At 44.2% G+C, this 72,089-nt stretch overlaps 2 protein-coding genes across 3 annotated transcripts in view; both read right to left on the bottom strand.

The window, feature by feature from the left end:
- LOC120919463 (keratin, type I cytoskeletal 17-like) overlaps positions 1-2,804 on the bottom strand; it is a 14,905-nt gene extending 12,101 nt beyond the window's left edge. The window contains exon 1 of the mRNA XM_040331643.1: positions 2,399-2,804. Coding sequence (XP_040187577.1) covers positions 2,399-2,737 — 339 coding nt within the window. The 5' untranslated portion in view covers positions 2,738-2,804. The remainder of the gene's footprint in view (positions 1-2,398) is intronic.
- A 40,390-nt stretch (positions 2,805-43,194) lies between these two features.
- On the bottom strand, positions 43,195-48,297 carry LOC120919461 (keratin, type I cytoskeletal 10-like). 2 transcript variants are annotated; one of them, XM_040331640.1, is made up of 8 exons: positions 47,787-48,297; positions 47,458-47,540; positions 47,198-47,354; positions 46,882-47,040; positions 46,663-46,788; positions 45,277-45,494; positions 45,089-45,126; positions 43,195-43,474 (listed from the first exon to the last, which is right to left on the bottom strand). In XM_040331640.1, exons 1-8 carry the CDS (start codon positions 48,228-48,230, stop codon positions 43,377-43,379), a joined length of 1,323 nt encoding a protein of 440 aa, XP_040187574.1. In that variant the 5' UTR covers positions 48,231-48,297; the 3' UTR covers positions 43,195-43,376. The 2 variants fall into 2 exon arrangements, with proteins under 2 accessions (XP_040187574.1, XP_040187575.1); XM_040331641.1 differs by lacking the exon at positions 45,089-45,126.
- Between the last annotated feature and the right edge of the window lie 23,792 nt (positions 48,298-72,089).

Raw genomic sequence — 72,089 nt, 5'->3', positions numbered from 1 at the left:
ATCTGATTCCAGTGCGGACCAAAAAAAGGGTCCTGCACCATTTTGGTCTGAATGCGATCACACAGACATTGCATGTGATGTGCAAAGCATTAGTGTGAACCCTAAAAGTCACATTCACTGCTTTATAAAAATGCTCCTTTATGTAGACTGGCCCTTTTAGGATGCAGTGCAAAAAGCAGGCCATTTTTATTACAAAAATTTTAATATAAACCTTTGTATAGTATTCTTATTGACCTCCAACTATTTATGTTATAAACAAAATATAGCGCTTTATTTTATATACAGTGGAACCTTGGTTTATGAGTAATGCGGTTAACAAGCGTTTTGAAAGAGGAGCAACTTCAATCCTGACTCGAATTGCGAGCGTTGTCTTGCAAAACAAGCAGAATTGAAGCTAATGGGGTGTGCAGTACCTCATTTGGCCAGAGGTGCGGGGGCAGTTTGGAGCCGTTCAGAAATACTCAGAATCACTCGGTAATACTACATTCCCTGGTGTTTCCGAGCCTTCTGAGGGTTTATGAGATCAGCCGAGCTGTCCCAGAGTATTTCCAAGGCTCTCCAGTGTCCCCCCACCTCTAGCCACATGCAGTATTGCATGCCATAGAAGTCAATGCGGAACAAATTATCTTTGTTTCCATTGACTTCTATGGGGAAACACGCTTTGGATTACAAGCATTCTACTGGAACGGATTATGCTCGTAATCCAAGGTTCCACTGTAGTCAAGTGATTTCATAAACTAGCTGCTGGCATTACATAGTAAGACTAAAGATGAATGGCTCATTAATAACTTGCCAAACTTTACTACATAACTACGTTGGTACATTCGTCAACCTATCCAATTTTGGGAGTTTTGTTGTAGCAGAGATGAGATCTTATGGGTGACTGTTGCGTTATTGTACTCTGTACTTTGTCTTAACTAATGCATAGGCGCATTTAATAAGGCAGTGCAAAGAGCAAAGCAGAAGTGAACAGAGCAGTAATCCCTAGCAATTAAAATATTTACATTTATTTAAATCTAATGACTGGAAAAATTATTCCAATGGGATGCTTTAGATTACTTTTTGCTGTACTGAATAAGTCTGACTGTAAGGACATGCAAGGTTCAGACTTCAAATATGCTTTACTACTCACAAAATATACAGGTAAGAAATCTTCAAGGCCAACTCCAAGTAATACATTTTCTCACTGGGATGTATACAGAAATATATTTAGTCTGCCATTGCTGATATTGCCTTGTGAAAATGCTACTTGTCCTGACATAACACTAGTTGAAGGCTTAAATACTTTCTAAGTCACAGATCTCATTCTGACGTCACTCAGTACATGCTTGTGCTTGGCCACTTGGCCAGTGACTCTGAAAGTATTCCAACCTGAAACAACCAAAATGCCAGCATTTTGAGAAGGAGTTAAGCAAGGGCAGCCCTTATTCTACCAACAGAGGTTCTCTTTAAGCAGAATAAACACTGACTTTTATAACCCACTCAAGAGTTTTAAGCATTTCTTGCAATACTAAAGTAGAACACTGTTGAAGTAATAATGACCACTTGCAATCTTTAGAAAAACCCAACATCACTTGCTGAAATTATCTATCATGTTGACCCATCTCTGCTAATGATGAGCATTGTTCTATGTCCCTCACACAAGAGCAAGTGTTCACTTATGACACGAACACACGTTCGGAAATTTAGACAAGAAAGCAGTGGATTTTTTTTCCGACAGAATGTTGGTTCAAACTTGTTTTGCATACACACGGTCACACAAAATGTGGTCGGAAATTCCGAACATCAAGAACACGATGACTTACAACACTACGATTCCGAGAATGTGTCTAATTGATTCCGAGCAAGCGTGTTTTTTTGTGCATCAGAATTAAATACAGACGATCGGAATTTCCGACAAGAACATTTCCCGTCGGAAAATTTGAAAGAGCTCTCAAATTTTTGCTGTCGGAAATTCCGACAGAAAAAGTCTGATTAGGGCCTACACATGGTCGTAATTTCTGACCAAAAGCTCACAAATCGAACTTTTCTTGTCGGAAATTCCGATCGTGTGTAGGGTGCCAGCTGAATGGTCGGCTGAGAGAAAGTCACTGAGGATTTAGAGGTTGGTGAACCTTTAAACCTCCATTTCTGACCATTTTCGAAAATACTACTTGCAAAGTTATGTTGTCCCATTTAGTGTGCATGGTGAATGGTCAATTGAGGCTGAGTAGAAGTCACAGGTCATTTGGAGGATAAAAAAATTTAACAGGTTAATTTTAATAATAGTACAAAGGGCAATAAACTGTGTGCCCATAATTTAGATATAAATTATATTAATGATCTTTACTTTGGTTGATATCCTTCTAGAATGTTTAAAAAAATAATGGCTAATCTGCAAATTAGTCCTCAAATGTACCTTGTTTTTGAGATCTTCAATAATGGCGAAGTATTTACTGTAGTCCCCTGGGATGTTTTTGGCCTGGTGTTTTAGGTACCATTCCTTGATCTTTGCTTCAAGCTCAGCATTGGCATCTTCTAAGGCTTTCACTTTGTCCAAGTAAGAGGACAGTCGGATGTTGAGGTTCTGCATGGTCTCCTTTTCACCTCCATGCAAGAGGCCATCACTGGAGCTAAAATTGGCACCAAAGTACTCGGACCCTTTAGTCAGGTCTAAAGCCAAACTGCTGATTCTGTGGCCGCTGATACTGCCACCCACCGATGATCTAACTGATCCACTCTTCCACTGGCAAGACATGGTGTTGTGTGTTAGCTCCAACTTCCCTGAATTTCAAAGAGCTACTGGTAGATCTTCAAAACCTTGCTTGCATAGACTTATTTATACTTGTACTTTGGGTGGGTGTAGTACGTTCTTCTTCATTTTTTACTATAAAACAACTCGTAAATCCTGGATGGATTAATATAAAATGAACATATGAATAGGTTCCTCATTTTGTTTTGTTTTCTGTCCTCGGGCGGTCTGGCTTGCTTTCATTGTTTCTGTTCAGTTTCTGATAGGTGTTAAATCTGTAGTATTTTTTTTTTAAACTTTGAAGTTTGTCATGTTTTCTCTGGCTTCAGTAATGACAAAAAGCCGGTCGTGAACATTATTATGTGAAGTTTTATATACAATATTTCTAAGGCACTGTCTAGCCAAAGCCTTCAAGTCTTTTTGAAGTTGGGAATTGAGTCATGTATTAAGAAATGTATGTTTTTCATTCTTGTGAATGTCGGATAACATTTAGTAACACACATCAGAAATGTTAAACCTGGGAAGATACTATAGTATATGAATGCCATTAGTCTTTGCAGTACGTTTGGAGCTCCCATCCAGCCACAATTCTTTACAATTTTTTTTCCTTGAAGTTGTGATGTACTAGGTACATTCCCACTACTGAATCTATCCTTATGAAGTTTATATATTCATGTTCTTGCCAACCCAACCATATAGTAGACATGTGCATTCGTTTTCGTCTAAATGCATTTTCGTCCGAATTTCAGGTATTTTCGTTATCGTTTTAACAAACGATAACGAAAGCACAGAAAACAAAAACCGAAAGATCCGACATCCGACAAATGCTTTATTTTCGTTTTAGTTGAGGGCGAATGTGCCTAACCTTAACTGAAATTACGAAATGAAATATTTCAGTGTGCATATGTCTACCATATAGTAGTAGCTAAACTTGCTTCTGTCTAGAGCAGAGTAAATGCAAGATCTGATTCAGGTGGGGGCATATTCTCAGATAGCAGATATGTTTTAATAGCCCTCTCCCCTCCATCCATATACAGATTTTAGCTTCATTTTTTGTGGGGAGGTTTCCCTTCATATCTGTCCCATAGCCAAAACAATGAGGCCGCGTACACACGGTCCGTCCAAACCGATGAAAACGGCCTGAAGTCCAGTTTCATCGGTCCAAACCGACCGTGTGTATGGCCCATCGGTCCATTGTCCTTCGGTCAAAAATTTTAGAACTTGCTTTAAAATCGAACCGATGGACCGCTGCCCGATAGGTCCAAACCGATGGGCCATACACAAAAGCATCGGTTCAAAACCCGCGCATGCTCAGAATCAAGTCGACGCATGCATGGAAGCATTGAACTTTGTTTTTTTCAGCACGTCGTGTGTTTTACGTCACCGCGTTCTGACCCGATCAGTTTTTGAACTGATGGTGTGTACGCACATCAGACCATCAGGCCACTTCAGCGGTGAACCAATGAAAACGGACCATTCTCATCGGTTTGGATCGACTGTGTGTACGCGGCCTGAGACTAAATCCCCCTTTAAAGTGAATAAATCACTGGTTGTTACTAGGGTCACCAGAACTAGTTTCCTCATTGAAAGTCTTTTCCCTCTGTTCCTGTTCTGGTGACACCCCAACATTTTTAAATATTTTCTCACTTTTAGCTACAATGGTAAACAATAAAAACAGAGATGGCAAATCTCCCTAATAGAGGCACAGACAGCAAAAAAAAAAACCGACAGGTGTTCTAATCTTCTGAACTCTGTCCAAAACAAAAAAACAACAACTTAGCTTTTTGCTAATTTTGGAGTAACTAAATGACAATTAGAATTACAGCTACAGAAAGTGTTATAGTAGGTTTTATTGCCCGTTAGCAGTATGTGATAGCTAAAAAAGGGGGTTTTCAATCAGCACACCGTTTAAAAGTTTTCAAAGCACCACAAGTCAGTTGATAGTTTCTTAGGCCTGCTTCACACCCAGTGGCTGTGCGTCCATAGAGGGCGCAGGAGCGCCACCCCCTCTCGCTCCTTCACCGCCAATGAAAAACAATACACAGATTTATACATTGCATGAATCTATGTATTGTCGCCGCTGCTCACTATTCAGATGGCCAGCCCCCTGGTGAGTGCCGGCCATCTGAATAACGGCAGCTGGTTGGCGTTGGAAGTATCTATCAGAGCCAGCGACTCTGATAGGCTTTCCGATTACAGCCTGAGGCCTGTAATCGGCTTCCAAATAGTTAACCAGGGGACGCACGGGGTGTGCATTCCCTGGTTAACACTGACAGGCGTCTCAGCCAATCAGGTTCAACGGTTCTGGTTACCGGTAACCTGATTGACTGAAGTGACATTGAGGGCGGGACTACTTTGAGGGATCATGAAGGAGGATCCGAGGTAAGGTAAGTAGTAAGGTAAGGTAAGTGCCAGACGGAGGGGGATCTGGCAGCATTTTAGGGGCAAACTGGCGGCAATTGATGGGCACAGTGGCGACAATGGCATGGCACAGTGGCAACAATTGATGGGCACAGTGATTAATGGGCACAGTGGCGACAATGGCATGACACAGTGGCGACAATGGCATGGCACAGTGGCGACAATTGATGGGCACAGTGGTGTCAATTGATGGACACAGTGGTGACAATGGCAAGGCACAGTGGCTGCATTTGACATGGCACAGTGGTGACAATTGATGGCACAGTGGCTGCGTTTGACATGGCACAGTGGTGACAATTGATGGGCACAGTGGCGACAATGGCATGGCACAGTGGCGACAATTGATAGCACAGTGGCTGCGTTTGGCATGGCACAATGGCAACAATTGATGGGCACTGTGGCTGCATTTGGCATGGCACAGTGGCGACAATGGCATGGCACAGTGGCGGCAATTGATGGCACAGTAGCTGCGTTTGGCATGGCACAGTGGGGACAATTGATGGGCACAGTGGCGACAATGGCATGGCACAGTGGTTGCATTTGGCATGGCACAGTGACAACAATTGATAGAACAGTGGCTGCGTTTGGCATGGCACAGTGGAAACAATTGATGGGCACAGTGGCGATAATGGCATGGCACAGTGGTGACAATTGATGGCATGGCACAGTGGTGACAATTGATGGGCACAGTGACAACAATTGATGGCACAGTGGCTGCGTTTGATGGCATGGCACAGTGGGCGACAATTGATGGGCACAGTGGCTGCGTTTGATGGCATGGCACAGTGCCGACAATTTTATGGTACAGTGGTGACAATTTTTTGGCACAGTGGCTGCGTTTAATGGCATGGCACAGTGGCGACAATTGATTGGCACAGTGGCTGCGTTTAATGGCATGGCACAGTGGCGACAATTTATGGGCACAGTGGCTGCGTTTGATGGCATGGCACAGTGGCGACAATTTTATGGCACAGTGGCTACAATTTTATGGCACAGTGGCTGCGTTTGATGGGCACAGTGGTGTCAATTGATGGGCACAGTGGCAGCAATTGATGGTCACATTGAGGCTGTAATTGATGGGGTTTTTTTTTTTTTCGTTTGTTTGCGCCCCCCTAAAAATGTTGAGCACCAGCCGCCACTGTTCACACCTATGCATTTTTAGTGCTTTTTGAATTTTGCAGATTTGCAATACAGAACGTGTTCCATAGGAAACCATGTTAAATGGACTGTAGTGCAAATCTGCAAAATGCAAAAAGCACTAGGGTGAATCATTCCTTAAAGAAGCTAAAATGACTTTATGCTCAAATATATAAATCATTTAAATGTTATTGCTTAACAGTATAGTGTAAGCATATCCAAGCATGGACAGACTTTTCATTGGCAAGAGAAAAAGAGATCACAAATAGATAATGACCAAAAGGACATACACTAGGGTAGGATGGTACTTTTCACGGCCTTCAAATTTACTGCAATTGCTGCTTAACATCATGTCAAAGGTTTTCTATACCCAACCTCACTCACCAGTCCTAAGCATTATTGAGCCTTTTGGAAAGTACTGGACCTCAGTGACTTTTCTTCCTAGAAGAGTCTTTTTTTGTTCTTAAAGAATTCTTAAACCTTGCCTATTTACAGATCAGAACGTGTTTGCCAACAATCCATGAAGGATTGAGAATGTTCTGAAGGAAAACATGTCCCCAACCCTTAATTGCCGTTTAAAATTGTTTGATGTTTTTGTTGAGCGTGAATCCAATATGGAAATATAATCTTGGGGAAAATGTATTTGTGGTTGGATAGTATAAAATAGACTCAGACACAGATTCTCATGCAAAAAGGATAAGAATCTGTGGCTTTAATTTTAACTCCATAAATTGGTAAACTGGGTGTTATAAATTTTGGTGAATTTGGGGTTATAAACAAGATTTTTGGATTAACACGTTTTATTATTTTCATTTTTTTTTTTTTTTATATTTGCAGCTTGGTGAATGGGAGAGGGGTTCACTTTATATGTTCCTCACGGTCAGGGGTACCCATGTGCTTGCCTGCTGGAAGCAAGTCAGTTGTACCTAATCCCTCCATTCCTTGGCAGCTTCTCCTGGCATTGGAGGCTTGGTGAAGTCTGGTACCCATCAGCAATGAGCTGATATTTTGGGCTTCATTTTGCAGCACCCATTCAATGCTGAAGGACAGAGACCTTTTATTACTGCAACATGGATGCTGCCTATCATTTAGTGAAACAGTGACAGTGTCTGTCAAATTGGGGGCATATAGGCTGGAAGGGCTAAACACTTTTGCCTAGATTCACATACAATGCTGCAACTTTGCGGCGGCGTAGCTTAAGGCATTTAGGCTACGCCGCCGTAAGTTAGCGAGGCAAGTACATGATTCACAATGTACTTGCCTGCTAAGTTACGGCGGCGTAGCCTAAAGCGGGCGGGCGTAAGGGCGCCTAATTCAAATGTATGTAAGGGGGCGTGTTTTATGTTAATGGAGCTTGACCTTACGTTTTTGACTTATTTTTTTTAACTGCGCATTCGCCGGGCGCCTACATTTCCCAGTGTGCATTGCGGCTAAGTACGCCGCACGGGCCTTTTGATTTTGACGTGGACGTAAACGACGTAAATCCCGATTTTACGGATGACTTGCGCAAACAACGTAAAAATTTTGAATTTTGACGCGGGAACGGCGGCCATACTTAACATTACTTTTCCAACTAGGGCCTAGCTCTAACTTTAAGCGGCCTATCTCTAACGTAAACAGCGTAAAAGTACTGAGTCGGCCGGGTGTACGTTCGTGAATCGGCGTATCTACTAATTTACATATTCTACGCCGACCGCAATGGAAGCGCCACCTAGCGGCCATCCGAAATATTGCAACCTAAAATAGGACGGCGCAAGCCGTCGTATCTTAGATATGTTTAAGTGTATCTCTGATTGAGAATACACTTAAACATAAGTCGCCGTAGATTCCTGAGTTAGGTCGGCTTATCTACTAATAAGCCGGCCTAACTCTTTCTGAATCTACCTATTTGTTTAATAAGAAAATTTGTGATTTGCATAAAATTTCAGATAACTATAACTCTTGTCTGAATCTGGTAATTGTTGTGCTAGATGGGATCGCTGCTTATTTTTTATCCTACTGAATAATTTAAGTTTTTGAGTAGTTTGACCTTGCTGTGCATGCTGGGAAGGGGTATTTATGAGACAAACTCCATTGGTTCTGGGTCTTCTTCGAGGGTGGCACCCACCTTTAGGGTGACCACATCACGGCGCCCCGGCGTTATGGCCTACCTGGCCAGGGCGTGCGTGCCACGCGGTGTTCCTGGACCATGTTGGCCCGGAGCATCTGAACAATGAGCGACTGGGTTCCCACCTTTGAGGATTCCAAGCTGTATTGCTGTTCGGTGGGGAGTCCGTCTGAGGAGCGCCATTGAGAGGCTTGCGATCCAAAAGGGCCTCGACAAACCAAGGTAGCCGGACACTGAAGGATTGATCACCTGTCAGTCGGTACCTGGGCGACAAGTTGAAGGAGATCCAGGCGTAATTCATCTAAGGAGGATTGCCTCCGTAATTATAATCCAGAAGAGGCCTGTGGCAGAGACTTTATCCTACAATTGTTCGAGTGATACTCCGGCTGCCAGGCCAGTGGGAGAGTCCTGTCTGGGTACACTAAACCCACTCAGGCAGGAGTGGCACAGCGAAGTGTGATGCTTGGGAGCAGGACTGTTTCCCTATGATCACGCCTGAATCTGCTGTTCTCTCTTCTTCTTCAACTTTACTTTCCTCACCACAAGTTTATTGTTTTTACCCGGCTGGGTAATAAAGAGCACAGCAAAGAGCACCTGTTGCGGACATTCCTTTACTTCTACCAAATGCAATACACATCATTCACCCCTAGGAATTCGGGGGAGCCATGAGGTAAATGTGCCACCCAAAACAACCAGCAGCTCCTCCGGGGGTAGTGCTACATAAACTTTGGACTTTTGGAAAAAATGTTGATGCTCTTATTGAGACTGTATGTATGTGGATTCTCAACTCTGGTCTCTTTTCCTGTTTTTAAAGGACGTCCCCATTTTGTGGAGAGCGGCTGAACTGGAGACAGTGGGCCAGATTCACAAAAGAGATACGACGGCGTATCTCCTGATACGCCGTCGTATCTCTGTTTCTATCTATGCGACTGATTCATAGAATCAGTTACGCATAGATATCCATAAGATCCGACAGGTGTAATTGTTTTACACTGTCGGATCTTGGGATGCAGTACCGCAGCTGCCGCTGGGGGGAGTTTGCGTCGTAAACCAGCGTCGGGTATGCAAATTAGGAGTTACGGCGATCCACGACGGAGTTTCGCGTTCGCTACGTCGCCGCTAGTCTAGTTTCCCGTCGCAAAGTTAGTCGTCGTTTTTGGTGCCTTAACTTTACACAGCAATCGTATTGCTGTATAAAGTATGGCCGTCGTTCCCGCGTCGAAATTTAAAAATGAACGTCGTTTGCGTAAGCCGTCCGGGAATACGGAATTACGCTACGCGCGGAACCGTTCGAAAAAATGACGTCACTGCGCGCAAAGCACGACGGGAATTGCGAAACGGAGCATGCACAGTAGGTCCGGCACGGGAGCGCGCCTAATTTAAATGGCACACGCCCATTTGAATTGGCCCGCCTTGCGCCGGACGTATTTATAATACACCGCCGCAAGTTTCTAGGTAAGTGCTTTGTGGATCGGGCACTAAAACTGGAAACTTGCGGCGGTGTAACGTAAACGGGTTACGTTACACGGCCGCAAATGTATGTGAATCTGGCCCAGTGTGCCCAATGACAATTTTGGTAACCCTTAGAAAATCTGAATCCAGTGCCCCCCCAAAAAAACTTGAGAGGGTCAAAAGCCTAGTACACATGATCAGAAAATCAGGCGATAATCTGATCGTTTGTACGCAGCTTTCAAGTGCCAATCTCAACAGTTCATGCAAAATTATCCAAAGGGACAAACGTGAAAACTTTTCTCATACGATACCAGAACGTACAATTTTTGTTTAATCAGCACAGTATTCATCTGAAAAATTGGAAGAGCAAGAGTATGCATGCTCGGAAACACAAAAATACATTACAATAGAATACAACACACTTCAACACAACTTCTGAAGTAGTATTCTGTCGTACAAGAATTTTCAGAAGTTTAGTAAACTCTTCATTTTCGATATGGAGACTAGCAAAAAAAAAAAAAAAACGGATGATCATTTGTCCGATATTTTTATCATGTGTACAAGTCTTAACTCTTCCCCACTCAAAATCCCTTAAAGCCCTTAAAATGAATTCTTATAAGAAGATTCAGTAAGAGTAAGGCCGACTTATCAGTAGATAAGTCGACCTAACTCAGATTCTACCCCGACTTATGTTTAAGAGTATGCTCAAACAGAGATACACTTAAACATATCTAAGATACGACGGCTTGCGCCGTCCTATCTTAGATTGCAATATTTTGGATGGCCGCTAGGTGGCGCTTCCATTGCGGTCGGTGTAGAATATGTAAATGAGGATATACTCCGATTCATGAACGTACGCCCGGCCGACGCAGTACTTTTACGCCGTTTGCGTAAGAGATAGGCCGCGTAAAGTTAGAGCTAGGCTCTAACTTTAATGTCAAGTATGGCCGCCGTTCCCGCGTCGAAATTCGATTTTTTTACGTCGTTTGCGTAAGTCGTCCGTGAATCGGGATTTACGTCGTTTACGTCCACGTCAAAGTCAATAGGCCCGTGCGGCGTACTTAGCCACAATGCACACTGGGAAATGTAGGCGCCCGGCGCATGCGCAGTAAAAAAAAACGTAAAAAACTTGAGGTCAAGCCTCATTAACATAAAACACGCCCCCTTCAAACACATTTGAATTAGGCACCCTTACGCCCGCCGATTCAGGCTACGCCGACGTAACTTAGCAGGCAAGTACATTGTGAATCATGTACTTGCCTCGCTAACTTACGGCGGCGTAGCTTAAATTCCTTAAGCTACGCCGCCGCAAAGTTACGCGAACGTACCTGAATCTAGCTATTACATTATAATCACACTATACTAACCTGCACCAAAAATGCAACTGCTCAAATTTCTCACATTGGTCAACATCATAGTATATAAGAATTTTATTTGACAAGCTCATAAATCTAATTTAATTAGGTCAATAAAATATACTGTCTTGGTTTAACAAGTGCTGAAGTCTTACTCTGGATTCCATTATGGTTACATAATGCAACTAAAGGTATCTGCGATTTGAACTTCGAAACATGGAACATAGCTGACAAATGGCGTTCAACGTTAAGTGTGATGGATGTGTCAAAAAATACTAAAAGTATTACAATCTCGTATCTCAAGAAGATTTAGCTGTCTGGGGTTTGGCTATCAAAATGCAGCAAATCAAAGCTACGTTTTTGTCTGCCTGTCAACAACATTAACATTTATAGACAGAGAAGGTGAATAAAATGGGCTGTAATTCTGATATGTCTGCTTCTTGTAATCTGTTCAAATTTAAATGTTAGGAATTGCCAATACCAAGCTTCTTGACAAGCTTCTACGTATTTATTTACAATGTTTAGACCTCATGCACACTAGGGGGCAGATTCACATAGATGGGCGTAAATTTGGGCGGGCGTAACGTATCTGTTTTACGTTACGCCACCGCAAGTTTTTCAGGCAAGTGCTTTATTCACAAAGCACTTGCCTGTAAAGTTGCGGCGGCGTAGCGTAAAACATCTGGCGGAATTCAAATTCGGCGGTTAGGGGGGCGTGTTTCATTTAAATGAAGCGCGTCCCCGCGCCAAACGAACTGCGCATGCGCCGTCCCTAAAATATCCCGGCGTGCAGTGCTCTAAATGACGTCGCAAGGACGTCATTGGTTTTGACGTGGACGTAAATTACGTCCAGCACCATTCACGGACGGCTTACGCTAACAACGTAAATTTTCGACGTGGGAACGACGGCCATACTTAACATTGACTGCACCTCATAGACCATAGGGAAACTTTACGCCGGGAAAAGCCTACGTAAACGTCATAACATTACTGCTTTGGCCGCGCGTACGTTCGGGAATTCGCGTATCTAGCTAATTTGCATACTCGACGGGGAAATCGACGGAAGCGCCACTAGCGGGCAAAAAAAAAATGCAGTTAAGATCCGATGGCGTAAGAGACTTACGCCTGTCGGATCTAAGGGATATCTATGCGTAACTGATTCTAAGAATCAGTCGCATAGATACGACGTATCTCTTTTGAGAATCTGGGCCTTGGTTCTTCTGTTCTGACAGGAGAAAAACAGCGTTAAAAATGTGTCTAAGCCATATTTTTCAAAAATGTTTAGGCGCTTTCAGGCGCGTCAAGCATTTGGACGTTTATTCATTGACCAGAATTCACTGACCAGAATAAAAATATATTTTGGTGTGTTCATATTTCTGCCACGAAATGCCTCGAAACTCCTGTAATGCCCTGTACACACGATCAGATTTCTGATGGAATAAAATCCAATGGATTTTTTTCCGTCGGATATCCAATGAAGCTGACTTTCATCAGTCTTGCATACACACTATGGCCTAGATTCACATACGACCGTTCTACGTTGCGAGGGCGTAGCGTAACATATTTAGAGAGGCAAGTGCTGTATTCACAAAGCACTTGCGTCCTAAGTTACGGCGGCGTAGCGTAAATGGGGCCGGCGTAAGCGCGCGTATTCAAAGTAGGCTGGTAGGGGGCGTGTTGTATTTAAATGAGGCTTGACCCCATGTAGATGCATGGGCGAACGAACGGCGCATGCGCGCGCATGCTCAGTATCACGTCGTATTTACGCCCAAAGATACGTCGGCTCAATGCCTGTGATGTGAACGTAACTTACGCATAGCCCTATTCGCGTACGACTTACGCAAACTACGTAAAAAGATACGCTTGTTCCGACGTCCATTCTTTGCATGGGCTACGCCACCTAGAGACCAGCTTTACCTTTACGCCGGCGTATGTCTTACGTAAACGGCGTAACTAATTGCGACGGGCGTACGTACGTACGTTCGTGAATCGGCGTATCTTGCTCATTTACATTCGACGCGGAAATCAAGGAAGCGCCACCTAGCGGCCAGCGTAATTATTGCAACCCAAGATACGACGGCATAGGAGACTTACGCCGCTCGTATCTTGGCCAAATCTATGCGTAACTGATTCTATGAATCAGGCGCATAGATACAACGGTGGCCATTCGGACTTACGACGGCGTATCTGGAGATACGCTGTCGTAAGTCTTTGTGAATCTGGGCCTATTAGACTAAATTCTGACCGTGCGAAAAACGCGGTGACGTAAAGCACTACGACGTGCCGAAAAAAATGTTCAGTGCTTCTGAGCATGCGTCGACTTGATTCTGAGCATGCGTGTATTTTTTTCCGATGGAGTTCCACACAGACGATCGGAATTTCCTATCGTTTTTTTATCCATAGGAAAAATGTAAAACATGTTCTATTTTTATACACCGATGAAAAAAGACAGATGGGGCCACACACGATCGGTTTGTCCGATGAAAACAGTCCATCTGTCTTTTTTCATAGGACAAGCCAATTGTGTACACGGCTTTAATGTCTGTGTGTGCATGTACACGAGTTTGAATTTTTAAAGAGACTGTGCACTTGCAATGCAGTTGCTCCAGAGGCTTATTAACCGGTTCCTGTCCGACTCATGCAAATATACTGCGGCAGAATGGCTCTCCTGGACGAAATCCCATACATATACGGCTTTGCCCAGGGAGAGCCACCGGAGCACGCCCGCTTTTCCCCTGCACAGCGGGGAACCCAATGCGCTTGGCGGGCCGCGATTGCATGCACGAGCGGATGCACGGGGGTTTGTGTGTGTAAAACACACAAATCCCTGTGCTGTGAGAAGAGAGAAGACAGATCCCAGTGTTTCTACAAACTAGAAACCACAATCTGTCATCTCTCCTAGTCAGTCCCCCTCTCCCACAGTTAGAACACACAATAGGGAACACAGTTAACCCTTGATCGCCCCCTAGTGTTAACCCTTTCCCTACCAGTGACATGTACATTACACAGTAATCAGTGCATATTTATATCACTGATCGCTCTGTAAATGTCAATGGTCCAAAAATGTGTCAAGTGTCCGACCTGTTCGTCGCAATGTTGCAATACCGCAAAAAAAAATTGCAAATCACCGCCATTACTAGTAAGAATAAATAAATAAAAAGGCATATAAATGCATAAATCTTTCCCATAGTTTGTAGACGCTATAACTTTTGCGGCAAACCAATCAATATACGCTTATTGCTTTTTTTTGATTTTTTTTTTAACAAAAATTTGAAGAAGAATACATATCTGCCTAAACTGAGGAAAAACATGTTTTGTTATTTTTTTTTTTAAATGGGATATTTACTATAGCAAAAAGTAAAAGATATTGGGGGTTATTTACGAAAGGCAACTCCACTTCGCACTACAAGTACAAACTACAAGTGCACTTGAAATTGCACTTGGAAGTGCGGGTCACTAGGGTTGCCACCTCATCCTTTAAAACAGAACACAAATTAATACACAGGTTCTGAGGCTAATTTATGCAGATAAGGCACCAAGTGAGTTTAATTACCACCTTAATCAGCCACAGAACCTGTGTAATTAACCTTAAGGACCGGACCATAATGCACTGCCTAAAGACCCAAGGTATTTTTACAGTTCGGGACTGCGTCGCTTTAACAGACAATTGCACGGTCGTGCAACGTGGCTCCCAAACAAAATTGGCGTCCTTTTTTCCCCACAAATAGAGCTTTCTTTTGGTGGTATTTGATCACCTCTGCGGTTTTTATTTTTTGCGCTATAAAAAAAATAGAGCGATCAATTTGAAAAAAATGCAATATTTTTACTTTTTGCTATAATAAATATCCCCCAAAAACATATATAAAAAAAATTTTGGTCCTCAGTTTAGGCCGATACGTATTCTTCTACCTTTTTTGGTAAAAAAAATCGCAATAAGCGTTTATTCGATGGGTTTGCGCAAAATTTATAGCGTTTACAAAATAGGGGATAGTTTTATTGCATTTTTATTAATTTTTTTTTTTTTACTACTAATGGCGGCGATCAGCGATTTTTTCCGTGACTACGACATTATGGCGGACACTTCGGACAATTTTGGACACATTATTGGGACCATTGTAATTTTCAACAGCAAAAAATGCATTTAAATTGCATTGTTTACTGTGAAAATGACAGTTGCAGTAGGGAGTTAACCACAGGGGGGCGCTGTAGGAGTTAGGGTCACCTAGTGTGTGTTTACAACTGTAGGGGGGGTGTGGCTGTAGGAATGACGTCATCGATCGAGTCTCCCCTGTAAAGGGGATCACTCGATCAATGCAGCGCATAGTGAAGCAAGGGGGAAGCCGTGTTTACATAGGCTCTCCCCGTTTCTTCAGCTCCGGGGAGCGATCGCGACGGAGCGGCTATAAACAAAATAGCCCGCGCGTCGTCCCGATCGCTCCCCGAGGGGACCCGACCGCCGCAAGTCGCGGGGGGGGGGGGGGGTTCCGATCGGACCCACCCACCCACTGTCTAGGGCAGGGACGTACAGGTACGCAATGTGCCTGTACGTGCCAATCTGCCGACGTATATGTACATGCGGCGGTCGGGAAGGGGTTAATATGGTTCTGTTTAAAGGGATGAGGTGGCAACCCTGGCAGTCACTGTAGATCCGAGGGGGACATGCAAGGAAAATAAAAAAACTGCATTTTCGCTTGCACATGATTGGATAATAAAATCAGCAGAGTGCCCTTTTTAGTGCAATTTGAAGTGCACTTTGCACTTGTAGTGCAAATTGGATTTGCCTTTCGTAAATAACCCCCATTGTTTTTTTTTCTCAAAATTGTCGCTCTTTTTTTGTTTATAGCGCAAAAAATAAAAACCACAGAGGTGATCAACTACCACCAAAAGAAAGCTCTATTTGTGAGGAAAAAAAAGGACGTCAATTTTGTTTGGGTACAACATCGCACATAGCGCAATTGTCAGTTAAAGTGATGCAGTGCCATATAAAAAAAAAATGGCCCGGTCATTGAGCAGCCAAATCTTCCAGGCCCGAAGTGGTTAAACGAGGTAAAGCTTCACTTTACAAAGAATATTCAATTAAATACAAGGAACATTTTTTTTAAAACTGCATTTTTGCTTGAACATGATTGGATGATGGAAGTCAGCAGAGGTTCCCCTCATTTGCTTGCTCTGGAGCAATGGTCTGCACCTGCAGAGTGCATAGTCTACAAAATAAAAGTCAAAAGCCTGTAAAATGGGCGTTTGACAGTTGCGGTGTGCAAGGCATTTAAACTGCTTATTTGATCTCTTTTGGGTTTCGTAATTAAGTTTTCATTTGGCAGAAATGAGATCAGATGTCAATCTTTCCACACTGGTTAGATTGGTTAGCGATTTAACCACTTAAAGGGGTTGTAAAGGTATTTTTTTTTTTAAATAAGAAACATGTCATACTTACCTCCACTGTGCAGTTCGTTTTGCACAGAGTGGCCCCGATCCTGGTCTTCTGGGGTCCCTCGGCAGCTGTCTTGGCTCCTCCCCGCAACAGATAACCCCCGTTCTGGGAAGCGCTCTCCCAAGGGGGTTAGCTTGCAGGCGCGCTCCCGTGATACAGTCGGCGGCCATAGCCATTGACTGTATCACTCGGCACCGCCCCTGCCCCCATAGGATGCATTAAGGTTAAAAAACAGAAAGCTTTACAACCCCTTTAAAGCGGTTGTATACCCTCCAGTACTATTGCAACAATTTACCATACAGTTATACATCGTTTGAGCGCTATGTTTATATCCACAGTGTTTGTCTTACTGTGATATTGGAGATCTTGTGAAGACTAATCTTGTGAAGACTAATTTGTGTAGTAAGTCCGCGCCATCACAGTTGTGGTCTTCCGCGTTTAATTAAATTTGTATTTCAGTTCACAGTTTCTTCTGGTCTGTGTAATCCCGCGTGTGCGCAGTAAGGTCACTACATTCAAGCCTCTTCTTCGCTTCTGTCCCTCAGTCTAACTTACGCGCCTTCTTTCTCTTTTGTCATCTGTGACGTGTAGGTCACGTGCTAACCATCATGCTCTTGGATGTGGACGAACCATCGCGGGATGTCGGGGCTGACGTCTACATGAGGAAATGACGCAGCCCCGACATAAACAAAGAATTTATCCGGCAGAGGCTCTGTTTGCTGAAATGGACGGGGATCCGGCGCATGCGTGGTAAACGTCCGCACTCGGTAATGCAGCAATAACTTCAGAATTACACAGGTAAATAAAAAAAGGCTCATAGCAAACGATTTTAAATAATGGCATGCATAAATAACTGTAAAGTAAACATTTTGACTATACAACCGCTTTAAGGACAGAGCTTTGTTTTGAGATTTGGGGCCAGATCCACATACATTTCGATCGGCGCAGCGTATCAGAGATACACTACGCCGCCGTACCTTACCTGGCATATATTCGAATCCTTAGCGAGTTTGCGCCGTAAGTTATGGCGGCGTAGTGTATTTCTGGCGGCGGATTTCAAATTGGGCGGGTTGGGGGCGGGTTTCATTTAAATGGAGCGCGTCCCCGCGCCGAATGAACTGCGCATGCGTCGTCCCGAAATTTCCCGCCGTGCATTGCGCTTAATGATGTCGCTAGGACTTTTAACTTAGACGTGAGTTACGTCCATCCCTATTCACGGACGACTTACGCAAAAAAAAAAAAAAAATTCAAATTTCGACGCGGGAACGACGGCCATACTTAACATGGCAAGTCTATCTATACGCCGCAAAATACCAGCTTTAACTATACGCCGGGAAAAGCCGACTACAGACGACGTTCGAAAATGCGACGGCCGCGCATACGTTCGTGGATCGTCGTAAATCGCTAATTTGCATACCAGACGCAGAAAAAACGACGCAAACTCCACCCAGCGGGCGACGAAGTATTGCATCTAAGATCCAAAGGCGTACGAAGCCGTACGCCTGTCGGATCTTACCAGATGCCGTCGTATCTTGGTTTGAAGATTCAAACTAGAGATACGACGCGGGAAATTTGAAAGTGCGCCAGCGTATCAGTAGATACGCCGGCGTACTTCGTCTGTGGATCTGGCCCTTGGTGTTTACTGATTTTAAACATTTTTTTTCATAGAAAATTACTTTGAACCCACAAACATTATATATATTTTTTTCTAACACCCTAGAGAATAAAATGGCGGTCATTGCAATACTTTCTGTCACACCATATTTGCCCAGCGGTATTTCAAGCACACATTTGTTGGAAAAAATACACTTGTTTTAATTAAAAAATAAGACAACAGTAAAGTTAGCCCAATTTTTTATATATATTGTGAAAGATAATGTTACACCGAGTAAATTGATACCCATCATGTTACGCTTCAAAATTGCGCCGCCCGCTCGTGGAATGGCGACAAACTAGGTGATGTTTAAAAAATTTAACAGCTTGCATGTTTTGAGTTACAGAGGAGCTCTAGGGCTAGAATTATTTCTCTTGCTCTAATGATCACGGCGATACCCAGGGATGGACTGGCCATTGGGACTACAGGGAGTTTCCCGGTGGGCCGATGGCTCAGTGGGCCGGCTTCAGTGACAGCGGACTGCCGCCCCCCCCTCCGCTCCACTGTCTCTCCCTTCCCGCAGCACACACCTCCTCTCCCTCCCCGCAGCGCTCACCTGGGGGAACAGAGAAGCAGGGGGAGGACCAGAGGATCAGGGGGGACGACAGAGGAGCATGGGGGGTGGGGACAGACAGCTGACTCAACAGCTATGGCCCGGGAGTTTCTCACTTCTGCCTAATCTTGTCTCATAAGGGGGGGCACCGAACTGATTATTTGCCCCGGGTGAAATAATGTCTAGCTTCCCCACTGGTACTGCCTATAAGAGTACCAGTACCAGCCGTTCTACTCTAAGGCCCCATACACACCATAGAATCCATCCGCAGATAAATCCCAGCAAATGGGTTTCAGCGGATAGATCCTATGGTGTGTCCACGCCAGGGATGGATTTCCAGCAGATGGATATTTGCTGACATGCTCAACAAATCCATCTGCTGAAGTCCATCCCAACGGATGGATCCGCTCGTCTGTACAGACTCACCGGATCCATCCGTCCAAAGGGATTCCCCGCACGCGTCGTAATGATTTGACGCATGCGTGGAATTCCTTATATGACAGCGTCGCACCCGTCGCCGCGTCATAATCGCGGCGACGGCGCGACACGTCGTCGCCAGAGGATTTCGGTGCGGATTTCAATGCGATGGTGTGTACACGCCATCGCATAGAAATCTGCTGAAATCCTCGAGAGGATTTATCCGCGGATACGGTCCGCTGGACCGTATCCGCGGATAAATCCTCTCGTGTGTATGGGGCCTTATAAAGTAGAACGGCTAGTGGCTGGTCAAGGGGGAGAGGGGGCTTGGGTGGCAGGGGGGGGGGTGGGAGTTGTCCGGCCACCATGGGAGAGACCTGTCAAAGTGAGCCAGTCTGGATGAAGTCCAGGGCCAAATTTTGTCCCAGTCCAGCCCTGGCGATACCTCACATGTGTGGTTTGAACACCGTGTACATATGCGGGCGCTACTCACGTATGCGCTCGCTTCTGTGAGAGAGTTCGGCGGGACGGAGCGTGTTTATTTTTACACTGTTCTTTAAAAAAGAAAATATGAGATCAGGGGTCAAAAAGACATCAGATCTCATATTTACAATAAAATGCGATAAAAAAATGTGTTGTTTGAAAAAATTTAATAAAAAATGACCCTTTAAGAGCTATGGGCGGAAGTGACATTTTGACATCACTTCCACCTTGAAATGGTATGGATCTGGGTGGGGGCCATCTACCCAACACCCACTCCATTCCACACATGGAGAAGGATCCGGTAAGGAGGGGAGGGCAACGGAGTACAGCGGGAGGCCCCTATCCCAATACAAGTGATCTTGCGGCAAATCCGCCGCAGAGACCACTTTTAACTGAAAGCGGACTGCCCGTTCTTGAAGAAGATAACGGGGTTATGATATTTAGCTGCTACCATAACAAGGATATTCCTCTTTAAACAGCCAACGTATAACGACCGTGGGCGATCGGCAAGTGGTTAATGTCTATTGGTCTCTTTTTCTTGCAGAAAAAAAATGGGCAGGTCAAAAAACCTTGCCTGGTCACCATTTTTTTCCCCTGGCATCATAGGTGTGCGCACAGGGTGTGCCGGGTGTGCCGGATGTGCCTGGAAATACTCTAATCACCCCATGCACATTAGCATTAACTCTCTGTGTGCCAGCGAAAACATAAGAAAAATCTTCCACCTATCGGCTCTGTCATATGAGAGGTGCTTATTTACTACTCTTTCACAATGCCGGCAGGGAGATCAATGTGTCGGGCCATACATATGTAGACACACCCAAGTGTTTTTGAGCTTTAGGGTGCACACCCTAATGCCATAGGCTGCACATACCTATGCCTGCCATCAACAGTGGGGTAGATTCAGAGAGAATTTACGCCGGCGTATCCATAGATTCGCCGCGTAAATTCAAATCTGCGCCGGCGTATCTACTTTCTGTATTCAGAAAGCTAGATACGCCGAAATTAGCCTAAGATACGACTGGCATAAGTCTCTTACGCCGTCGTATCTTAGGGTGCATTCTGACGCTGCCCGCTAGGGGCGCTTCCGTTGTTGTCGGCGTAGAATATGCTAATTACCTAGATACGCCGATTCACAAACGTACGTACGCCCGTCGCAATGTATTTACGTTGTTTACGTTAGGCTTTTTCGGCGCAAGGTTGTTCCTGCTATTTGGAGGCACAGCCAATGTTAAATATGGACGTCGTTCCCGCTTCGAAATTTGAATTTTTTACGTTGTTTGCGTAAGTTGTTCGCGAATAGGGCTGGACGTAATTTACGTTCACGTCGAAACCAATACGTCGTTGCGCCGTACTTGGAAGCAATGCACACTGGGATATGTACACGGAGGGCGCATGCGCCGTCCGTACAAAACGTCAATCACGTCAGGTCATCATAAATTTTAATAAAACACACCCCCCTTCCACATTTGAATTACGCGCGCTTACGCCGGCCCCATTTACGCTACGCCGCCGCGACTTACGGAGCAAGTGCTTTGTGAATACTGCACTTGCTCCTGTAAGTTGCGGCGGCATAGCGTAAATACGATACGCTGCGCCGCCGTAAACTACAGCGTATCTACGCGAATCTACCCCAGTATCTGTACATGGTTCACCTTCCTTCCTCCATTGCTCTAAAGAGAAATTCTAGTGTGATTTGAGAGCTCCTGTTTATTATGGATCAGGCAAAGGAGACATTGTGAGTTGATCAGACCATGTATGTACATCTCAGGCCTCGTACACACGACTGTTTTCCTCGGCAAAAAAACATCAAGAAAAATGCTGGCAGAGCATTTTTGCAGAGAAAAACGATCGTGTGTATGTTTTTCGTCGAGAAAACTGTCGTGGATCTCGACGAGAAAAAAAGAGAACCTGCTCTCTTTTTTCTCGTCGGGAGTCTCATTTCCTTGACACGTTTCTCGTCGGGCTGGTTTACGACAAGAAACACGTTCATGTGTATGCTTAGAAACCTGCGCATGCTCAGAATAAAGTATGAGACGGGAGGGCACCTTCGGTAAAAGTAGCGTTCGTAATGGAGATACCACATTCGTCACGCTGTAACAGACTGAAAAGCGCGAATCGTCTCTCACCAAACTTTTACTTAACACGCGGTAACATGAGATTAGCAAAAGCAGCCCCAAGGGTGGCGCCTGTGGAATCGAGCTTCCCCTTTATAGTGGCGTCGTACGTGTTGTACGCAGGGCCGTCTTTTCCTGCAGGGCAAAAGGGGAAGCTTCCCTGGGCCCTGTCATTGCTGTGGGGCCCAAATAAGCTGCCATTTAAGCCCTGCGCTGCCCGCAGTTTTCCCAGAGTAACGGATGCAGCTGACCCCCCCCCCCTTATCTCTCCCAAGCGGCGGCCACATTAAAGGGGTGGTTCACCCTAAAAACTACTTTTTTTTATTACACTGCCCCCCCACATTACAATACGATTAAGGCTATTATTATTTTTTTTGATGCTGTACATACCTTTGTAAAGCATATTCACCTGAGTCCCGCGGGAGTGGGCGTTCCTCACATGCTGGTGATTGACGTTTTGCCCAAAAACGAGCTCCCCCCGTTGCGTAAGCCGCGTCACGGTTGGCGAAAGGAGCCGAACGGCGAGTCGGCGCTATACTGCGCATGCGCATCGCCATTCGGCTCCTTTTGCCAATCGTGACGCGGCTTATGCGACGGGGGGGAGCTCGTTTTTGGGCAAAACGTCAATCACCAGCATGTGAGGAACGTCCACTCCCGCGGGACTCGCAACCCGGATGCCACGGGTGAATATGCTGTACAAAGGTATGTACAGCATCAAAAAAATAATAATAGCCTTAATCGTATTGTAATGTGGGGGGCCAGTGTAATAAGAAAAAGTCGTTTTTAGGGTGAACCAGCCCTTTAATTAATTTATACAGGAGAGTGGAACAGCTGCGGGCTTCATGTGTTTAAGCCCGCTCGTCCCGCTTCTCCCTCTGTCAGGAGCTGTGGACCGGCGTCAATGACAGAGCGAGAGCGATGCTATATGTTCCTCCCGCCCCCATCCCTGCCTGGCAGACCTTTGTAGCACACAACCGAGTGAAGTTTTTTGGCTGTGTGCTGAGTCTGATAGGCGGAGACTGTGTGATCTCCCTCCTCTGTGTGATCAGGTAAAATAGAACAACGTGGAGAGAAGGGGATTTATATGTTGTGCAGACTGCAGAGAATTGCTGGTACAGAGGTGGACATGGGGGGTACAGAGGTGGACATGGGTGGTACATAGGTGGACATGGGGGGGGGGGTACAGAGGTGGACATGGGGGGGTACAGAGGTGGACATGGGGGGGGACAGAAGTGAGAGGTGGACATGGGGGGGTACAGAGGTGGACATGGGGGGGTAAAGAGGTGGACATGGGGGGTACAGAGGTGGATATGGAGGGTACAGAGGTGGACATGGGGGGGTGCAGAGGTGGACATGGGGGGGTACAGAGGTGGACATGGAGGGTACAGAGGTGGAGGGGGTACAGAGATGGACATGGGGGGTACAGAGGTGGAGGGGGTACAGAGGTGGACATGGGGGGTACAGAGGTGGATATGGGGGGGTAAAGATGTGAGAGGTGGACATGGGGGGGTACAGAGGTGGACATGGGGGGGTACAGAGGTGGATATGGAGGGTACAGAGGTGGACATGGGGGGGTGCAGAGGTGGACATGGGGGGGTACAGAGGTGGACATGGAGGGTACAGAGGTGGAGGGGGTACAGAGATGGACATGGGGGTACAGAGGTGGAGGGGGTACAGAGGTGGACATGGGGGGTACAGAGGTGGATATGGGGGGGTAAAGATGTGAGAGGTGGACATGGGGGGGTAGAGAGGTGGACATGGGGGGTACAGAGGTGAACACAGGTGGACGAAGGGAAACAGAGGTAAAGGGGGTACAGAGGTGAACACAGAGGTGGACATGGGGGGTAAAGAGGTGGAGGGGGGTACAGAGGTGAACACAGAGGTGGACGTGGGGGGGTAAAGAGGTGGAGGGGGGTACAGAGGTGAACACAGAGGTGGACAGGGGTACAGAGGTGGACATGGGGGGTACAGAGGTGAACATGAGGGGGTACAAAGGTCAACACAGGTGGACATGGGGGGATACAGAGGTGAAGGGGGGTTACAGAGATGAACCCAGAGGTGGACATGGGGATGTACAGAGGTGGACAGGGAGATACAGAGGTTGACGGAAGGATATAGAGGTCAACGTTTAATGGGGGGATGCAGAGGTGGATGGGGGATACAGAGGTGAACATGGATGGGGGAGTAAAAAGGTGGACATGGGAGGATACAGAGGTTGATGGAAAGATATAAAGGTGGACATGGGGGGTACAGAGGTGGATGGGGGATACAGAAGTGAGCTGTGGATGGAGGGGTACAGACGTGAACGTGGAATACAGAGGTGAACTGTGGATGAGGGAGCAGAGGTAAGCAAAGTGATGTGCAGATGTGAAAAATAGATGGTTTCTTTGGGGGAGGGGGGAGGATATGCAAGTACTGCCCCTTGTGCTGATTTTTTTTGTGCCCTGTATGATACAAACACCTCAAAGTACACCCCCCCCCCCCAATCCCTGTGTGTCATCCTGGACTCCTATCTCCCCCTTCCCCCCATCATCTTGAACTCCCCCATCCCCCCCCCCCCAATCATCCTGGACTCCCCTATCCCCCCATCATCCTAGACTTTGCTATCTCCCCCCCACCCATCATCCTGGACTCCTCTCTCTCTCTCTTCCCCCCATCATTATTAGTATTATACAAGGCTTATATAGCGCCAACAGTTTGTACAACATGAGGGCAGACAGTACAGTTACAATACAATTCAATACATACATTTACACGTGTGTTTTGTTTTTTGAAATGTTGGGGTGGAGAGACAATTTGCATGGGGGGGGGGCAAGAATTTTTTTTGCCCAGGGCCCAATCAATAGTAAATACGGCCCTGGTTGTACGTCACCGCGTTTGAGAACGATGAGATTTTGTCTTGACAGTGTGTATGCAAGGAAAGCTTGACAAGAACCTCATCGAGGAAAACAACGTTTCTTTTACGACGAGATTCTCGGTCGTGTGTACGAGACCTAAGACCCTTAACTCAGGGCCATCTTAATAGGATCATGGGTCCCTGGGGAAAAGAAATGCTCTGGGGCCCCTACAATGATGGCAGTGCAGGTAAACAGACATTATGTAGGTAGGAGGCAGACTGCCTCCCCTGTGTTGGGGAAAGTACAGGGGGGCCCCCAGGCAGATGGGGCCCCTGGGCAGTGCCCAAGTGTGCCCTCTCATTAAGACAGCCCTGCCTTAACTTGACCCTGTCATCACTTTTCTTACACCCTGTATCTTCAAACTCTGCCATCTTGCTGGGGAAAAGGGAATAGCCGCTCCAGGTGGGAACCCAAACGAACATCCACCGCTGCAGACAACTTAGGTGCAGGCAATGCACTTATCAAAGCAGGAACAAAAATTGTCTCTGGACAAAGCACTAGTTTCAGTGCGAAACGCATCAGTAGTTGGGTTTTATTTTACTTTGCTGTGACTTGTAGTGCTGTCCTTCTTTTAATAAAGGCTACAATTTGTTCAGAGTAGGGCTGTCCAGAGACAATTTTTGTTCCTGCTCTGCCATCTTGCCACTGCAGGTTTTCCAACACTTCGGTGTTTGTGAATACCTGCACTTTCCAGCGCACACCGTGGTTCCTCTCACCGATTTGTATGTCAACACAGGACAAGGGGGAAACCAAGGGAGTGGATATTCGACACACTTGGAAAAGTCAAATCCCTACAGCAGCCAGGGTGGTTTAACAAATCAGCAGAAGATACAGGATGCCAGAAAGGTGCCCTCGTTTACAGCATGGGCTTTGTTTTAAAAGTGACACTGTGATGACCTCTAACAATTTATCCAGTACATTGCACTTATTCATGGATTTGTTGGCATCATGCAATTCTAACACACTTAAAGGAGTTGTAAAGGAAAAAAATGTCTGCAAGGTAGACAGACAGAATAGTGTAATGATTCTGTTAAAAAACGAGTAAATTCCTATTAAATTCCTTCATCTATATCACCTCCGGCGTTCTAGTTTCTGTTCTCTCATTCACTTCCTGGTTTGCGGCGCTCGTTCATGTAAGAACTACATTTCCCAGTATGAATTGCGGCACGCCCAGTAATTCACACCTCCTTGAAGTCTCTAACACGTAGAGACCGTCCTGCCGCACAGATGTAGTTCCCAGGAGGGGGCGAGCATGTCACTGACCACCGCAGTAAAGCCTCCCATCACGGTGGTGAGTAACAATCAGACAAGCAGGAAGTGAACAGAACAGAGAAGAAATAGAGCAACTTCTGAGCAAAAACGAACAATGAGGAAGTGAAAAGAGGAATGTCTGCAGGTAAAGGATGCTTATTATGAAAAAAAAAAAAAAATTCCTTTACAACCCCTTTAACTTTTTTATCAGACTAAGCACAAATATTCAACTGCCTATAGAAAACAACTCGATTTTCTTATGTTTACTACAGGAAACTAAAATATGTTTTGCTACATTTTGTACTTCCATAGCGTGACAATTATGAGGTCCCATACACCCCAAAATGAGTGGAGAATGTAATGTTATACTGAGCAAGTCTTCGACAGCAATCAGATTTCAAGCCTCGCACACACGCTCGGTTTTCTCAGCAAGAACCAGCAAGAGCTTTCTTGCCAAGTAAACTGAGCGTGTACGAGGCTTTCAGGTTTCCTGTCAAGAAAACTGCCCAAAATCTAGACGAGAAAAATAGAGAACCTGCTCTCTATTTTCTCGTCGTGATTCGAGAAACCCGAGCGTGTGTATACTTACCTGTCGCCGTGGAAACCCACGCATGCTCGAAATGACTTTGACGCATGCGCGGAAGCTTCCTAGGCATAGGTACGGTGTAGCAAGATGGCGGCGACAGCATCGAATGTGACGAGCGCATGCTCGTCGTAGTCGATGACGTCACCGCGTTCGTTCCATTCAAAAGAGCGGCAGTTCTTTTGAATGGAGTGTCTGTACACTTGGCCGGCAAGAGATTCTTGCCAAGAATCTCGTCAGGAAAAACAACGCTTTTTTCCTGACGAGATTCTGGGCCATGTGTACAGGGCTTGAGTCTTGTATCCTTGAGCAGGTTTAGATGGCACCCAAGTGATTATGGTTTGTCTGACTCTAGCTCATAGAAAGCTGTGCTAACGCTCTGAGTTCATGGATCTTTAGGCCAGATTCACAGAAGAGATACGACAGCGTATCTCCTGATACGCCGTCGTATCTCTGAGATACGCTTGTCGTATCTATGCGGCTAATTCATAGAATCAGTTCTGCATAGATAGCCCTAAGATCCGACAGGTGTAATTGACTTACACCGTCGGATCTTAGGATGCAATTCTAGGCCGGCCGCTAGGTGGCGATTCCATTGCGGTCGGCGTAGAATATGCAAATGACTAGTTACGGCGATTCACGAACGTACGCTTTACCCGTCGCTCTAACTTTACGTAGTTTCCGTCGAGATACGCCGCGTAAAACTAAGGCTGCCCTCTAGGTGGACTAGCCAATGTTAAGTATGGCCGTCGTTCCCGCGTTGAAATTTGAAAAATCACGTTGTTTGCGTAAGTCGTCCGTTAATGGCGCTGGACGCCATTTACGTTAACGCCGAAACCAATGACGTGCTTGCGACGTAATTTAGCGCAATGCACGTCGGGTAATTTGACGGACGGAGCATGCGCAGTACGTTCGGCGCGGGAACGCGCCTAATTTAAATGGTGCCCGCCCCATTTGAATTAGGCGGGCTTGCGCCGAGCGGATTTATGTTACACCGCCGCAAGTTTACAGGTAAGTGCTTTGTGAATCAGGCACTTAGGCTGTAAACTTGCGGCGGTGTAACGTAAATGGGATACGTTATGCCGCCGCTGCGCAACGTAAATGTACCTGAATCTGGCCCTTTATTTCTTGTAGGGGTTTTTCAGATATCCCCACCCAGAGCCCAATTCCCCCTCTTTCTATAGTTGCATAACATCCCACGTGTCTTACATTTTTTATTAAAGCACAGTAAAAACAAACCAAATAAAACACTTTTATATACTTTTATTATTTTTTTACTGTTTTTTATAAAAATAAAATTAAAAAATACTTACTGGTTTTATTTTTTTTTTGTTTTTTTTACTGGGTTTTATTTATTATTATTTTTAATTACAAAAAAAAGTGTTGTATATATATATATTTTTTTCTAACTGGTTTTATTATTATTTTGCTGTTTTAAAACAAAAATACATTTTTTTACTGGTTTTATTTTTTACTGTTTAAAAAAATATTGTTTTTTACTGGCTTTTTACTATATTTTATGTTTTTTTTTAACTGGTTTTATCATTTTACTGTTTTTTATGTTTTAAACAATTTTAAATCCTTTTTTTAATGGTTTATTACCTTTTTACTGGCTTTATTATTATTTTACAGTTTTTTTTTAAATACAGTTTTTTTTCTGGCTTTATAATTTTTTTACTCTCTTTATGTTTTTTTTTACTGGTTATTATTGTTTTACTAGTTTTATTATTATTTTGAAGTTTTTATGTTTTTACATTTTTTGAATAAAAAAATAAATAAAATACTGTAATTTTTTAATGGTTTTATTTTTTTACTGTTTTATTAATATTTTACAGTTTATTACTTTATACTGATTTTTATTACTTTATACTTATCATTTTACAGTTTTTTTATGTTTGAAAAAAATAAAAAATACAATTTTTTACTGGTTTTATTACTTTTTTATTGGTTTTGTTACTTTTTTTACTGGTTTTATTATTATTTTACTGTTTATTTTATGTTTTTTAAAAATCAAAAAACAATGGTTATGTATTTTTTTAACAGTTTTTTTTTAAATCTATTTTTTTACTGTTTTTTATAACTTTTTTACTGTTTTTTATAACTTTTTTACTGTTTTTTTAAATAAATAGTTTTTCTTAATTTTAACAGTTTTCTTATTTTTTTACTGGTATAATTACTTATTTTATTGTTATTTTTATGTTTTTTTTACTGTTATTTTAAAAAAATTGCAGTTTTGCAGACTTCTCTTTCCAAATACCTCATCACAGAACTTTTTTGATAGAAGATGAAAATGTCTGTAAGATAAGGAGAGCATATGCCATGCTCTATACTGCCAAGCTCAAAATCACACAAGATGGGAAACTTTTGTTTTGATCCACTCCAACAGAGGTCATAGAATGGCTGAATAGTAGAGGAACCCTTATTTAACATCAAGGCCAAAGAGGGGTGGAAGGATAAATGTACATACTGTTTTTGCTTTTGTAATACAGGGAAAAGGAGGGAAAAGGCTGTTTTAAGGCCCCCCTTTTCCTTATGGGATCGTGACAGGGGCAGTTTCAAGGCCTCCCTCCTGCTGTTTCTAGTGAGGGGTTCATTATAGGTAATATATATGAATAATAAACGTTTAATTAGGTATTTAGTGTTGTGTTTATTTATTATGTCCATGTCATACTGTCTATGTGTTTTTTTTTTACTGTTATTTTTTTTTTTTGTATCACTTTTTTTTACTGGTTTTTATTACTTTTTTTCTGGTTCTTATTACTTTTTTTACTGGTTTTTATTACTTTACTTTTTTGTTTAAAAAAAAAATTCTATGGCCTGGGTTATTGTTTGTTTTGTTTTTCATTACGCGTTCATGCGCTACTTCCTTATTTATCTGTTCAATGTCGCCCCTGCGTGGGCAAACCATGGCTTGTTACAATTTTTGAAAATTCAATAAAATATTGATTTCATTTTAAATTTGTTTTATTCAATTTTCTTTACACAAATATAGCTTTCATTACTTTTCCAAAAAGCATATAAACAATATCACATATAAAATGCACACAACATTACATTAACAACAATAACAACAATGTGGGTCTATCCTACATCCTCCTAGTTTTTTTTTTTTTTTTTTCCTCCTAGTTTTTCATCTCTCTTCTACCTCAACTTTCCGCTATCCCTCTCGCCCTCGTGGAGAGAAAAAAAAAATGTATAAAAAAATTAAACACTCCAATCACCCCTCCCTCCCTCCTGTTATATTAAAGTGCTGTGTGCCAATTCCCCATTTATTATCTTTTAACCTCCTGAGCGGTGTTCCCGAGTCTGACTCGGGGTGAGATTTTTGGGCTAAAATCGGTAACCCCGAGTCAGACTCGGGCTTGCCTCGCTGGATGTACAGGCACTGTTTACTTACCTTGTCCCTGGATCCAGCGATGCCACTGCGCTGTGTGAGCGAGCGGGACCTCGCTCGATTCACACAGCGTCCTCCTGTGCCGCCGATCTCCGTTCCCTGCGACGTTACGACGCACGGGGACGGAGAACGGCGCCAAATTCAAAAAAGTAAACAAACACATTACATACAGTATACTGTAATCTTATAGATTACAGTACTGTATGTAAAAAAAACACCCCCCCCCCCTTGTCCCTAGTGGTCTGCCCAGTGTCCTACATGTCATTTTATAAAATAAAAACCTTTCTTTCTCCCTGCAAACTGTAGATTGTCCATAGCAACCAAAAGTGTCCCTTTATGTCAAAAATAGTTTTAGATCAGCTAGAAAACAGCGATAATAAATTATAATCACTTGCAGAATTGTGCGATAGCGATTTGTGGGGAAATTCGTCATAAAAAAAAAAAAATAATGACAGCGACAATTCTGCAACTGAGCAAATTTCAGTGATTTTGAGTTGATTACATTATTGAATAATTTTTATTATAATTATATTATTATTTGTTATAATTATTTATAGTTATTTATTATATTATAATTTATAATTTTGTTTTAAAAAAAATGTCATACCCGGGATGCCTATTAGAATCTTGTTTGGTCAGATTTAAGTGAGTTATTCCTAAAAATTACAGACCTACAATATAAAACGCCAAATTTCCTTGCAAATAATGGTACCGCTTTCAGCATGTTTTTTCTGAAAGAATCATACCGCCAGGGAGGTTAATAACTGTGACCTCTATTTTTTGTTATGAAGGTACGAGAGTATACCTCTCTTTTCCCATTTCCTATTTACCACTCTTGCACAAAAAAAAAAGAGGGGGGGGGGGTTGGAGCCCATCCACCTATAAAGTGCATTGTGCTCGATTTCCCATATCTTATCCTTTAATTAACTTCTGTGACATCTATATTATAGGGGGGGGGGCGAGAATATCCCTTTCTTACCCCAATACCCACTAGTCTCCTCTGAAGAAAAAAATAAATAAGGGGGGGGGGTGAATCCCACCCACCTATGTTATTAAAGTGCATCATGCTCAATTTCCCAATCTTGTCCTTTAATTAACTTCTGTGGCATCTAAATGTTTCTATTTATTTATAAAGGGGCGAGAATATCCCTTTCTTACCCAATACCTCCTGGCCTCCTCGTGAGAAAATAAAACAAAATGGGGGGGAACCCCCGGGGGAGGGGCAAACCTACTACTCCTACCTTAGGCTAAACCAATCGGAATTCTTTAAGTGCTGCCTTCCACATTCATATAACTTGCATATACCAGGGAATGTCTAAACTCCACCCAACCCCTCCAAGTTCTGGAATCTCCACTTTTAGCTTCCTTATGTAGATACGTTGCCTCCATAATTCTTATTTTTTCTACCTCCCTCAACCATTCCTGTATCGTCTGGGCTTTCTTTACCCTCCACTGTTTCGGATTAAAAATCTTCGCTGCGTTCAGAAGAATTGGGATAATTGCTACTTTATAATTCTTCCTAGGGATAGCTATTGCGTAGATTCGTAGAACAAGCATCGCCAAGGGTCCAAATCAATCTCAAATCCACTGATCTTCTTAATTAACTCTAATATTTCCACCCAGTATAGCTGGATCTTAGGGCACTGCCACCATATGTGGGCATGGGTTCCCACCTCCCCACACTCCCTCCAACATAAAGGTGACACCTGGGGATTTATCCTATGTAATTTTGCTGGGACATAATACCACTTAGTTAGCAATTTAAAGTTCATTGAATCGCCCATTGAATCGTTCATTGCGCTATATAAGTTTTTCACTCACTCACTCATTTCTTTTATCCGTGTGTCGACAGAGGTGGAATGAACATAATCTAAAACCTTACTTCTCATTGTTTCTGACAATGACTGATTCAATTCCAATTCCCAACTCTCCGTTGGGCACACGGCTCCTTCCTCTATGTGTGTCATCAACAGCTTGTAAATAATAGAAATTCCATGCCTATTTATCCCCATTTGGTCAACTAATTTTTCCCATGGATTCAGCCTACCAACCCCCCAAAGGGGTTTTGGGAGGGAACCTACAAAATGTTGAAGTTGTTTATATCTCCAAACTTCCCATGGAGTGGACCTGTATCTTTCACGTAATTCAGATAGTGAACATAGGACATTCCCTTTCATAACATCCTTTAATCTCAGGTTAGACGATGTAGTCCATTTTAAATATAATTTATTGTCTTTCCCCGGTGGAAAATAATTATTTCCTGTTAAGGGCATTAGGGGGCTGTTATACTGTGGTAGTAAGGGAGGAAGAAAAAGTGGGGGGTGGGGTAGGGGTGAGCAGTGCTTAGGTGTAGCACTGTGGTTGGTACTTCAGGCTTCCCCTGATGTGGGTGGCCTGAGTGGGGGGGGGGTCCCTACTGGTCGCTGGGGCCGTATACTCTGAATCCAGTGGTGGTGGCTGGGCTGGGATGATCAACTTCATTGGCAAGGTATACCAAGATGGCCGCCAGAACGGTAGAAGGCACGAGTCTTTCCCGCTGGGGGTGGAGGGCTGTCGGCTCAGGGGGGCTTTTGGGAAGGCCAGGGTAAGCTGCCGAGCCTATTTAGGGCAGGGGGGAAACAGACTTACCGAGGTGGGAGTGATGGATGGCCTGGGCAGCCTATCCTAAAAACGGCCGCGGACTGTCATGGCGGGCGGGCACCTACCTCTCTGTGTGCTCCGGGGGAATCCGGGGAGAGCGGTGGTTGGCAGACCTGTGGGAGGAAGAGGGAGGAAGAGGTAGGAAAGGTGGGTGGCTAGATGTATTAGGCCGCAGCCGCGGTCTGTCCTATACGGTGTAAGTGTAAGCCGCTCGGGTAGTAAAAAAGGTATCAGATTGTGGCTGAGGTGGCTGGGGTAGGCTGTTGTTTGAGTAGGGGAGGGCTGGGAGAAGGAGACCGTGTCAAGTGGATCAAAGACCGGTAAATCCGAAGGCTGAGTTTGGAGGCTGGATGCTGGAAAGCTGGGTGAAAACCCGCCTGCCTGGAGCTATAACACGCACGTTCTGCTTCCAGGGCCATGCTGTCGTACTGAGCTCCTGTTGAATGGTCACAAACAACAGGACTATCCCAAAAGTAGTAGGGCCAGATTCACAAAAGAGATACGACGGCGTATCTCCTGATACGCCGTCGTATCTCTGTGATCCGCCCGTCGTAACTATGCGCCTGATTCATAGAATCAGGTTACGCATAGTTCTCACTAAGATCTGACAGGTGTAATTGACTTACACCGTCGGATCTTAGGCTGCAATTCTAGGCCGGCCGCTAGGTGGCGATTCCATTGCGGTCAGCGTAGAATATGCAAATGACTAGTTACGGCGATTCACGAACATACGCTTTACCCGTCGCTCTAAATTTACGCCGTTTCCGTCGAGATACGCCGCGTAAAACTAAGGCTGCCCTCTAGGTGGTCTAGCCAATGTTAAGTATGGCCGTCGTTCCCGCGTCGAAATTTGAAAATTCACGTCGTTTGCGTAAGTCGTCCGTGAATGGCGCTGGACGCCATTTACGTTAACGTCGAAACCAATGGCGTGCTTGCGACGTCATTTAGAGCAATGCAAGTCGGGTAATATGACGGACGGAATTAGGCGGGCTTGCGCCGAGTGGATTTACGTTACACCGCCGCAAGTTTACAGGTAAGTGCTTTGTGAATCAGGCACTTACGCTGTAAACTTGCAGCGGTGTAACGTAAATGGGATAAGTTACGCCGCCGCAGCGTAACGCAATTCTTTGTGAATCTGGCCCCTAGAGTTTAATTTTGAAGGGAAGCAATCACCATTCATGATATCAATGCTACACGTGTAGTTCATGTGCAGGCATGTCCCATGATATCTCTTACACAAGCCTGTGTACTGAATAGTGGCCTCCACAAGGAGATAAGCCTTACATTCACATACAGAAACTTTTATTACAACATAATAAAATCTTCATTATGATCCACCCAGTAGAGCTCTGTTCGCAAAGCGGAATGTATAATACATAATTATTAACAATTATGGCAATTGTACTCATCCCTGTCAACATTTATCTTTCCTCATGAGATGGGAAATGGGCTGAAACTCTTTCTGTAATCCTTTAAAAATCCTCTAATTTTAAGATATTGTGCCGCGCGACATGACTGATGGGTGTGACGGGTAATAAACTTGGTTCAGACATATCTTGCCTGCTATTGCCTGACAATTCTATTTAGAAGCCACAGACATCTTTAAAAGATGTAAAGCAGATAATGAGAAAGCAAGATTCCAATGTATTTTTACTAATCAAGGTGCTTTATGTACCCTTAAAACATTTAACCGAGAATATGTTTCAAAGGTCCAACCTACTGTTCAACTGATGGTAAAAAGTATAACGAACACTACTCTATCCATAGATGTGCGCAGCCTATTGCATTAGGGTGTGCACCCAAAGCTCAAACACACATTACCGATAACTCACAATGTTCATTCAGAAAGGAAAGGGGCTGGTAAATTACATATTTACCGTCCCCTTTCTCAACTCATCCGAAAACATCTCCGCAGCAACAGCCGACAGGAGAGGAGAGGAGGGAAGTCAGACGCTTGGTGGGAGGGGAGGGCAGTGGGGGGTATCTGTGCTGCACAGGATGATTAGGGTGTGACTGGGCACACCCTGTGCGCAACGACTATGACTCTATCCAACATAACTCGTTGTGTTTTTAGAAGACACCTTTTTTGTAGAGAAACATGGAGGCTGCCATTGCTGACTTCTCATTCTACATATCTTCCTAGAAGAAAAATGAGAACAATTGGGACTGTATATGAGGCGGTGGCCTGGTAAGGTCAATTGCCTCCATCCCTATCTATATGTCAAAAAGGAGGGGGAAGAGAATTGGGACTTTAAATGAAGCACGTAGGTAGAAAGAATTCAGTTTATTATATAAATTAACATATAAACGCATAATCATGAATGAGTGTATATCCAATACAATTTAAAGCAGAAGTAAACCCATCCCTAAAACAGATTAATTTCTGGTACGTGCTGGAAATGTAACACTCCCATTGGTTGTGTTCTTAACCAAACTGTCAAGCCATCCAATGGCTGGTGTCTAAACTGATCACATGTGCAGCATCATGGCAGTTGTAGATTAAACAGAGGCAAAGATGGCAGCTTCCTTGGCTGAAAACGATAGGGGAGTTTACTTACACTTTAAATAACTGGTACAATTCATAAAAATGTATATCCACACATACAATATAGACGGGTTGCCACATAATTATAAATGATTAATATCAAAAATTATACATACTGACAGATGTAGCGCCTGGCTACTTTCAGAGACGGTGCTATGTTAAATTTAGGGGAAGAATTCAGAGAAATAGTTAGCTCCGAGTTCATCTGATCGTTTAAATTTGGGTCTCTTCTCTAGCTTAGCTTGGCTGTGCTGTGGGCTGACCTTCTGGCCGGGGATTCCCGTCACCCCTAGATGGCAGGTGGCAGCAGTGTGGTCAAGTGAGTCTGAGTGCCACTCCTTAGTGGCCAGTGGAGTTGATCTTCCCGCTGTGCATGCTGGGGAGGGGTATAAAGGGGGCAGACGCCATTACCTTGAGATTCTTCCTTGTCTGTTGCCCACCATTGGGGTAGCCATTCCATGACACCCCCGCATATGGCCCTCCTGGCCGGGGTGTGCGTGGGCAACAGTGTTCCTGGTTCCGGGACCACGTTGGGCCCGAGTTTTTTATGAATGAATCCTCTCTGAATTGCCGAAGCCGACAATTTATTATAGCCGCAAAGCCGTTTTTTTGACCACAACGAAAACGAAAATAAAGCATTTTTATGTCGGATCTTTAATTTTTCGTTTTCTGTGCTTTCGTTATTGTTTGTTAAAACTATAACGAAAATACCTGAAATTCGGACGAAAATGCATTCAGACGAAAAGGAAGGCACATGTCTACTATATAATACAAGTGTGGTATTGTAGATCGGAGACCCCCAAATATCTTCCTGTCATGCTGACCCTTTGACTTCCATAATTTGAGCCACTAACCTAGATCAAGTATGCAAATAAGGACCTTTGTTTTTGCATACCTATTCTGAGGCCGCATACACACGGTCGGACAAAACCGATGAGAATGGACCGAGGTTCAGTTTCATTGGTCCAAACCGACCGTGTGTACGGCCCATCGGTCTTTTGTCCTTCGGACCAAAATTTTATAACTTGCTTTAAAATTGTACCGATGGACCGCTGACCGATCGGTCCAAACCGATGGTTAGTACACAAAAGCATCGGTTCAAAAACCGAGGCATCGGTTCAAAAACCGAGGCATCGGTTCAAAAACCGACGCATGCTCAGACTAAATGAGGGGGCGGGAGCGCTCGTTCTTGTAAAACTCGCGTTCGTTTTTGACATGGCACATTCGACATATTGAAATTTAGTGTCTCGTTTATTGCAGTGCATTTGTTTCCTCGTTCTATTGCTAGAATAAACACGTTGTTTTGCTGATGCTATTTAGACAGAGTTCTCCCATACTTTGTTTTTTATCTTTTTTGCCTGTGATCTCATGTTTTTTTATGTTTATTTGGCAAGCCAGATCTCCAAAAAAAATTTTGGACTCCACATCTTTTTTTTAAAAAAAAATTACATTTTTTTTGGCAAGTTATCACACCAATGTTCTTTTTTTTTTTTTGGTGAGAAATGTTTTTTTTATGGGTTTTTTTGGTGGTCATTTTTTTTTTTATGTAGATATCTTTTTTTGGCAAGTTATCACACCAATGTCCCCCCCCCCCCCCCTCAAGACGGTTGTGTCCTTTGAAAATTATACCTTGTATTTCAGAAATGTTTGATGGCTATTCACCAGAAAAATACAATAGACAAGGTTTTAACATAAATTAAATTTCTATTTATTCTGGCCAAAAAAATAACAAAAAAGAACGGCAACACTTGAGCAATTTCCAAAATACATGCAGACTGTGGAAACCAAAGGCACATTCCACCATGATCAAGGACAAAATTAACAACATCAGGAGTCACAATGTGCTATACAAATGACAGAAATTAAAAGCAGCAGCAGATGCTATAAATGACCCCAAGCTGTGGTACTACAACAACCTCAGTTTGTGGTCAAATCAGCTGGAAGGCAGGGATTCACTTTCTGGTCTTCCTTCCAGCCTTCCTTCCAGACTGGCTTGCAGCGGAACTTCCACGGCCCTGTCCACGACCCCTTGCAGGTGGTGATGATGTGGCAGCAGGAGGGAGATGAGAAGCAGGCCGGGCCTTGTCAGCAGGTCACTTCTCGCCCACCACATGACCTTATTGAACATATCTTTGGCGAGCTCTCTTTGTTCCTCCCCCAATGCCTGCAGGTCATTGGAGAGAGAAGCAATGTAGCTCTCCATTGGGTTCAGGGGGGCCCTCATGATCTCGGATGCCTCCCTGATGACCTGCAGGCTCTCCTCCTCCAGCTGCCTCCAGCGCCTCTTTTGGCTAGGTCGGCGCATCTGGGGGGGAGGCACCTGGGAGATGGTGCTGAGCCTGGGGACCTGCTGACAACCACTTGGCCCAGCCTCCTCCTGGCTGCCACTCACCCCTTCCGCCTGGTTGACATCTTCGGGACCTGCCGGCTCCTGGCTGGTCTCTTCCTGTGTATAAAAAAGGGACATGTTGTAATCTTTTGCACAATCACATACCTTTTCATGCTCTTGACAGTTTTTTTGGTTTCTTATTTTAAATTGAAAAACCACACAAATTGAACAAAAAGGAGTGGCTTCTTCTTTCTATGCTCCAAATCGGTTTGGAGATGAGTGACTACTGTGCAATTGTGGTTATTTACTAAAACTGAGAAATAATTTTGGCACTAGAAGTGCACTAGTGGGAGAACCAGGGAGACAGATAAAAGGATACCAAAGCAATAATGACAAACAACTGTATAAATTCCAATCGTCAAATTATTTATTAATTAATATTTCTTTCTTTTGGGGGCCGAATTAGAAAGAAATATGTTCTGGCATAGCAATGGCCCCCCGACCCATGAAGTACTCAACATATTTGTTGCGTGCCTCACGAGCAGATTGGGGGGCCAAGCCAGCGCGACCAGTGTCCAGGCCAAGAAGGTATCTGAGGGTAGTCCTGCCTCAGCACCAATGTTGGATAGGTACGAATGGGAGTGCCTGCGTAAAAAATTGTGCAAAATGCAACAGGCAAAAACAACAGTGTTCAATTTATATTCCGCCAGATGTATCGCTGTCAGGAACAGGCGGAACCAACTGGCGAGTATCCCAAAGGCATTCTCGACTACCCTCCGGGCTCTGGCCAGACGAAAATTGAACACCCTCCTCTCCGGGGTGAGGGTCCTCTGGGGAAAAGGCCGCATGAGGTGAGGTCCAAGCCCGAAAGCTTCACCCTCGAGAAAAACAAACGGAAGTCCCTCCAAATTGTCTTCAGATTGGAGACGCTTGGCAAACTCCGTCCCCGCGAACACTCCCCTATCAGACAAAAAATAAAAACCGCAGAGGTGATCAAATACCACCAAAAGAAAACTCTATTTGTGGGGAAAAAAGGACGCCAATTTTGTTTGGGAGCCCAGACGCACAACCACGCAATTGTCAGTTAAAGCGACGCAGTGGTGTAGTGGTTAAATAGATAAAAGTAGATAAAAGTAAGGACACGGGGGAAGAAAGACAAGCACACCAAAAATTACTTACATATCAGCCCTATAATGGGTCATGAAGTGCAGAGAACTAAAAGTTTGAGGGTCCGATTCTTCAGACGGCAGTAACTCAACATGTGAAGCTCGAAAAGATACATGAGCAACTTTTGAAGCAATATGGGGCATTTTTGGCCCCATTGACTTCAGTTGTAGCATGCTAATATTTTTTTTAAAAACGAGTAAATGTCCAAAAGAGGTTCCTGTATGGCACTTCCTGATTAGATTGCATAACAAAAACTGCCTATATACACTATGCTTGAGTATGAATAAATGAATAAATGTTTTCTCACAGATTTGTGAATTATGGAGACATGAGAATGACACTGTTTACAACTTGACTTATCCCTTCTCGCCACTCAGTTTGGGGTCATCAAACCTCAGTTTCATCATAGGATTATGCTTATCCATCCAGATATTATAGCATTCAGATGTTATAAAATTGTTATGGCTTTATCCATGCCACAATTCTTAACATTTTCAGTAATACTCAGCTCAAAAATGTACAAGGCATCTTCATTATTTTCATTTTCATATAACTACTACTAGGTTCTCATGCCGTGTACACACGATAATTTTTCGGGATGTAAAAAACGACGTTTTAAAAAAAATGTAATTTAAAATGATCGTGTTTGGGCTTCACATGATTTTTCAGGTTCTGAAAAATGACAGAAAAAAAAAATAGAACATGCTGCATTTTTTAACGACGTTTTAAATTATGTCGTTTTTCGGGTTGTAAAAAATAATCGTGTGTGGGCTAAAACGACGTTAAAAACCCGCGCATGCTCAGAAGCAAGTTATGAGATGGGAGCGATCGTTCTGGTAAAACTACCGTTCGTAATGGAGTAAGCACATTCATCACGCTGTAACAGACAGAAAAGCGCGAATCGTCTGTTACTAACACGAAATCGGCTAAAGGGTGACGTCATCCGAATGGAACTTCCCCTTTATAATTCCGTCGTACGCGTTGTATGTCACCGTGCTTTGCTTGAGCATTTTTTATAAACGACCGTGTGTGGGCAACATCGTTTTATTGATGAAGTTGGGAAAAAAACGTTTTTTCTACATGCTGAAAAACGTTGTTTTTTACATGCCGAAAAATGATCGTGTGTACGCGGCATTAGAATAGTTCTTGGCTATGCTACCTATGTTGTTGAAAGAGTCAGACGTTGATTCTTTTATGTTGACCAGATTTATATATATATAGGGTCATCCACTCCATACTTATATTTTAATTATGAGCAAAGGTTAAATTAACAACCATCTTATTTAAAGCAGCCCTAGTCTTTGCCAATGTTTTCAGAAATCGCTGCCAACTATAAACTGTTCAGCTTATGAAAAACCCATTGGTGCAATATCAATGAGCACAATTTGCACTCCAGTCTTCCCCCAGAGACCCATACATGCTACCACTGGGTCCATTTGCCTTTCAAATAACTGTAGACAGATGCTTAGCTAAGAATAGAAAGTCCCTATATGATTATTTAACTTTTTTTTTGTGATTATATGTCAGTATTACCTTGTATATTTATGTATGTTGTGGTCGTTCAGGTGCTTATCTAATAGTTTCTTGAAACCATCGATGCCCCCCGCTGAGACCTCCGCCTGTGGAAGGGAATTCCACAGCTCTTACAGTAAAGAACCCTCTACATAGTTTAAGGTTAAACCTCTTTTCTTCTAATTTTAATGAGTGGCCACGTGTCTTGTTAAACTCCCTTCTGCGAAAAAGTTTTATTCCTGTTGTGGGGTCACCAGTATGGTATTTGTAAATTTAAATCATATCCCCTCTCAAGCGTCTCTTCTCCAGAGAGAATAAGTTCAGTGCTCGCAACCTTTCGCCATAACTAATATCCTCTAGACCCTTTATTAGCTTTGTTGCCCTGTTGTTCTTTGTACTCTCTGCATTTCCATCCTTCCTGAGGACTGGTGCCCAGAACTGGACAGCATACTCTAGGTGCGGCCGGACCAGAGTCTTGTAGAGAGGACAAAGTATAGTTTTTTCTCTGGAGTTAATCGCCTTTTTAATGCATGCCAAGATTCTGTTTGCTTTATTAGCAGCAGCTTGGCATTGCAAGCCATTGTACTAGGACCCCCAGGTCCTTTTGCATCCTAGCTTCCCCCAGAGGTTCTCCCCCTAGTGAGTAGATTGCATTCATATTTTTGCCACCCAAATGCATTATTTAAATTTTTTCTACATTGAACCCCATTTGCCATGTAGTTGCCCACCCCATTACTTTGTTCAGATCTTTTTTGCAAGGTTTCCAAACTCTGCAGAGAAGTTATTGCCCTGCTTAGCTTAGTATCGTCCGCAAATACAGAGATTCACCCCTTCCTCCAGGTCGTTTATGAACAAATTAAATAGGATTGGTCCCAGCACAGACCTCTGGGGGACCCCACTACCCACCCCTGACCATTCCGAGTTCTCCCCATTTATCACCACCCTCTGAACTCGCCCTTGTAGCCAGTTTTCAATCCATGTACTAATTTTATGGTCCATGCCATAGCATGGACCTTATTTTGTACAGTAAACATTTATGGGGAACTGTGTGAAATGCTTTTGCAAAATCCAGATACACCATGTCTACGGGTTTTCCTTTATCTAGATTGCAACTCACCTCCTCATAGAAGGTTAATAGATTGGTTTGGCAAGAACGATTCTTCATGAATACAAGCTGATTACTGCTAATGATACTGTTCTCATTACTTAAATCTTGTATATAGTCCCTTATCATCCCCTCCAAGAGCTTACATACTATTGATGTTAGGCTAACTGGTCTATTATTTCCAGGTCCTTTTCCTCAATTTAGCTCCCAAGTCCCTAAAATCGTTCTTTAGGACACTCCATCTGCCTCTGACTTTGTCATTGGTGCCAACGTGCACCATGACAGCTGGGTCTTCCACAGCCCCCTCCCAGTAATCTGTCCACCAGATCTGTGAACCCGAGTGCCTGATAGACAACATACAGTTCACTATTTTCTAGTGCCCGCACCTCTTTGTCTCCCCCCACCTCTGTGCTGGCCCCTGCCCTCACCTGTCGGGTACTTTCCCAGCTCTCCTTTAGTGTGGAGAGTCTTTTCAGTGCTGACAGCTGCTTCCCAGATTCAGAACCTGGGCTTCCAGGGAAACAATGTGCTTACATTTTGCAAAGCAGTATTCACCCTCAATCAGATGATCAAGGAACACATACATGCTGCAAGATGTACACTGAGTCACCTCTCCACACCCGCCTGGCATCGTACCTATTAATTTTATGAGGATTGGGGATTATACCCTGTCTAAATTACCTAACAACTAGCTTCCTGACACTAATGCTCAACAAGACAATACACAGGTACTCAACAGGACAATACACAGGTACTCATAGACCTACGTGCACTAGTAGACCTACGGACCTACATGCACTCACAGACCAACGGACCTACGTGCACTCGCAGACCAACGGACCTACGTGCACTCGCAGACCAACGGACCTACATGCACTTGCAGACCATTGGACCTACATGCACTCGCAGACCAACATGCACTTGCAGACATACGTGCACCCGCAATACACAAGTACACAATGACCCCTGTTATAACCTCCTGTTTTAAACTTAATTTTAACTCAAGACTTAGTCCAGTTTCTCTTGGACAGTTCCAGCAAGCTCAAAGATGAGCAGGCTCAGAATGCGTTCTACAGAAATGTATATAGGCCTCAACCACTCCCCTTAAATAGTAGACCTGAAACCTATGTTTTACCAAGAGTTTACCTTTCTTTATAGGAAGGACCAGTAAATGGAAGCAGTAAGGCACCTCATAGCCCCCTGGTGAAGGAAGGAAGAGCTTCCTGTCCCTAAAAAATCTCTGAATTGGGTTGTTACTTGTTAACAACCCTTAAAGCAAACACCTTTTACTTAGAGCTCATGTGATGTTAAAGGCAAATTGCAAACACAGTAATAACATAATTTGCCATTGTTTGGAACAGGGATCCTCAAACTACGCCCCTCCAGCTGTTGTGGAACTACACATCCCATGAGGCATTGTAAAACTCTGACATTCACAGACATGACTAGGCATGATGGGAATTGTAGTTCCTGAACAACTGGAGGGCCGTAGTTTGAAGACCTGTGGTTTAGAACTTGGTATCCTGGTCCTATCCTTTCAGTCACTGACCTGAAACAGGAATACAGAACAGAAGATCAGGCTTTAAGACCTCACTGACTACATGCTTATTCCAGGTCCATGATTCAGATCAGTGAAACCAGGCTTGGGATTACAGAGTGTATATTTAAAAGAAAACACGCCCCCCTCCTATATTTAGTGTGTATAGTAACCACACAAGAAGAGAAATTGTAGTTTATGTCTGATCAGGTGCCCTGGGTTAATACATAGCACTATTACTGTATATGGAATACATTGTAAATTACGTTTTTTTAAACAGATGAGATTTAAAGCTAGTTCATTACTTTTTGCTTCTAACTAGATCTTTCTTACCCAAGTTAGATAACATTTATCCCAAATCACACATAATTAGAGACACTTTTTGCATCAGAAAAAAGCTTTATTAATCAGAAATAAGAACAGAAGATAGAAGCACCTCATTTTATATTAAGCGATTTTAGAATTGAAGAAACAGAACTCTAGGTTGGCTCCATGAGAACATCAGAAAAGGTTCCGGAGACTGTAGGCGTAAATGATACAGGAGGGCTTTCTTGATAGCAATCAGACCTTCTCCTCTCTTTCCTTAACTTGTTGGGACACTGTTTTTCCATCAATGTATTCCTCAATAATGGTTTTAATTTTTCTAACCTTGTGTGGCTCTGAGAGAAAAACATTTGGATTAGTTTCTGAACGTTTTCAGTTACAGAATGTGATAAAGTATGTATAACATGGTCAAGGTGTGTGCCTTCTATACACATAGTGAGTGTGATGCAGTTTTGGCACTGATGTCTTAAAGTGGCCTTGGGTTTTTCTCTTGTATTATTCTTGAGTTGGTTCTCATGTTGTGTAGGTTACTGAGCACACATTTTCTAGGGTGCATGGATGTGGCCCTGGATGGATCTCTACATAGTCACTTTAGACCGGGGATATGCAATTAGCGCACCTCCAGCTGTTGCAGAACTACGATTCCCATGAGGCATAGCAAGACTCTGACAGCCACAAGCATGACACCTAGAGTCAGAGGCATGATGGGACTTGTAGTTTTGCAACAGCTGGAGGTCCGCTAATTGCATATCTCTGCTTTAGACTATGGATTAGGGCTACAAGGGGCACATTGGAGCCACCCATGCATATAAAAGGATCCAGACTTCTTGCCTTCCACTGGTTCTTCTTTATTACTACCCTTGCATAGCTTAAACATTTTTCATAGCCAGTTGGCTGGTTACATAGTTACATAGTTAGTCAGGTAGAAAAAAAAGACACAAGTCCATCTTGTTCAACCAATACAATTCAATGGTTATAAATCTGGAACTGTATTCATAGAACCCAACACTAGAAGAACAAGTGAACTGCTTTCCTTATTTTCTAATCATCAGCTAAGGTCTACTGGCACAGCGTGAGTAAATGGTCTTTTTCAGCCTCTCCATCCTCATTCCTACCTTGTGCAGCTATGAAGTTTGAACTTGTTAGTATGATGTTACTCAACTAAGGTGGAGGGCATGTGGTAGATGGTAGTTGTCATAAGGAACAATAAGTATACATTCAGCCCTGGATGAGAAACACAAGTCTCAATCTAAACTACTCTCTAATGTGTAGCATAATATGTTGTCAATAAAACTATTTACTTTGGAGATACAAGATACAGCAACAGGGTAATTTATTTAATTCACCCATCTTCTCAATGCTGTCATATAGGGGTGAGGAGACAGTCCTCAATCCTGTTTATGCTCCAACAAGTCAGTGTGGCGCTAACATGGGATTTTTTTCCTTGTTTCCAATGTAGTGGTGGAGGAGGAGAACGAAAAAGGTGAGTTCATGTTGCTGGGGTGGGGGTATAAAACGACCCTGTACGATGATGTCCATTTAAAAAAGCACTGCCCCTTGTGTCATGTGACTACTGTAAGAAAAAAAAACGAAGACAGCATGCAGTCTGCCTAACATACAGAGCTACTTTACAGACCACCAAACAAGACCAAGGAGGAATGGTTTTATGTTTCCTAAGCTAAAGAGTCTTCTCTTATGCTTTTCTTGCTGGGTTTAGCCACAAAGGTTCAGAGGTGGCCAAAAGTCAGACACAAAATAAAGGGAAAAGTAAGCCTTTACTAAGTTCCTGTAAACATAGATATTCTAACACGTAACAAAAAATATATTATCTAACATATGAGCAGTCATTATTAATGACTGTTAATCCTCCAGAACTTTTTTTTCAGAATGATTCACTTTTCTTTTCTTTTACTAAAGACTATAAGAGAACAATCATTTAATCTGCTTACCATTAGAAACATGAATGTGATGAGGGGGGTTGACTGAGCTATAATAAAGAATGAAAAAGGGAATATAATTTTTAGACCGATTTCTCAGTTAGCCAAGGGTCATTATTACCATATACTGATAGAATTAATTATTAATACAAATCATATTTACAGTATAGGTAACAATGTATTAACAAAACTTTTCTTACGTGGATTGTCCATCAAGTAAGCAGCGGTAGGTTTCAATTTCCCTCTCCAGTCTAGTCTTGATGTCAAGAAGATGATCATACTCTAAGCCTTGTCTTTCCATATCTGTCCTTACTTCACATAACTGTTCCTCCAAAGAGCTTATTTTTGCCTGGATATGCCCAAGTTGCATGCAGTAGTTACCTTCTGTTTCAGCCAAGGAGCTTTCCAGTGTTCTTTTCTAAAGAAAGAGACCATTGTTCAATGTGTATCTAGCCCTTAATATATAAATAGATAGGCCAGTATTGCCAGACTTAGACTTATACTGTTTGGGTGATAGCTTACTATTTACTTTGCTTAAATCACACGCAAACACAGTTCCCTCGAAAACCCACCCTGAGCTATGATTTGTAGCTGCTGATGAAATTCATGTATGTGGACTGTAAGGAGGCTGAAGGAGATCAACAGTCCTAATATGCTATATTTGTTTTTTAACAAAAATTGCTTTTATTTTAAACACAAAGTGCTTTAGAAAAAGAAATGTCATTCATGTGGGGTTTACATGTAGAGGTGGAGGTTCACCCGGAAATGAAATTTTTTAGATTTATGCTCATTTTGTCAAGGGGAATCGGGTAGTTTTTTTTAAATCTAAGCCGTACTTACCGTTTTAGAGATACATCTTCTCCGCCGCTTCCGGGTATGGGCTGCGGGACTGGGCGTTCCTTCTTGATTGACAGTCTTCCCACAGGCTTCCGACAGTCGCATCTATCGCGTCACGATTTTCTGAAAGTAGCCGAATGTCGGTGTGCAGGCGCTGTATAGAGCCGCACCGACGTTCGGCTTCTTTCGGCTACTCGTGACGCGATAGATGCGACCGTCGGAAGCCTGTCGGAAGACTGTCAATCAAGAAGGAACGCGGCGGAGAAGATCGCTCTCTAAAACGGTAAGTACTGCTTTGTTTTTAAAAAAAACTACCCGATTCCCCTTGACAAAATGAGCATGAATCTAATCTTAAAATTTTTTTTTAGGGTGAACTCCCGCTTTAACCTTTTGGTGGAGATTTGCACTTAGAGTCTGTAATTAGGTTTTGGATATAGCAATATTCAACTAGAACTGAATCACTTTGGACCAAAGGATTCTAACACGAACTTCAAAGCAACACTATTAAAAAGATTGAATACATCTGGTTTAGACTATGGGTATTTACATATACAGAGGAAAGCATTGAATTTAAAAAAAACAAAAAACAAAAAACATATAAATAAAGGTAAATGCCATAATATGAAATACAAAAATCCCTCCTACCAAAGAAAACTTTTTTTCTAGATTTTCCTAGGTAACCACATCTATATATTAATTGAAGATAGAGCATGGTAATAATAGAAACATTATAAGTATTTTAGCCTTACCGTTGCAAGGGCAGCTTGTAGTTCAATCTCTAGAGCTTGTACAGCTCTCTTCAGATCAATAATATCATTTCTACTAGATTGGATCTGCTCAGCGCCAGATGAAATTTCGTGTTTAAGGGCTCGACTCTGAAAGACAACCATCAAAAATGTTGGAAACTGAACTGCAAATAGTTTAGTTTACATTTATAATGGCAGTAACTTGGCTTTCTTTTTTTTTACCGCTTCAAGGAATTGAGCTTCAGCCTCCCTTCTGTTTTTATCTGCTAAATATTCATAGTCAGATCTCATATCATTCAGGATTTTGGTAAGGTCATTTCCGGGAGCAGCATTCATCTCCACAAAAAGTTGTCCTGTGACTCCTTGGTAGCTCTTCATTTCCTGAAACAAAAAAGATAAAGTTGAAGTGTCTGGAAGGGCAACGTGACTTTTTCGGTTCACAAGAAAAACTAAAATGTCCAGGACAGTGTATTGTACAATAGTACATGTAAAATGACAGCGTGTAGTAAAAGACATTGTGAGGATTACTTTATGATACCTCTTCATGGTTCTTCTTGAGACACACAATCTCCTCCGTCAAGCTTTCAATCTGAGACTCAAGGTCACATTTAGCCAAGCTGAGGCCATCTAGCACTTTGCGCAGGCCATTAATATCAGCTTCCACATTTTGACGGAGACACAGTTCATTTTCAAACCTGCAGGGCAGAAAATGTCATAATCCATGTGCAAAGTAAACAATACACAACACTCATATATTAGTTGTCTAAAAAAAAAAAAAAGTTTTGATCAGAAACTTACTTGAGCTTAAAATCATCGGCTGCCAAACGGGCATTGTCAATTTGGAGGATAACTCTTGCATTATCCAGAGTGGCACAGTGAATCTATACAAAAAGACAAATGTTTCTAGTCAAACCTGTTTAGATAATGTGATTTAATTAATTAACTTTGTAATGCATTGTTTCTTTATCTAAGAAAAATATTTGATCTGCTTGAATATTGAATGCATGAAGGCAAAAATTGAAAACATTCCATAAAGTACCTGTAATAAATAAATAATTAAATACAATCTCCATTTTTGTTTTTAGCTTCCATGTATAGTTATCACAATAATGTTTTAAAGTCAATACCTGCTTCTTGAGCTCCTCTATGGTTTGGTAATATTTGCAGTAGTCCTTCACATGCTTGTTATCATTGCTGTGCTGTTCATACCAAGCCTTAATTTTGCATTCAAGGTCACCGTTGGCTTCTTCTAAATCCTGCACTTTGTCCAGGTATGAAGCCAGGCGGTCGTTAAGATTTTGCATGGTTTCCTTCTCACTTCCAGTGAGGAGGCCATCTCCACCAAACATTGCACCACCAAAGCCACCACCAAAGCCACCACCAATGGATCCTGCACTATAGCCACCAACAGCTCCTCCACTCAAGCTCCCACTACCAAAAGCACATCCACTTTGGTTGGCACCAAAGTTTCCTGCACCACATGTAGCTCCAGAATTTCCAAGAAAGGAGCAAATGGCTGTTCCATAATTTCCAGCTCCAACAGAGCGTCTTGAGGAATGAGAGTGAAACATATTCTTGGTATGATAGCCCTCCAAGTAGCTAGATGAAAGAGATAGTAAGCGTACTCTCTGATAAAATCATTAGCCTTTATATACAATATCTTGTGGGTGGTTCAGTTTCCTACAACTCCCAAACCCATGTCTGGCTCTCAAATTCTTGATGAAAGGTTAATTGAAAAATAAAGTTAGTGTGTCCACTTGGCCTACTTTGGAGAATGCCTTAGGCTGCTTGTTATGATAAAACAACATAAGGGTGGAGCATGGGTAAATATATATTTTTTTAATCTTTTAAATTAATTTATGTTTTGAAACTCTTTACCCTCCCAGAGTTATTTTTATAGATGAAAATTATGAGTGAATTGGCAAGCCAAATGCCATCTAGAGATTGCATGACTGATCCTTGAGAAACAATACCTCAAATGTTAATTACTACCGTAGGAATGTCAAATGGGTATAAGAAGTTTTATGGGATTGAAAACACTTCATAATCTGTTTTTTTTTTAAGTGTACACAACATCAACCTATAGAAACATAAAAGAGCAATGGTAGAAAAAGACCAAGTGGACCCTTGAGCCTGTCATTTTTTTTTAACCTTTTTTTTTTTAAGTATAGATCTATGCTTAGCCTAAGCATGTTTATATTCACTTATATCTTAGGTTGCAATATTTTGGATGGTCGCTAGGTGGCGCTTCCATTGCGGCCGGCGTAGAATATGTAAATGAGTTTATACGCCGATTCACGAACGTACGCCCGGCCGCCGCAGTCGATTTACGCCGTTTCCGTAAGGCATTAGCAGGCCTAAAGTTATTCCACCTATTAGGTGGAATAACAATGTTAAAGTATGGCCGCCGTTCCCGTCGCGAGATTCTAATTTTTTACATCGTTTGCGTAAGTCGTCCGCGAATCGGGATTTATGTTGTTTACGTCCACGTCTAAATCAATAGGCCCGTGCGGCGTACGTAGCCGCAATGCACACTGGGAAATGTAGGTGCCCGGCGCATGCGCACTTTAAAAAAAACGTAAAAAACGTGAGGTCAAGCCTCATTTACATTAAACACGCCCCCCCCAACATATTTGAATTAGGCGCCCTTACGCCCGCCGATTCAGGCTACGCCGACGTAACTTAGCAGGCAAGTACATTGTGAATCATGTACTTGCCTCGCTAACTTACGGCAGCGTAGCTTAAATTCCTTAAGCTACGCCGCCGCAAAGTTACGGCAATCTTACTGAATCTACCCATTACTGTTGAATACTTACTACTTTCAAGCATCGTTGTGTCAGTAAAATAATACCCTTTAAGGTTAGTTTTGCAATTTCTAGGTTAAGTTCATGTTCCTGTGTTTTTAATCATAGCTTAAAGTGTTTGTTACCCTAAAAATAGATCCTGTTCCCTTAAAGCATGTTATACAGCACATTGCTTGTTCTGTGTCATTTGGCCCTCCCATATAACCTAAAAAACCTGTCTGATCCTGCCTGGTTCTGGCCTCCCCCTTGTAAACTGACCACAGTTTATCATGACTGCTGAGCCCTGACACTGTGGTCATTTTACGTGCCTCCGTCATCAGCAGCTCTCCTCTCCACCATTCTTTCCCCCCTCCCCTCCCTGCCTGTCAGCTCAAGACACTGTCCACCCCTCTGCTCCTGCTGCTATAAAAAAAACGATATTATATTTATACCATTTCATTTGTTATATAATGCCCCAGTGCCTGTGCCATACAAAAACATTGCGATTTCTACCTTATCTCAGAACGTCTCACCGGCGCTCACACGACTGCTCATCTCTCTGAATTTAATAGGTGCCTGAAGGTCCCTGAAACTCTGGGTCATATTGGAAATGTGTGGTTTGGCCCACCTATACTCGCTGTCACCTATTAAAGTCAAGACATAAGCTGAGGTGCAGTTGGTGGGAGGGGACATGACAAATATCTGACTTTCTAACTGAAGTCATTATTTGGATAGTAGCTCATCACTTGATTCTGAGCTCCCTGGGTGCTCTGAACATAGCTGAATTTTCTTGCAGATGCTTAGCAGCCCCAGTAAATGCATGCAAGTGCTCACAAAGCTGTTCTGTATCCACTTGACCTCCAAGAAGACTTTACCCCCTTCATGACCAGGGCATTTTCTGCTATTCAGCACTGCGCTACTTTAACTGGAAATTGCGTGGTCATGCAACTCTGTACACAAATTACATTTTTATAATTTTTAACAAAAATAGAGCTTTCTTTTGGTGGTATTCGACCACCACTGGGATTTTTATTTTTTTGTGACATAAACAAAAAAAAGATGGAAAATTTTGAAAATAAATAAAATTCTATATTTTCTGCTCTAAAACACATCCTATAAAAAGTTTAAACAAATCAAATTTCTTCATGAATTTAGGCCAAAATATATTCTGCTGCAACTCTTTCATAAAAAAAATCCCATATATTATTTGGTTTGTGTTAAAATTATTTTATACTAGTAATGACATGACTGTGATAGTAGTGCGGGCAATCTGACACTAGCTGATGGTGCCTGGGGAGTACCCTAACTAACTATACTATAAGCCCGGGTCATATATAAATTTTTGGCAACAAAAGACCCAGTAGGGCTTGTTTTCGGGGTAGGGCTTGTCATGTCCTGATTTCTCCCCCAATCTTCTTCCCTGCCTGTCGGGAATCCCCAGTGGCCAGTGGAACCAATTAAAAGTGCCTGCAAAACTCAAGAATGCTCTGGATTACAGTATCAGATAATGAAAACTGTACCTTTCTGCAATCCATGTGTGACAAACACCTTCACATAGCGCCGCATCCATGTCCCGCCGGAGTACTGCAAATGGAGGGGGGTCCGATATCCCCCACAGAAGAGAGCTGGCAGAAGAGAGAAGAGCAGCGGACATCCGCTGAGCGCCACTATGTGCTTTCATGGCCAGCTGGAGCTCTTGTTCCGGCTCCAAGCACTGAGGGGGGGTCAAAATCCCCTCCGCTGACAGCTGGCTGAAGAGGGGGAGAGCAGCGGGAGGCCAGCTGAGCGCAGAGCGGCACTATACCGAATGCATCCAGCACACATAGCCCACATCACATACCACGCTAGGTCTTATTTTCGGGGTAGGGCTTATATTGCACCCCTCCCCAAAAATCACAATAGGGCTTATTTTCGGGGTAGGTCTTATTTTCGGGGAAACACAGTATACAATGACAATTTACAAAGAGGGATCTGATCAGTGAGTGCCGGCGATCAATCATTGGCCGGCACTCGCTGATCGGCTTGTGCTGTAACAAATCACAGCATAACAGGGGCAACGTGAACACGTGCCCCCTACCCGGAAGCGCTGATCACATATAAGATACGTGATCCAGTGCAGAGCAGCCACCCTGCTGCAGGAAATCTGCATGAGACGGTCGACAAATGGTTATGGAGGCCATTCTTAGTGCTGTTACCAAAAGTATTGGAACACTGGCCTTTACATGCACATGAACTGTAATAGCATCCAAGTCTTAGTCCGTAGGGTTCACCCTTTGCAGCTATAACAGCTTTAACTCTTCTGGAAAGGCTGTCCACAAGGTTTAGGAGTGTGTTTTGTGCACTGGTGCACAGTCATGTTGGAACAGAAAGGGGCCTGACCTCAACCCGATAGAACACCTTTGAGATGAATTAGAGCAGAGACTGCGAGCCAGGATCTTCTCATCCACATCAGTGCCTGACCTCACAAATGCTTTTCTGGAAGAATGGTCAAACATTACCATAGATATACTCATAAATCTTGTGGGTAGCCTTCCCAGAAGAGTTAAAGCTGTTATAGCTGCAAAAGGTGGGCCAACTCAATATTGAACCCTACAGACTAAGACTGGGATGCCATTTAAATTCATGTGCGTGCAACGGCAGGTGTCCCAATACTTTTGACACTATAGTGTATATATGCAGTATTTAACACAGCAATGTTTGTGAGTGTATTCGTTTTTCTTTATTAAACTGTTATCCTGTGGTTTTATGCTATGGAGGCATTCCTGTGTTTCTTTTTGAGAGCCTGAATGGGGAGGAGTGTGAGCCGTCTTTGGATCCTGGATTTTATTTATGTGACTGCAGAGCAGCTCCTGTTACAGGCTTGGTAAAAGCTTCAGGAAGGTAAGAGGCTGGTAAAAATAATCCCCACACTGAGGAAAATCAGGCTGGTTTGATTCACAGACATATGAGCACAATGTAACAAGTCTTCATTGAATGAGCACAATGTAACAAGTCTTCACTGAATTAACCACTGATCATCTGAATTGTTGAATGGAGCACAGATGCACTTTGCACTTTGGACTTTATTTTTAATATTCTCCATTATCACTTGATTGTGACTGGATATAGTTTTATTCACTATCACTTATCCTGCAGTGATATTGTACTATCTGTTTTTGGACTATTATTTATGATTTTTTTATTTTTTTATTTTTTATTTTATTATTATATTATTATATTTTTTTCATTGCACAGAAAAAACAACAGTTTTAATGATTGAAACCGTTTAGGTTTTTAGGACACTTGCATTTTTGGACTTCTTTTCAGTTGTGCTTTTTCCTGCATGTGTTTGCTAATTAGTAATTAACCACTTTCCAGGAGAGCTGGAGCTTTTCATTCACTGCTATTATTGTTTTATTTATTGCACTTTGCACTTGTTTTTCATCAAGCACTTTAAGGATTTATGCAACATCATTTTTAACAAAAGGATTATTATCCCATGTACACTGTGCGGCCAGTCAGGCACTTTATCCATTGGATTTCATATTTATTCACTCGCAGTTCCTTCCACATCTAATTATTGATGTTGGATGGTATTCTTTGGGCATAGACCTCGAGTGTTACACATTTTTACCCCAGTAGAGGACGTACTCACTCTCATACTTTAGGAATCATTGTTTAGAATATTTTATTGTTTTAAATTATTTGCAAGCGCCACTACATCCCCCTGTCTATCATCTGATGTGCTTAACCAATAAATGTTCCAAAAATAACTTTAGATTATAAATACATTTGGGGGTGAATGATTGTACTGGGGGGCAGACTGCTGCTCCTCCCATGTCATTTGCAGTGCAGTGACCACCATGTGCGATGCAGTGACCACCATGTGATGTACTATGCCCACCAATGTGATGTACTGTGCCCACAATGTCATGTACTGTGCCCACCATGTGCAGTGCAGTGTCCACCATGTCATGAACTTTAACTGTGCCCACCACGTGATGTACTGTGCCCACCATGTGATGTACTGTGCCCACATGTGGTGTGGTGTTCCCACTGTGTAATGTGCTGTAATGTACAGTGCCCACCATGTAATGTACAGTGCCCACCATGTAATGTGCTGTGCCCACCATGTAATGCCGAGTGGTATGCCCCTCCGTGTAATGTGCTGTGCTGTACAGTGCCCACCATGTAACGTGGAGTAGTGTGCCCTCTGTGTAATGTGCTGTGCCCACCATGGCAATGTGGTGTACTACTATATAATGCCGGTGTGGTGTGTGCCCAGGTGTCGCCCACTGTGTAATGTGCTGTGCCCCCCATGTAATGCAGAGGTGGTGAAAAAGGGTAAGAGTAAGAAGACTAAGTAAAGGAGGATCTTTCTATGGGGGAACCTGCCCTGGCCGGCCTGGCCTGCTCTAAAAGGGGAATCTATATGGGGAAACCCTGGCCTGCGCTTATATGCTAATGACTAAGCCCTCTCCTTCATGACATTGTCAAAAAAGGGTGGAGAATGGGTGACCTTAAAATGATGCCCCACCTGTAAAAGGTTGCGGACGCCCATGTCCATAACATAGGCAGAAGGTGCTCTGTAGTTCACGTGGCTGAACTGGGCACTGATACCAGGAAATCACTGGATTTTCCGGACAGATCAACAGGTATTTTTAGCTGTTATTAAACAGATACAGTATAAAAAAATGCTTCCAATGGTGTATTTACAGGCCAAAAGTGAGCAAATAAGAAAAGTTGTATTGTTAGGGTTTATTTAACACTAGTAAAGGTACACAATAATCACGCTAGATACCACGTCACAGGGCTCATGCCCACCTTTAAGAAGTTTGGATAAGATGGATACAATAAATAGAAAAAACAAGAGTGCAGTCAGCGCAAAAATTAGAGATCATATATGATTTTAAATAAAGTGATAAAGATAATATGAAAAAATCCCAAATAGATATTTGAGTTCACCAGTATGCTAGCTGAACACTAAAGAACATTCACAAAATTCCAAAGTAATACAGTATATAGAGAAAAAGTGCAGCGCAAAACCAATAATGTATAATGTTAAATATGCGAATAAAGTCCAAAAAGACAGGAAAAAATCAATTTGCTAAATCTTAGCAATCTTCACCACGTGATGAGAAGCACACCAAAATAAAAGTGATCCCTCCACCAGTAAAGGAATGATAAATCTAAGAGCTTTCCGCTGGACTTGTTTTTTTATTAAATAATTAAAAATCACAGGCTACTCACATTTAGCCGATGAATAACAGGCATTGAAAGTACAAACAGGGCATCGAATCATAAGTTTTCCAGGACGGCATTGAGCGATGCAAGCTTAGGCTTCTGGACCTCCGGACGCGTTGCGTTGATACAACTTCCTCAGCCCTGCTGAGGAAGTTGTATCAACGCAACGAGTCCAGCGGAAAGCTCTTAGATTTATCATTCCTTTTACATGTCTGGGTCCATATGCATGGCTGATATACGAGGATTGAATACCATCTTGCTTCCTGGTCCCCTTCTGTTGACAAATCTGCTTATTTTGACCATCTGCTAAACAAGTGGTCCATGTGTGGAGGTGAGAGTACCCATCTTTACTGGTGGAGGGATCACTTTTATTTTGGTGTGCTTCTAATCACGTGGTGAAGATTCCTAAGATTTGGCAAATTGATTTTTTCCTGTCTTTTTGGACTTTATTTGCATAATTAAATTATACATTATTGGTTTTGCGCTGCACTTTTTCTCTATATACTGTAAGATGGATACAAGTTTATACATCTACCATATTTTTTCTACTGAAAATATTTTTTTTCTGATTATTTTTACTTTCTGTACAAAATATGTGACATTATTCTTTGCAAAATATTGTTACATATTTTTTTTTTTTATGATATCCTTTAAACTGCATATAAACATAATAATTGTCTACACAAAAATAATTAATCGTGAATTCTTTTTTATACCAGCGTCCAACAGTAAACGATTATCATAATTACAATGCTGCCATACTTAATTATAGCTTAATAATTTTTTTGGTGTGAAGGTACTGTTTATCTGTGGCATTCATAAGCCATGCTGTTACATGACAATGGCGGGCACCCAACATTAACTTTCAATGTGAACAGACTGGGTGAAGCATGTGCAAGCGGCTGGAACATGTTGCATCATTTTTTTTTTTCCTATTAATTAGCCTAGGTTTTTACTGTAATATTAAAGGACAGCATGTGTGTAGCCAAGTGGAAATCTTGCTCCCCATGTGTCTGGGATGGGAAATACCACTACGGTAGACACAAGGTTTTCTGCCCAGTAGCAAATGAACAAAGGTCTTCTCTCGCAACCTCTGAAATAAGCATGGGCACAGTCACCGGAGGGGAGCTTCACCCCCGGACAAGCCACACTGGTCCATTCGCTGGATTCGGTTGGTTCTCTGTACACCACTTTAGGGACCTATAATTCCAATAAGCCAGGAAATGCCTATGCATGTAATCTTCTTTAGTGCTCACTATACCCTTTTCCTAGGACAGAGTAGACACCAGGTATACCAACCATCATTGAATGAATAAAGCCCCCTCAGATGCCCTTTTTTTGACTTGCCATCAGATAATAAAGAAAATATGGCAACATTTTAGGATGAACAAACAGCCTTTCCCTATCTTCTATTGGTAAAGTAATCCATTCTAAGTGACAAAAAGCATCTTTCCTTCATATAGTGCATCCATAAAGTATTAAAGCGGATGTCCGCTGAAATTTTTTTTTATAAAAGCAGCAGCTAAAAATACTGCAGCTGCTGACTTTTAATATCGGCACACTTACCTGTCCTGGAGTCCAGCACCGTCCGCAGCAGAGGACGAGCGATCGCTCGTCACTCTGCTGCCCCCCCCCCCCCCCCGCCATCTACGGTAAGAGAACCAGGAAGTGAAGCGCTCCAGCTGTTTCCCAGAACACAACAGGGGGGGGCGGGAGGTGACGTCCTGCCGCTGTCTACCCGCAGACTGTGTGGCCGGAAGATGGGTGCAAATACCCTGTCTTTAGACAGTTATCTGCACCCCCCTCCCCCCTGAAAAGGTGTCAAATGTGACACCAGAGGGGGGAGGCTTCCGATTTGCGGGAGTGGAGGTGGAGGGTGGAGCTCCGCTTTAACAGTGCTTTACTTTTTCCACATTTGATATGTTACAGCCTTATTCACGTTGAATTAAATGTATTATATTCCTCAAAATTCTACAATCAATACCCCATAATGACATGAAAGAAATTTGTTTGATATCTTTGCAAATTTATTAAAAATAAAAAAACAAAAAGTTGATAAATGTAGATAAGTATTCACAGCCTTTGCCATGACACTCAACATTGAGTTTAGGTGCATCCTGTTTTTACAGATCATCCTTGAGATGTTTCTACAACTTGATTGGAGTCCACTTGTGGTAAATTCAGTTGATTGGAAATTATTTGGAAAGGTAAACACCTGTCTATATAAGGTCTCACAGTTAACAGTGCATGTCAAAGCACAAACCAAGCCACGAAGTCCAAGGAACTGTCGGTAGACCTTCGAGCATTGAAGGTCCCAATGAGCACAGTGGCCTCCATCATCTGTAAATGGAAGAAGTTTGGAACCACCAGGACTCTTTCTAGACCAGGCTGCATGGCCAAACTGAGAGATCGGGGGAGAAGGGCCTTAGTCAGGGAGGTGACCGAGAACCCGATGGTCACTTTGACAGAGCTCCAGAGTTTCTCTGTGAAGAGAGGATAACCTACCAGAAGAATAACCATCTCTGCAGCACTCCACCAATCAGGCCCTGTATGGTAGAGTGGTCAGACCGAAGCTACTCCTCAGTAAAAGGCACATGATAGCCATCTTTGACAAAAAACACCTGAAGGACTCTCAGACCTTGAGAAACAAAATTCTCTGCTCTGATGAAACAAGATTGAACTCTTTGGCCTGGATGGCAAGCATCATGTCTAGAGGAAACAAGGCACCCGCTTCATCACCTGACCAATACCATCCCTACAGTGAAGCATGGTGATGGCAACATCATGCTGTGGGGGTGTTTTTTCAGTGGCAGGAACTCAGAGACTAGTCAGGATCGAGGGGAAAATGAATGCAGCATTGTACAGAGACATCCTTGATGAAAACCTGCTCCAGAAAGCTTTGGACCTCAGACTGGGGCAAAGGTTCATCTTCCAACAGGACAACAACCCTAAGTACACACAAGATAACAAAGGAGTGGCTACGGGACAACTCTGTGAATGTCCTTGAGTGGCCCATCCAGAGCCCAGACTTGAACCCGATTGAACATCTCTGAAGAGATCTGAAAATGTTTGTGCACCAACGCTCCCCATCCAACCTAATGGAGCTTGAGAGGTCCTGCAAACAAGATTGGGAGAAACTACCAAAAATAAGTGTGCCAAGCTTGTATCATCATTCTCAAATAGACTTGAGGCTGTAATTTGTGCAAAAGGTGCTTCAACAAAGTATTAAAGCGGAGGTTCACCTGCACATTACACTTTTTCCCCATAGCTGGATGCTCGTTTTGTCTAGGGGAATCGGCTAGTTGTTTTAAAATATGAGCCGTACTTACCGTTTACGAGATGCATCTTCTACACCGCTTCCGGGTATGGGCTGCGGGACTGGGCGTTCCTATTTGGATTGACAGTCTTCCGAGAGGCTTCCGACGTTCGCATCCATCGCGTCACGATTTTCCGAAAGAAGCCGAACGTCGGTGCGCAGGCGCAGTATAGAGCCGCACCGACGTTCGGCTTCTTTCGGCTACTAGTGACGCGATGGATGCGACCGTCGGAAGCCTCTCGGAAGACTGTCAATCAAGAAGGAACGCCCGCTCCCGAAGACCCATACCCCGGAAGCGACGGAGAAGATGCATCTCGAAAACGGTAAGTACTGCTCATATTTTAAAACAACTAGCCGATTCCCCTAGACAAAACGAGCATCAATCTAAGGCAGTGGTTCTCAACCTTCCTAGTGCCGTGACCCCTTGATAAAATTTCCCAGGTTGTGGGGACCCCTAACAAAAAAAATATTTTCATAGCATGGGTTGTCAGCACCCAAGGCAAGACGGGTAATTTGCGCCCCTAACCATGAACATTTAGAGCTCCAAGGTCCTTTCCACTTGTACAATATTAAAACCCCTTTGTGACGTCTTGTAGCAGTGACACCTTTGCCGAAATCAGGAGATAGGGTCTCCTGCAGCCCCTCCCACTTCACATTCCTCACCAGTCAGCTGACTAGTCTCTGCCCCAAGCCATGCCGTGAACTGAATGGGCGGCTGCAAAGAGGCCGAGTGGGCGGCCACGGGTTCCAGGAACAGCCCTGCTCGGCGGCCACAAAAAGGCTGGGAAAGCGGTGCAGGCTTCTGGAACAGCCCAGGATTCGGTGACCCCTGGCAAATCATCATTTGACCCCCGAGGGGGTCCCGACCCCCAGGTTGAGAACCACTGATCTAAGGGGAAAAGAGAAAAAAATAAATAAATGGGTGAACTCCCGCTTTAAGCAAAGGCTGTGAATACTTATGTACATGTGATTTTTTTTCTTTCATGTTGTAATTATGGGATATTATTAGTAGAATTTTGAGGAACACAATGAATTTAATTCATTTTGGAATAAGGCTGTACCATAACAAAATATGGAAAAAGTGAAGCTCTGTGGATACTTTCCGGATGCACTGTATATCCTGGTGTTCAATCAGTTCCAAAAATTAGGTGACTTTCTCTGTCCTCCTATTTCTTTAATTTCCTAGGGTAATTCCACCCAAAGAGAGACATAGGCCTTGTACACACGATCAGTCTAAACCAGGGGTGGGCAATTATTTTTTCGATAGGGCCACATGAGAAACTAAAAATATTTTGGAGGGCCGGGCCAAAAGGCTAAACTCAATACTGCATAAAATCAATTGTATTTCTTTATAAAAAGCAGTAAATATCATTGTGGGACAACTGGTACGAGTACTTGTTATAGACATGGCACAGGAGGGGGACAGAGGCTGGGGACATGGCACAGGAGGGGGACAGAGGCTGGGGACATGGCACAGGAGGGGGACAGAGGCTGGGGACATGACACAGGAGGGGGACAGAGGCTGGGGACATGACACAGGAGGGGGGACAGAGGCTGGGACATGACACAGGAGGGGGACAGAGGCTGGGGACATGACACAGGAGGGGGACAGAGGCTGGGGACATGACACAGGAGGGGGACAGAGGCTGGGGACATGACACAGGAGGGGGACAGAGGCTGGAGACATGACCACAGGAGGGGGATAGAGGCTGGGGACATGACACAGGAGGGGGACAGAGGCTGGGGACATGACACAGGAGGGGGACAGAGGCTGGGGACATGACACAGGAGGGGGACAGAGGCTGGGGACATGGACACAGGAGGGGGACAGAGGCTGGGGACATGACACAGGAGGGGGACAGACGCTGGGGACATGACACAGGAGGGGGACAGACGCTGGGGACATGACACAGGAGGGGGGACAGGCGCCGGGGACATGACACAGGAGGGGGACAGACGCTGGGGACATGACACAGGAGGGGGACAGACGCTGGGGACATGACACAGGAGGGGGACAGACGCTGGGGACATGACACAGGAGGGGGACAGAGGCTGGGGACATGGCACAGAGGCTGCAAATAAATTATCATAACACTTCTTCACATCATCAGTATGCTGTGTCAGTGGCGTCACTAGGGTTGGTGTCACCTGGTGCGGTAAAATATGGTGTCACCCCCCCCCCCCCCCCCCACAATAACATTTTTCAAATATTTTTTACCCTACTGTTTGCTCTCTGTTCTCCTTTCTTCCCCTTTTCTCTCTCTCCCTATCCATCTTTCTTGTTCGTTCTATCCCTTCTTCTTTCTCTATTTTTCTTTGTCCCCTCCCCCCCACCTCTCTTTCTCCAGAACCGAAATTCACATCTCAGGAGCCTATAGGCCAGGGGCGTACCTAGAGCATTTGGCACCCGGGGCAAATCCAATATCTGGCACCCCCCCGCGTTAAAATGTAAAAACACTCCGCTGTGCCCCCTGCATAATACCTCTGCATCCTTCAATATCTTTTTGTTACTACTGTGTACCCCTCTCCACAACTGCACCTCTGGACCCCTTTACATTGCACAGCCCCCTGCATCACTGGACCCCTTTACATCACATAGCCCCCTGCACCTCTGGACCCTTTTACATTACACAGCACCCTGCATCACTGGACCCCTTTACATTACACAGCACCCTGCACCTCTGGACCCCTTTACATTACACAGCACCCTGCATCACTGGACCCCTTTACATTACACAGCACCCTGCACCTCTGGACCCTTTTACATTACACAACACCCTGCATCACTGGACCCCTTTACATTACACAGCACCCTGCACCTCTGGACCCCTTTACATTACACAGCACCCTGCATCACTGGACCCCTTTACATTACACAGCACCCTGCACCTCTGGACCCTTTTACATTACACAGCACCCTGCATCACTGGACCCCTTTACATTACACAGCATCCTGCACCTCTACATTGCACAGCCCCCTGCATCACTGGACCCCTTTACATTACACAGCACCCTGCACCTCTAGACCTCTTTAAATTACACAGCCCCCTGCATCACTGGACCCCTTTAAAATTACACAGTACCCTGCATCACTGGACCCCTTTAAAATTACACAGCACCCTGCACCACTGGACCCTTTTACATTACACAGCACCCTGCACCTCTGGCCCTCTTTACATTACACAGCACCCTGCATCACTGGACCCCTTTAAAATTACACAGTACCCTGCATCACTGCACCCCTTTACATTACACAGCACCCTGCATCACAGGACCCCTTTACATCTCACCCTGCACCTCTGGACCCTTTTACATTACACAGCCCCCTGCACCACTGGACCCCTTTACATTACACAGCACCCTGCACCTCTGGACCCCTTTACATTACACAGCACCTGCATCACTGGACCCCTTTACATTACACAGCACCCTGCACCTCTGGACCCTTTTACATTACACAGCACCCTGCATCACTGGACCCCTTTACATTACACAGCACCCTGCACCTCTGGACCCCTTTACATTACACAGCACCCTGCATCACTGGACCCCTTTACATTACACAGCACCATGCACCTCTGGACCCCTTTACATTACACAGCACCCTGCATCACTGAACCCCTTTACAGTACACAGCACCCTGCACCTCTACATTGCACAGCCCCCTGCATCACTGGACCCCTTTACATTACACAGAACCCTGCACCTCTGGACCTCTTTACATTACACAGCCCCCTGCATCCCTGGACCCCTTTAAAAGTACACAGTACCCTGCATCACTGGACCCCTTTAAAATTACACAGCACCCTGCATCACTGGACCCCTTTACGTCTCACAGCCCCCTTCACCTCTGGACCCTTTTACATTACACAGCACCCTGCACTTCTTTACATTACACAGCCCCTGCACCACTGGACCCCTTTACATCACATAGCCCCCTGCACCTCTGGACCCCTTTACATTACACAGCACCCTGCACCTCCGGACCCCTTTACATTACACAGAACCCTGCACCTCTGGACCCCTTTACATCTCATAGCACCCTGCATCTCTGGACCCTTATACATTGCACAGCACTCTGCATCACTGGATCCCTTTACATTACACAGCACCCTGCATCACTGGACCCCTTTACATCTCATAGCACCCTGCATCTCTGGACCCTTTTACATTGCACAGCACCCTGCATCACTGGACCCCTTTACATTACACAGCACCCTACATCACTGGACCCCTTTACATTACACAGCACTCTGCATCACTGGACCCCTTTACATTACACAGCACCCTACATCACTGGACCCTTTTACATCTCATAGCACCCTGCATCTCTGGACCCTTTTACATTGCACAGCACCCTGCATCACTGCACCCCATTTTAAATTACACAGCCACCTGCACCTCTGGACCCCTGCATGTTACACAGACTCCCCTTCAGTGCAGACAGCCCCCCAGTGCAGACACCCCCCCCTCAGTGCAACCCCCCCTCAGTGCAAATCCCCCCTCAGTGCAAACCCCCCTTAGTGAAAACCCCCTCAGTGCAAACACCCCCTTAGTACATCCCCCCACCCCTTCAGTGAAATCCCCCCAGGTGCAAACACCCCCCCCCCTCCCCATTCAGTACCTCAGATCATCGCATGCAGCGCCACGGCACATGGACAGAAGGTCCCCTCGGCCCCTCCCCCTCTGTACACACAAACAGAGAGGAGTGGGCTGTGCCTGTGTGCCGACTGCCGACCACCACTAACAGCCCGTGGCTGTGAGAGGAGGGGATGGATGGTGCTGCGGTATCACCCCGCAACCCCCCTCCTCTTGTACCGCGGTGCTCGGCGCTCCAATTCCGCGGCGCTCATCACTGCAGTCGCGGGGGGGAGCCGCCCCCCCCACCCTCTAGTGGGTGTCACCCGGGGCGGCCCGCACCCCCCGCACCCCCTAGCAACGCCTCTGTGCTGTGTCTTCCTCCTGTGCCCCTTTCACCTCTCCACAGATCTGACCTGTGGAGAGGTGAAAGGGGCACAGGAGGAGGACACAGCATACTGATGATGTCTAGGTAGGATAGCACTTCACACCCTGCTGCTGGACTGAGGAGGACTCACCAGACAAGGCCAGGGCAGTGGCACTGAGGGCAGGCAGCAGGCGTCGCGAGGAGTCCTACTCCAACGAAGAGAGTGGAGACCAGGGTCCACTCCAGGTCCGGGCACCAGCATGGCGGCTGGCCGACTGCTACAGTCAGTCAGTCGGGCGGGCAGAGCAGGCAGGCAGGCACACTGGTCGGTCTCCGTCTGCCTTTACTCAGTCCACTCCGTCACAGTGGGGGTGCGTCTGCAGTGTGTCCACTACATTTGCTGCTGTGTGCTATCCCGCCGGTGCCGCTCTCCACAGAGTCCACACATTCTACGATGTTCCTCAGTTTCCCCGCGCTGCTAGTTTGAATAGGCTGGCAGCAGTGTTGTTAGCGCGAAAATGCGCTTTGATAATTGGCTGCGCGGAGGGTGGTGGTGGGCTGGGCGGTCAGAGAGGGCGAGGCTATGCATAATGTAGGAGGACTAGACGCTGCCTGCACTGCGGCTCACATTCGGATCTTTTTACGGGCACATTTCCCTTATTACGGACTTTTACGAACAGGGAAAAAGTGCCTTTTATTTACGTACTGTCCGCAATTCTACGGACGGTTGGCTGCCCGGGGGCCGGATTAAAAGGTCCGCCGGGCCGCATACGGCCCGCGGGCCGTAGTTTGCCCAGGTCTGGTCTAAACCGATGAAAACGGATTGAAGGACCGTTCTCAACGGTTCTCTGATGAAGCTGACTGATGGTCTGATGTGCCTACACACCATCAGTTAAAAAAACGTTCGAATCCACCGCGGTGACATAAAACACAACGACGTGCTGAAAAAAACAAAGTTTAATGCTTCCAAGCATGTGTCGACTTGATTTTGAGCATGCGCGGGTTTTGAACCGATGCTTTTGCGTACTAACCGTCGCTTTTGACCGATCGGTTAGGCGTCCATCGGTTCAATTTTAAAGCAAGTTCTACATTTTTCGACCGAAGGATAATGGACCGATGGGGCCCACACACGGTCGGTTCGGACCGATGAAACTGAACTTCAGTCCGTTTTCATTGGTTTAGACTGATCGTGTGTACAAGGCCAAAGGCTTATTGAGGCTGAGGAAGGAGTATGTAGCATAAATCTTATGGTTTTTATATTGCGATAAATTAATCTGGAACAGGGAGGAAGTTTGAAAATTAAAAAAAATATATATTTTTTTTTTAAGCACAGACTGGTGAAATTATGCTCTTTTGTGATAATGTTTATCAGGAAAACACTGGGTGACTGGGCTTAGGGATAAGAAGGCATTTTCCAATACTAAAAAGTTATGTTGGACTGGTGGCCTTTGTGGAGATACTTTCAGAAATTAATCAGAGAGGTACTTGCAGTCAGTATCAAATGGTGGACATTATATAGCTACTTGCAGCCCATTCTAAGACTGCAGCTTCAGAAAGAAGTCTTTCACTGACTTTATTTGTCATATATCATGCGACCCTGTACTGAAAATTGATACTGGAATATTTGAATAATTGTCACAATAATTCATGGTCACTAATGCCGCATACAGACGGTCATTTTTTGTGATGAAAAAAAAATGACGTTTGAAGTGATGAAAAAAAACGAAATTTTTTAAACTTCATTTTCAAAAACGATGTAGCATACACACCATCATTTTGAAAAATGATGAACAAAGTGACGGCACTCTAAAGGGGAAGTTCTATTCGCCTTGAGGCTGCTTTTAGCTGGTTACTTGTTAGTAAAAGATGATTCGTGCTTTTTTGTCTGTTACAGCGTGATGAATGTGCTTACTCCATTATGAATGGTAGTTTTACCTCCCGTCTCAAAACTTGCTTCTGGGCATGTGCGGGTTTAAAAACGTCGTTTTGCCCACACACTATCATTTTCATTGACACAAAAAATGACATTTTGAAAAACGACACAAAAAATTTGAGCATGTTCAAATTTTTTTTTGGTCGTTTTTCTGAAGACATAAAACGACATTTTCCCCACACACTATCATTTTAAATGACGTTTTCAAAAACGTCTTTTTTTTTCATCACAAAAAACGACCGTCTGTATGCGGCATTATAAATGCAACCTGATAGTATACTTTGCATGGTAAATATTCTTTGACCCAATGAAATCTGGTCTTGCCATGAAAGGGTTATGTTGGGTTTGCCTACCAGATCAATCGTTCCCAGTCCTTCCGTAGTGCTGCTCCTATTGTTTAGTATTTACTATTTAAAAATTAAAATTCCCACCAAATGGACATTTTCTGGACCAAAATCATCACTATTGCATGATTTGTGATTTTAGTATGTGTTTTTTTTTTTTCACAGCACTATTTGTAGATCATATCACCATTGTAGTGTATGGTAATGGATGCATGACAAGAGTATAGAAAGGGTGTGACTTTTTCATAATGTTGATGCTAGGGGGTGGCCACTCTTAACCTTTTCAGCATTTCAGCCTACCTCTGCCACCTTACTCCCAGTGACAGAATAGGGTCCCGTTGTGCACCTAGCGCAGACCACATGGGTGCACTAATTTTATTCCTGCTCTTTCGTACTATGCAGCTAGGTATATGGGGTCTCTGAACCACAGGTTTGGTCCCAGTTGTTTTTGGGGGAACCAACCACTAGGGAAGGCGCCGGAAAAACGACCCCCTTGCTACCAGAGGATCTTTCACCTTTGCTAGGTACAGTGCCTTGCAAAAGTATTCACCCCCCCCCCCCCCCATGGCATTTTTTGTGTTTTGTTGCCTCACAACCTGGAATTGTGAATTGTTTGAGGATTTGCATCATTTAATTTACAGAACATGTTTTTTTATTGTGAAGCAGACAACAAATAGGACAAAAAAAAAGAAAAAGTTAATGTGCATAACTATTCACCCCCCTAAAGTCTATACTTTGTAGAGCCACCTTTTGCGGCTATCACAGCTCCAAGTCGCTTTGGATAAGTCTCTATGAGCCACATCTTACCACTGGGATTTTTGCCCATTTCTCCTTGCAAAACTGTTCCAGCTCCTTCAAGTTGGATGGTTTGCTTCTGAACAGCAATCTTTAAGTCTGACCACAGATTTTCTATTAGATTGAGCTCTGGGCTTTGACTAGGCCATTCCAACACAATTACATGTTTCACCTTAAACCACTCAAGTGTTGCTTTAGCAGTGTGTTTGGGGTCATTGTCCTGCTAGAAGGTGAACCTCTGTCCTAGCCTCAAATCACACACAGAGTGGTACAGGTTTTACTCAAAAATATCCCTGTATTTAGCACCATCCATCTTTCCCTCAACTCCGACCAGTTTCCCAGTCCCGACTGCTGAAAAACATCCCCACAGCAAGATGCTGCCACCACCATGTTTCACTGTGGGGATGGTGTTCTTTGGGTGATGTGATGTGTTGGGATTGCGCCAGACATAGCATTTTCTTTGATGCCCAAAAGTTCAATTTTAGTCTCATCAGACCAGAGCACATTCGTTCATACATTTCAGCAGTTTCCCACATGCCTTTTCACAAACTTAAATGTGCCATTTAGTTTTTTGCTGAAAGTAATGGCTTTCTTCTGGCCACCCTGCCATAAAGCCCAACTCTATGGAGTGTACGCCGTATTGTCACCCTATGTACAGATACTCCAGTCTCTGCTGTGGAACTCTGAAGAAACTACAGGGTTACCTTAGGTCTCTGTGCTGCCTCTCTGAATAATGCCCTCCTTGCCTGATCCGTTGGTTTTCGGCTGTCTCTTGGCATGTTTTTTCTATTTGGTTATGATAGATTTGATGGTGCTCCTAGGGATCATCAAAAATTTGGATATGTTTTTATAACCCAACCCTGACTTGTACTTCTCAACAACATTGTCCCTTACTTGTTTGGAGAGTTTCTTGGTCTTCATGGCAGTGTTTGGTTATTAGTGCCTCTTGCTTAGGTGTTGCAGCCTCTGGGGCCTTTTAAAAAGGCGTGTCTATGTAATGACAGATCATGTGACACTTAGATTGCACACAGGTGTATATCATTTCACTAATTATGTGACTTCTGAAGGTAATTGGTTGCACCAGAGCTTTTTATGGGCTTCATAACAAACATACACACATGCCAATTATCATTTTTTTATTTCTGAAAAATTGTTTTATGTATATATTTTTCTAATTTTACTTCACCAACTTAGACTATTGTGTTCTGATCCATCACATATAATTCAGATTAAAAAAAATAAATAACCAAAGGCTGTAATGTAACAAAATAGGTAAAAATCCAAGGGGGGTGAATGCTTTCCGTCTGCTGTACATATCCACCAGTTCATGGTTACCTATGGCAACTATTTTCCTGCTCCGATGTTCCTACCGATTTAACCTTTTGTGGTGGCTTTCTTCCTGTACCCCGTATGCGTGCAGGCCCTGTTCTTATGATAAGCCAAGTACAATACACTCCTTTTATGTAACTTCAGACCAGGCAAGAAAAAGTTAACAAATTTACTGATGATTCAGTAACACAGTTCAACAGCACAGAACACATGAAACAGAGCCCAGGCTTAACTAACTAATGTAATTCCATTCAGCAAAAGTCCAGTGATGGTAGGTTCCTAGTCCAGGATGAATTGCAGCAGGTTGACCCAGAAGGGAGGCCTACTTGTTTAAGCAGTTCTTCCTCTGTAAATTAGGGTGACCAGACGTCCCCGGTTTCAGGGGACAGTCCCCGGATTGAGGACACTGTCCCCGGACCAAGTCTGTCCCCGGTTTTGTTCCCGGATTGAATTTGAACAGGGGCTGGGGCAATTTCAAAGACTCTGGCCCAGATTCTGAAAGGGCTTACGATGGCGCAACGCAATGTACGCCGTCGTAAGTCCTAATCTGGGCCGTCGTATCTATGCTACTGATTCTTAGAATCAGTCACGTATAGATATCCATTCGATCCGACAGGCGTAAGGCTCTTACGCTGTCGGATCTTAAATGCAATTTTTTTTTTGCCGCTAGGTGTCGCCTCCGTCGTTTTCCCCGTCGAGTATGCAAATTAGCAAAATACGCGAATTCCCGAACGTACGCGCGGTCGATGCAGTGAATTTACGACGTTTACGTTAGATTTGTGCCGCGTAAAGTTGCCCCTGCTATATGGGGGGCAACCAATGTTAAGTATGGCCGTCGTTCCCGCGTTGAAATTTTTTAATTTAGGTCGTTTGCGTAAGTCGTCCGTGAATGGGGCTGGACGCCATTTACGTTCACGTCGAAACCAATGACGTCCTTGCGACGTCATTTAGGGCAATGCATGTCGGGAAATTTTAGGGACGGCGCATGCGCATTACGTTCAGCGTGGGAACACGCTTAATTTAAATGCCCCTCCTCGCCTAATTTGAATTAGGCGGGCTTGCGCCGGGTGATTTACGTTACGCCGCCGCAACTTTACAGGCAAGTGCTTTGTGAATAAAGCACTTGCCTGTAAAACATGCGGCGGCGTAACGTAAATGACATATGTTACACCGCCGCAGAGATAAGCCGGATCTACCAGAATCTGGCCCAGTCAGTGCAGAATTAAGAAAAAAATTATTCTGAATTGCACACCCGTTCCTACTAGCTTGGGGGTGTATTTTTTCCATTATCTGTGCCCCTTTCTGATGATCATGTGCTGGTCGGAGCAGAGGGAATATTTCTTCAGTTTTGGGTGCATGCCCATCCAGCTCCGCTTGCATGTTCTTCTGCCTTGGCTCAAGTCCCGGCCAGCCGCCTGCCTGTTTATCTCATTGCCTTCCCTGGCAGAGTGATCTTCCTCCACTCCCCACCCTGTAGTACCCATGGCACGAAGAGTAAGACTTGACAGGCTGTGAGGCAGGTAGCGACGTGCAGAGAGTCGCTGATTGCCGCCATTACTAGTAAAAAAAAAAAAATATGTCCCCAGATTTCATTTAAAAAATCTGGTCACCTTACTGTAAATCCCATAGGGGAAAGAGCTCTGAGCCCTCTCCTGGTATTTATGTGGCTTGCAGCAGGGGGCAGGACTCAGAAAGCCAGGGAAAAATTCTAGACACAGTTAACCCCTTCCCATACAGGGCAGCCTGAACTGTTTTCATACATACACAGTTCAATGAATACAACACCGGAAATATATTTACTGACACCCCACAAGCATCTGCTTACACATCTCCTTGTATTCTCCCTGGTTTTATTTCTCTCTACTGTGCTGTATTACTTTGTTGTCAGCCTGGTAATTTCACTCCTATCCTGTCCTAATGATTGTTTGTTCCTGTAAATAATACCAAGTTAACCCTGTTGCTGCAACTTTTTAGGCAGATCTCTTTGCAGGGCTTGCCCTGTTCCTAATTAATATCTTTGCATTTTTATTGGTGTGCCCTGAATGTCGTGTTCATTTCAGGGTGGGTCATTGTTGGGGACGGAAGAAGGACCCAACATCTCAGCAGCTTGCTTGTAATAGCCTGGGGACAGGAGGTGTTGAGAAATCTTCCCAGTGAGGTCACTAAGAAAAAAACGTTTGGGCTGAATGTCTACTTGAAATTGAAAGTATATATATGTAGCAAGGTCCCAGACCTCCAAAGACCTACTGGTGACCTCCAGAATCAGGGATTTCATCCGTCTTTGTAGAGTGGGTTACAAGGCAAAAAAAATGCAAGATGGAGTAAAGGGCGCCAGACACTTTTTGAATGCAAAAGAGATTTATTGTCTCTTAACATAACTGTGGAAGAGCGGGTTAGGGCCAGGACACCCTTAAGTAGATACACCTAATATTTATCAGACTCTGAGACTTTTATAGGTAGACAGCTATACAGTGGAAGGCCTCCAGCAGGATACCACTTCTGTATATGCGCTACGCCGACGTAACTCTGAGAGGCAAGTGCAGTATTCACAAAGCACTCGCTCCCTACGTTGCGCCAGCGTAACATAAATTGGCCGGCGTAAGCCCGCCTAATTCAAAGTAGGAAGGTAGTGGGCGTGATACATTTAAATTAACCGTGACCCCATGTAAATGAAGGGCCGAACGTACGGCGCATGCGCGAGCATGCTCAGAATCACGTCGCATATACTCCCTAAGATACGATGGCTCAATGCGTACAACGTGAACGTAACCTACGCCCAGCCCCATTCACGTACGACTTACGTAAACAACGTAAAATACGACGGCTGTTCCGGCGTCCATACCCTAACATGACTTACACCTGCTTTATGTGGAATAACTTTACGCCAGAGACGTACTCCTTACGTAAACGGCGTAGATTACAGCGACGGGCGCAAGTACGTTCGTGAATCGGCGTATCTCGGTTATTTGCATATTCAACGCGTAAATCAATGGAAACGCCCCTTGCGGCCAGCGTAAATATGCGCCCAAGATACGACGGCGTAGGAGACTTACGTCGGTCGGATGGAGCCAAAATTCAGGCATATCTTATTGCAAGAATCAGGCGCATAGATACGACGGCTCATCAGTGCACTTACGTGGCGTATCAGAAGATACGTCAGCGTAAGTGCTTCTTGATTTCGACTATATCTCATTGAGCTCCCAGTCTCTCAATAGACACTAGGACTCAATCGCCACTGGATCCCCTGAGCTTTTCCACTTCCATAATTCGTTATCTTCCCTCCCCCCCCCCGCTTCCCTGCTGGGTCCCTGGCTTGGCACCCACAGACAGGGTCGGCCTTAGGTGTTCAGGCGCCCTGTGCAAGCTATTCCTGTGGCGCTCCCCCCCATCTTCACCCCTTGCCCCCTGGTCATCTAAACATACACAAAGAGGAAAAAATATTTATAACAAATAATTTGTTTTAATAACAGTTAATTTAAGTGCATGTGCAAACAATTACAATAATAAATAACTTAACCCCTTCTCTGCCAATGGCATTATTAATGTAACAGTGCATATTTTTAGCACTGATTACTGTAGTAATGTCACTGGTACCCCCAAAAGTGTCAAAAATGTCATTTAGGGGTCCGATCTGTCCGCCACAATGTCGACACCATTACTAGTAAAAAAAAAAACAATAAAAATTACAAAAATATGTATCAAAATATTCATCACTGCAAACAGGAGGGGTACAGGAGGGATGAAGATGACAGGGGGATGATGGGGGTGGGGTTGTAGGGGGATGACGTTGGAGGGGTGGTAGGTGGTAGAAAGCTGGCAGTGGGGTGCAGGGGGGGGACATTGGAGGGGAGGTAGAAAGCTGGCAGTGAGGTACAGGCGGGATGAAGATGACAGGGGCGGGGTGGTAGAAAGCTGGCAGTGGGGTGCAAGGGGGATGACGGGGGTGGGGTGGTAGAATGCTGGCAGTGGGGTGCGTTGAGGATGACGTTGGAGGGGTGGTAGGAAGCTGGCAGTGGGGTACAGGGGGGTGGTAGGAAGCTGGCAGTGGGGTACAGGGAGGGTGGTGGGAAGCTGGCAGTGGGGTACAGGGGGGATGACGGGGGTGGGGTGGTAGGGGGATGACGTTGAAGGGGTGGTAGGAAGCTGCCAGTGGGGTACAGGGAGGATGACGGGGTGGGGTGGTAGGAAGCTGGCAGTGGGGTATGAGGAGTGACGGGGGTGGGGTGGTAGGAAGCTGGCAGTGGGGTGCAGGGGGGATGAAAATGACAGGGGGGTGTTGTAGTAGGATGCCAGACACAGGGGGATTATGGTGAGGATAGAAATGATGACAGGGGGTAAGTTGGTAGAAAGTATAATGACAGGAGATAGGGTAGTGGGATGCCAGGAACAGGAGAGATGATGAGGAGGATTATGATCATGGCAGGGGGTCAGTAGGTGGCATCATATGCCAAATGGCATACATCACGTCACTTAGAGTTGTGAGGTCACGGGAGGCTGGCAGCCTTGATTTTCGGTGTGCCCTCTTCAGGAGGTAACATCACGGGATCGAATGTCAGTGTTGGGTAGTACCTTAATGCTGTGGCAGACTACTTCCTCGATGACACAACAGCTCTGGCAAGTCCTCCATTACAGGCTGATCCATTCTGAAGAGTAGAGCAGGGAGCTGCTCATCCGCTGCATGCAGGAGATTCGCAGAGCTTGGCTGAAGGGGGAGGAGCCGGGGGAGGGAAATGCATACAACCATCCACTGACCTGGGGACCT

The sequence above is a fragment of the Rana temporaria genome, chromosome 12 (assembly GCF_905171775.1).
Source record: "Rana temporaria chromosome 12, aRanTem1.1, whole genome shotgun sequence".
NCBI classification, from domain to species: domain Eukaryota; kingdom Metazoa; phylum Chordata; class Amphibia; order Anura; family Ranidae; genus Rana; species Rana temporaria.
Note: the sequence above shows the minus strand (reverse complement) of the source record. Positions and strands in the feature narration are given on the sequence as shown.

Excerpts from the sequence above, each read along its gene's own strand:
- LOC120919461 (XM_040331640.1), bottom strand. The coding sequence starts at position 48,230 with ATGTTTCACTCTCATTCCTCAAGACGCTCTGTTGGAGCTGGAAATTAT. Across the intron at positions 47,355-47,457 it reads GCCGATGATTTTAAGCTCAA|GTTTGAAAATGAACTGTGTC; the intron begins GTAAGTTTCTGA and ends TCTGCCCTGCAG. Across the intron at positions 46,789-46,881 it reads AAGCTCAATTCCTTGAAGCG|AGTCGAGCCCTTAAACACGA; the intron begins GTAAAAAAAAAG and ends GTTGTCTTTCAG.